General features: G+C 37.7%; 2 protein-coding genes across 2 annotated transcripts; one reads left to right on the forward strand and one right to left on the reverse strand.

The window, feature by feature from the left end:
* Positions 1 to 39,472: 39,472 nt before the first annotated feature.
* LOC134657247 (beta-1,3-galactosyltransferase 5-like) lies at positions 39,473 to 48,864 on the forward strand. The gene is made up of 2 exons (XM_063512822.1): positions 39,473 to 39,587; positions 47,753 to 48,864. Exons 1-2 carry the CDS (start codon positions 39,575 to 39,577, stop codon positions 48,862 to 48,864), a joined length of 1,125 nt encoding a protein of 374 aa, XP_063368892.1. The 5' UTR covers positions 39,473 to 39,574.
* Positions 48,865 to 55,978: 7,114 nt separating this feature from the next.
* LOC134657264 (apolipophorin-3-like) lies at positions 55,979 to 60,081 on the reverse strand. The gene is made up of 3 exons (XM_063512842.1): positions 59,928 to 60,081; positions 59,222 to 59,431; positions 55,979 to 56,348 (listed from the first exon to the last, which is right to left on the reverse strand). The coding sequence occupies exons 1-3, from the start codon at positions 59,967 to 59,969 to the stop codon at positions 56,040 to 56,042; spliced, it is 561 nt and encodes a 186-aa protein (XP_063368912.1). The 5' UTR covers positions 59,970 to 60,081; the 3' UTR covers positions 55,979 to 56,039.
* Between the last annotated feature and the right edge of the window lie 2,029 nt (positions 60,082 to 62,110).

Below are 62,110 nucleotides of genomic sequence, written 5' to 3' on the forward strand. Positions count from 1 at the left end.
ACGCCGATTTCACGCCGAAAACACGCCGCCGCCGCCGATTTTTTGGCAAACGCTGCCGCCGATCATTTTTTTAACGGCGCACACGTCTAGTTCGAAGTATGGGGAACCCCAAAAATTTATTGTTTTTTTTCTATTTTTGTGTGAAAATCTTAATGCGGTTCACAGAATACATCTACTTACCAAGTTTCAACAGTATAGTTCTTATAGTTTCGGAGAAAAGTGGCTGTGACATACGGACGGACAGACAGACGGACAGACAGACAGACATGACGAATCTATAAGGGTTCCGTTTTTTGCCATTTGGCTACGGAACCCTAAAAAACTACTTACTAGATCTCGTTCAAACCAATTTTCGGTGGAAATTTACATGGTAATGTACATCATATATTTTTTTTAGTTTTATCATTCTGTTATTTTAGAAGTTACAGGGGGGGGGGGGGGGGGACACATTTTACCACTTTGGAAGTGTCTCTCGCGCAAACTATTCAGTTTAGAAAAAAATGATATTAGAAACCTCAATATCATTTTTGAAGACCTATCCATAGATACCCCAAACGTATAGGTTTGATGAAAAAAAATTTTGAGTTTCAGTTCTAAGTATAGGGAACCCCAAAAATTTATTAGGGTTCCGTAGCCAAATGGCAAAAAACGGAACCCTTATAGATTCGTCATGTCTGTCTGTCTGTCCGCCTGTCCGTCTGTCCGTCTGTCTGTCCGTCCGTATGTCACAGCCACTTTTCTCCGAAACTATAAGAACTATACTGTTGAAACTTGGTAAGTAGATGTATTCTGTGAACCGCATTAAGATTTTCACACAAAAATAGAAAAAAAACAATAAATTTTTGGGGTTCCCCATACTTCGAACTGAAACTCAAAATTTTTTTTTTCATCAAACCCATACGTGTGGGGTATCTATGGATAGGTCTTCAAAAATGATATTGAGGTTTCTAATATAATTTTTTTCTAAACTGAATAGTTTGCGCGAGAGACACTTCCAAAGTGGTAAAATGTGTGTCCCCCCCCCCCGTAACTTCTAAAATAAGAGAATGATAAAACTAAAAAAAATATATGATGTACATTACCATGTAAACTTCCACCGAAAATTGGTTTGAACGAGATCTAGTAAGTAGTTTTTTTTTTATACGTCTTAAATCGCCTAAATACGGAACCCTTCATGGGCGAGTCCGACTCGCACTTGGCCGCTTTTTTTTTTTTTCTATTTTTGTGTGAAAATCTTAATGCGGTTCACAGAATACATCTACTTACCAAGTTTCAACAGTATAGTTCTTATAGTTTCGGAGAAAAGTGACTGTGACATACACGGACAGACGGACAGACAGACATGACGAATCTATAAGGGTTCCGTTTTTTGCCATTTGGCTACGGAACCCTAAAAACCGGCCAAGTGCGAGTCGGACTCGCGCACGGAGGGTTCCGCACCATCAACAAAAAGCGGCCAAGTGCGAGTCGGACTCGCCCATGAAGGGTTCCGTATTTAGGCGATTTATGACGTATAAAAAAAAAACTACTTGCTAGATCTCGTTCAAACCAATTTTCGGTGGAAGTTTACATGGTAATGTACATCATATATTTTTTTTAGTTTTATCATTCTCTTATTTTAGAAGTTAGGGGGGGGGGGACACACATTTTACCACTTTGGAAGTGTCTCTCGCGCAAACTATTCAGTTTAGAAAAAAATGATATTAGGAACCTCAATATCATTTTTGAAGACCTATCCATAGATACCCCACACGTATGGGTTTGATGAAAAAAAAATTTTTGAGTTTCAGTTCGAAGTATGGGGAACCCCAAAAATTTATTGTTTTTTTTTCTATTTTTGTGTGAAAATCTTAATGCGGTTCACAGAATACATCTACTTACCAAGTTTCAACAGTATAGTTCTTATAGTTTCGGAGAAAAGTGGCTGTGACATACGGACGGACAGACGGACAGACGGACAGACAGACAGACATGACGAATCTATAAGGGTTCCGTTTTTTGCCATTTGGCTACGGAACCCTAAAAAATGATATTAGAAACCTCAATATCATTTTTGAAGACCTATCCATAGATACCCCAAACGTATAGGTTTGATGAAAAAAAAATTTTGAGTTTCAGTTCTAAGTATAGGGAACCCCAAAAATTTATTGTTTTTTTCTATTTTTGTGTGAAAATCTTAATGCGGTTCACAGAATACATCTACTTACCAAGTTTCAACAGTATAGTTCTTATAGTTTCGGAGAAAAGTGACTGTGACATACACGGACAGACGGACAGACAGACAGACATGACGAATCTATAAGGGTTCCGTTTTTTGCCATTTGGCTACGGAACCCTAAAAACCGGCCAAGTGCGAGTCGGACTCGCGCACGGAGGCTTCCGCACCATCAACAAAAAGCGGCCAAGTGCGAGTCGGACTCGCCCATGAAGGGTTCCGTATTTAGGCGATTTATGACGTATTAAAAAAAAACTACTTGCTAGATCTCGTTCAAACCAATTTTCGGTGGAAGTTTACATGGTAATGTACATCATATATTTTTTTTAGTTTTATCATTCTCTTATTTTAGAAGTTAGGGGGGGGGACACACATTTTACCACTTTGGAAGTGTCTCTCGCGCAAACTATTCAGTTTAGAAAAAAATGATATTAGGAACCTCAATATCATTTTTGAAGACCTATCCATAGATACCCCACACGTATGGGTTTGATGAAAAAAAAAAATTTGAGTTTCAGTTCGAAGTATGGGGAACCCCAAAAATTAATTGTTTTTTTTCTATTTTTGTGTGAAAATCTTAATGCGGTTCACAGAATACATCTACTTACCAAGTTTCAACAGTATAGTTCTTATAGTTTCGGAGAAAAGTGGCTGTGACATACGGACGGACAGACAGACGGACAGACAGACATGACGAATCTATAAGGGTTCCGTTTTTTGCCATTTAGCTACGGAACCCTAAAAATAGAGCAAAACAAGCAAAAAAACGGTCACCCATCCAAGTACTGACCCCGCCCGACGTTGCTTAACTTCGGTCAAAAATCACGTTTGTTGTATGGGAGCCCCACTTACATCTTTATTTTATTAACCGACTTCCAAATCTAAAAGGAGGAGGTTATCAATTCGGTTGTGGTTTTTTTTATTTTTATTTTTTTTATTTTTTTTTATGTTTGTTACTCCATATCTCCGTCATTACTGGACCGATTTTGAAATTTTATTTTTTTGATTGTATGTATATGCATACAGATTGGTCCCGTTTTTGTCAAAACCCAGTTCTGATGATGGGATCCATGAGTAATCGAGGGAACTCCTCAAATCTTAAAGGCATACATATAGTGATTTTTATGTTTTTATCAACAAATCAAGCATATACATTTAAAAAAGTGACATTTGATGAAGTGGAACTGCTGATGATGATCAGAACGGAACTCTTCAACGACGCATAGTACACGTTTGACGATTTGTCCTCTTCGTTATGTTTGTTAAGCAAGTTAAGTTTTTAAGCTACATTTTTGTCAAGCTCGAGTTCTGATGATGGGATCCATGAGGAATCGAGGGATCTCCTCAAATCTTAAAGGCATGTATATAGAGATTTTTGTATTTTCATCAAAAAATCAAGCATTTTCATTAAAAACTGTCGCATTTGATGCAGTGGAACTGCTGATGATGATCATAACGGAACTCTTCAACGACGCATAGCTCTCGCATTTGGCGATTTGTCCTTTTCGTTATGTTTGTTAAGCAAGTTAGGTTTTTAGGCACATTTATGTCAATCTCAAGTCCTGAACATGGGATCCATGAGGAATCGAGGGAACTCCTCAAATCTTAAAGGCATACGTATAGAATTTTATATATTTTCATCAGAAAGTCAAGCATTTACATTACAAACTGTGGCATTTGATGAAGCGGAACTAATACTATTACTACTACTATTTTTTACTATTTTATGTCGCACTATACGAATAAGTAGGTGCAGCAAAGTCAATCGCTCTATATAATTTTTGGCAAACCGCGAGTTCTCAGTTCGGGGCGAACTACTAGTATTTGTAGAAATGAAGTGTATCATAAGTGTGTGTGAAGTGTTTCGGACGCGATGCCCAACCTACTTACTCTCTTAAATATTTCACTTCCGTCTGTTAAATAATCCATTAATTATTCAATAAGAAACGTAAGTTTATTCATAGGTTTATTACGATTATGTCTAATTACAATGATTCTTCACATTACTTAAGAACGCAAAATAAAAGTATTATTAGATAATATATTTCTTTATTTCAGTCTTCGTTGTCCATAGAGTTATTAGTATTACACGAACTTACAGCTATGTTAGTAACACAATACAAGACACTTAATAAAGTACTTAAAACGAATTACCTTACATATACTTATAAATATGACTTCTGGACACTAAATGAATAGAGTTCCAGTGTTTGATTATTTAGCTGACCGGGTCGCCGGAGCAGCGACCGAGACTGTACGGAGCCGCGCATTCCATTCCACGCATCATATAAGGGGGCAACTGTAAGAGCACACGAGCACTGCAGCAAACATCGCCGACGCGCTACACAAGCGCGGCACCGCACTCCCGACAACATCCTGAATCCGTTGTTAGGTATATTGTACTCGTAGGGCATTGGCAGTCTTAACAATAACAATATGGGGCATTATCTATGAAAAGGGACCTTATTGTCGACGGCGCTCACGCCGCACAGCGTCGCGCGGCATTGTATTTATATCGGAGCATCGTTAATAATGGCGTAAGCGCCATCGACAATGAGGTCCCTTTTCATGGATAACGTCACATAACTTTATAATGACAATAAAAGTTTAACAGGCACATTGCAGTGAACCCCGCACTATATAGGCATGGCCTGTACCGCGGGGGTCGAGGTAATCACGAGTTACCAATAATACAATTTATAATGATATTAAACATAAGCAAAGGAAAGAGAGAGAAGTGTGAACTTGTATGTGTGTAAGCTTGTTGTGAGGAGGGAGTGAAATGTGGGTGAATGAAATCTAAAAATATAATTAATGTAAGTTACGAAAAAGTGAATAGAATAACTCTGAGAGGAATGAAGAAGTAATCCTATGAATACGTGGAGTTAGGAATCACTTGGGAAGGATTCAGAATTGTTTCTGATTCCTCGTAGTTCCAAGACTTAGCAGCTTTAGTATAGGTACGATTTTTTGCCTCGTTTACGTTTTAGTGCCTAATGTAACGTCACAAATTTTAACTACTTTATTGTAAACGTATCTTCGCGTATTTGGTCTACAGGCTACACGTGCGACTCCAGGTCTGACAATATGCTTTGAACCGAGTCACTTGGACATTCCTCTGACAGCGTGCACACCTGCCAGCATTTAAGTTCCATGGAAATTATGAATAGAGTCTGTGCGGAAAGAGAAGAGTCGTGTAATGTACGGGGCCCAATACATTCCACGACTCTTCTCTTTCCGCACAGACTCTAACAGTGTGTCATAGTTACATAAAAGTGGCGAAAAGTTGGCATCATTGTTTTGTTATCTGTGGTAATACCTACATATGCTAACAGTTTAAACACAATATGGCTTAGGCCCACTTGCACCATCCCACTAAGCCGGGGTTAAGCGGTTAAATCGTTAACCCAGTGTCAAATTGTACGGTAACCATGGTAACTCTAAGTTTAACCGGTTAACCCCGGGTTAGTGGAATGGTGCAAGTGGGCCTTAGAAAATTAACTTGCAAGATGATTTATGTACCCGACAGCGGAACGCAAACAAGAATTATACGTAGGTATGTTTGTTCTTTTTGGACCGATTTTGATTATTCTGACATCAATCGATCTACACTCATGTACAATTTTAGACAAACGCAAAAAAAAAATTATTACTAACTTTAAAATTCTTTAGGTCTTTCGGACTCGGACATTTTAGTTAGAGTCATAAAAACTACCAGCGGCGTCTGGAGTCCTACAAATAACAAACCGATACCTCCTTAGTATAGGTACTGAGGCAAGTGACAATTTTATATGATTTTACGTTGTTTACACTTTTGTGATTAAAATACCAGTATTTACGTCCACTGAAATTTCATGCTGAATTTCGCATTAGTTTTGGAAATAAAGTGACGTACATATTGATGCAACGAACATAATTTTATATACTCAAACATCGTATACTGAGGCATGTCAATTGCACCACAGTACACGGTGCGTGTGCATGAAAATCAAATTACAGTTATTTGATAAATTTTAAATGTTCTTGTAACAAACAATTTTACTTTCAATCAAATTTTATTCATTTCCAATCTAAGAGATTTTGCCAGAACGATTCCAAAATCTTAACAAATAAATAAGTTACATTCGGTTGTACTTTTGAACCGCTCCTGCAAAATCCTGATTTTGCACCTGCCTCAGTATACTTACTCGCTGGAGGTATCGAAACCGACATTTGCATTGAACACATAACCCATCTTAGCATCGCGTCGTTGGGTAAAAATGATTCGATCATCACCACCACCGCCATCCGCCGCCCGCATGCAGCACCTTCTTAAATCGCCATTTTCTATCTGTTGCTGGATCCGTGGAGCTGGTCAACCTGTAATAAAATAGTAGATTGTTAACCAAGGGTGGAAAGTGAACCATATCACCCGAGTGGCGCCCGAACGAAGGGAGACCCGAACTAAACACTCTACTTTTCATTTCGTCTATGGGGAAAGTCAAACACAAGAATAGTTAATTGTTTTACAAGGGGCAAAGTTGTTGTTTAACCACTCGTGCTAATATTGATACCCGAGCAAGCGAAAGAATTGAAAGTTCGAAAAATATAATCTTGAGCGTTGCGAGGGTTTCACAGCACGAGGATTAAACAAAATTTCGACCTAATACGTGTCCGGAACGACCTTAATGTAAACACGACTTAAAATAAGTTTTTGAAGTGAAAACTTCTTTAGCGGCGCTGTGCACTTTTTGAGGTGGGGAAAAAACGTTAAACTCGAGACAGCGTAAGGCGTAACCCTCTCTTTCTACCGCGCGACGAAAATGTATGCCTGAGCCTGGTGTATCGTTTTTATTCACCAAAGAACTTTAGTCATAAGTGTCATAACGTATCATAATCAGGTCAATTATTTAAAACTGGACTTTTATATTAAGCAATAAAGCTCAATGTTCTAATCTTGTACGGGCTAAAAATACGAGGATCTCACAGTTACATTCTAACATTTCTAACTTTATATCACTCCAATATAATTTAACTAGCTGTTGCCCGCGACTTCGTACGCGTGGATTTGTATATTGGTGGTTATATATTCTACATTAGCTTAGAACATTGTGCAGCAAGTGATTGCGGTAGGACGGTTAATCATTTGTTAATTATTAATATTATACAACGCATGAGACTTGTCTTTCACAACCTACGAAGTTTCAAGCCCCTAACTGAATAAAATTGTCCTCGATATAATCCCTCTAAACCCCCTTAGAAGATTTTCATGTCCTCTATTTAATAAAACCTACTACCTAACTACCTATTTACGAAGTTTGAAGTTCCTAGCTTTAAATAAAATTTGAACCCTATACAAACTTTCAACCCCTTTTTAATCATTTTAGGGGATGATTTTTTAAAAGCTGAAATTATTTTTCTTGTATTCTAATAATATGCCTTTATACAACGATTCAAGTCCCGCACTCAAAAAAATGTTTGGCCTCCAAACAAATTTTCAACCCCTTTTTCACCACCTCGGGGGATGAATTATCAAAATCTCTGAAATTAGTTTTCTTCTCTTTTGATAAAATACATTTTTACGAAGTTTCAAGTTTGTAGCTTTAAATAAAATTTGAACCCTATACAAACTTTCAACCCCCTGTTTTAACCCTGTTAGAGGATGAATTTTACAAAACGCTAAAATAACTTTTCCTGTCTTCTAATAATATCCTCAAATAGAAAGATTCAAGTCACGCGTTCGAAAAAATGTTTGATATCCATACAAACTTCCAACCCCTTTTTCACCACCTTAGGGGATGAATTTTCAAAAACGCTGAAATTGGTTTTCTTGTATCTTAATTTAATACCTTTTTGCAAAGTTTCAAGTTCCTAGCTTAAAATAAAATTTGCACCCTAAGACGAACTTTCATCCTGTTTTATCCCCCTTAGGGGTTGAATTTCCAAAAACGTAGCAATTACTTTTTTTTGTAATCGGCTATTATGCCTTTCTAAGTTTCAAAGCATTTGTAATGGATTAAAACTTTCAACCCCTTTTTAACCCTGTTGGGGGATGAATTTTACAAAACGCTGAAATTATTTTTCCTGTATTTTAATAATATCCCGAAATACAAAGATTCAAGTCCCGCGTTCGAAAAAATGTTTGATATCCATACAAACTTTCAACCCCCTTTTTACCCTGTTAGGGGATGAATTTTACAAAACGCTGAAATAACTTTTCCTGTCTTCTAATAATATCCCAAAATACAAAGATTCAAGTCCCGCACTCTCAAAAATATTTGATCTCCGTACAAACTTTCAACCCCGTTTTTACCACCTCGGCGGATGAAGTTTTAAAAACGCTGAAATTAGTTTTCTTGTTGTTTTAATTAATTACCTTTTTACGAAGTTTTAAGGTCCTAGCTTAAAATAAAATTTGCACCCCAGGACAAAGTTTCATCCCCTTTTTTACCGCCTTAGGGGTTGAATTACCTGAAACGTCGCAAGTCCTGTTTTTTGTCATCGGCTATTATGTCTTTCTAAGAAGTTTCAAAGCATTTGTAATGGATTCAAACTATCAACCCCTTTTTAACCCTGTTAGGGGATGAATTTTCAAAAACGCTGAAATTACTTTTCCCGTCTTATAATAATATCCCCATATACAAAGTTTCAAGTCCAACACTCACAAAAATATTTGATCTCCATACAAACTTTCAACCCCTTTTTCACCACCTTGGGGGATGAATTTTCAAAAACGCTGAAATTACTTTTCCCGTCTTATAATAATATCCCCATATACAAAGTTTCAAGTCCAACACTCTCAAAAATATTTGATCTCCATACAAACTTTCAACCCCTTTTTCACCACCTTGGGGGATGAATTTTCGAAAACGCAGAAATTAGTTTTCTTGTTTTTTAATTTAGTACCTTTTTACGAAGTTTCAAGGTCCTAGCTTAAAATAAAATTTGCACCCCAGGACAAAGTTTCATCCCCTTTTTTACCCCCGTAGGGGTTGAATTACCTATAACGTCGCAATTCCTTTTTTTGTCATCGGCTATTATGTCTTTCTAAGAAGTTTCAAAGCACTTGTAATGGGTTCAAACTTTCAACCCCTTTTTAACCCTGTTAGGGGATGAATTTTCAAAAACGCTGAAATTACTTTTCCCGTCTTATAATAATATCTCCATATACAAAGTTTCAAGTCCAACACTCCCAAAAATATTTGATATCCATACAAACTTTCAACCCCTTTTTCACCACCTTGGGGGATGAATTTTCGAAAACGTAGAAATTAGTTTTCTTGTTTTTTAATATAGTACATTTTTACAAAGTTTCAAATTCCTAGCTTAAAATAAAACTTGCACCCCATACAACCTTTCATCCCCTTTTTAACCCCCTTAGGGGTCGAATTTTTCAAAATCGCTTCTTATCTCTTGTACACTTTATAAATTCAACCTAGTGTGCAAATTTCAACTTTCTAGCTTTTGTAGTTTCGGCTCTGCGTTGATGAATCAGTCAGTCAGTCAGTCAGTCAGTCAGTCAGTCAGATATAGATAAAGCTACATCTTGATGAAATCTCTAATAAAAGTGAAGTCTATTACTGGTGAATAAAACTCAAAACATCATGACCAAATATATTTTTCACCTCAGCAGCTCGAACAAGGGTACTTTGCTACTTAAAAACAGTGAGCAAAATGCGATTTTGCTCACTGTTTTTAAGTAGCAAAGTACCCTTGTTCGAGATGCTGAGGTGAAAATTTAATTGTTGGTATATCTTAAGAAAACATGAGTGAATAGAGGTAAGTGATGAAGAAGGAATACATTTTTCGGGTTCTGTAATATGTTCTCACTGCTGAGGTGAAAAGTTTTGTGAACTACACGAGATCAAAGTTATTTACATCTCGTGCGCTTTTGAGTCCCTTACTACGCTCAAGATTCTAAATTAGATTCACTCGCTACGCTCGTGAATCTATTATAGAATCTTTCGCTTGCACGGGACTCAAAATAAGCACTCGAAGAAATATCAAACTTTGATCTCTTGTACAAATAACTATTTCACCTCAGCAGCTCGAACAAGGGTACTTTGCTACTTAGTAACAGTGAGCAAAATCGCATTTTGCTCACTGAGTGAGACAAAATGAGCAAAATGCGATTTTGCTCACTGATTTTAAGTAGCAAAGTACCCTTGTTCGAGCTGCTGAGGTGAAAGCTTAATTGTTGGTATATCTTAAGAAAACATGAGTGAATAGGTAAGTGATGAAGAAGGAATACATGTTTCGGGTTCTCTAATATGTTCTCACTGCTGAGGTGAAAGTTTTGTGAACTACACGAGATCAAAGTTATTTACATCTCGTGCGCTTTTGAGTCCCTTACTACGCTCAAGATTCTAAATTAGATTCTCTAGTCTAGATCTAGTATAGGATCTTTCGCTTGCACGGGACTCAAAATAAGCACTCGAAGAAATATCAAACTTTGATCTCTTGTTGTACAAATAACTATAGATGCGAGGTCTGCAAGGTAACTTTACAATTTCTTTGTTAACGTTAATTATGAACGCTACAAATTTAAGCTCACTGACCAGCAATTTCGGAACTAAAGTTTTTCAATAGAAAGGAGGATGGGTCAATTATACATAGTGCTGCAGACATTTTGGACTACTCATTAAGTTTTCACTTCTGTCGGCACTCCCGGAGTGCAACCCGTTGTTTTTAGGGTTCCGTAGCCAAATGGCAAAAAACGGAACCCTTATGGATTCGTCATGTCTGTCTGTCTGTCTGTCCGTCCGTCCGTCCGTATGTCACAGCCACTTTTTTCCGAAACTATAAGAACTATACTGTTGAAACTTGGTAAGTAGATGTATTATGTGAACCGCATTAAGATTTTCACACAAAAATAGAAAAAAAAACCGGCCAAGTGCGAGTCGGACTCGCGCACTGAGGGTTCCGCACCATCAACAAAAAAAGCGGCCAAGTGCGAGTCGGACTCGCCCATGAAGGGTTCCGTATTTAGGCGATTTATGACGTATAAAAAAAAACTACTTACTAGATCTCGTTCAAACCAATTTTCGGTGGAAGTTTACATGGTAATGTACATCATATATTTTTTATTAGTTTTATCATTCTCTTATTTTAGAAGTTACAGGGGGGGGGGGGACACATTTTACCACTTTGGAAGTGTCTCTCGCGCAAACTATTCAGTTTACAAAAAAATGATATTAGAAACCTTAATATCATTTTTGAAGACCTAATCCATAGATACCCCACACGTATGGGTTTGATGAAAAAAAAATTTTTGAGTTTCAGTTCGAAGTATGGGGAACCACAAAAATTTATAGTTTTTTTTCTATTTTTGTGTAAAAATCTTAATGCGGTTCACAGAATACATCTACTTACCAAGTTTCAACAGTATAGCAGGGGGGTGTCACTCCGCAGTTTAGGTACATTTGGCCGGCGCGCCCATCGGACAGGCGTATAGCAGTGGGCTGCCGCTCGGCGCGCACGATAGTCGTGTCACGCGGCGCTCGCGCAAAATTGAAAATACACAATGGCTTCGAAACTTACTTCCGTGAGAATCAGACATACTATCTCCGGATAAAAAATTTATGTTTACATAATCAAAGCTTGATATATCAAAGCAATCAAAGATATTTACGGCTTAGTTGTATTTTATAATTATTGATGTGTTTTTTTTGCTGTATGTAAATTCCATATTGACGTGTAAAAGTGCCCTTGTGGCCTATTTGCTGAATAAATGTTGATATTTGATATTTGATATACTTGTAATTCCTACATATTTATCTTAAAAATAATAAATCGGTGGGTATAAAGTCTATTTTTTTATTCGGTAGACTAAAATGACATTTCATAGTATGAACATCATGTGTCATTTCATACTATGAAATATCATTTTAGTCTACCGAATAAAAAAATAGACCTTAGGTATAAAAACTTGTCAAGTGATAACCCCGTGCCGACACTCACAGCTCGGTCATAAAACTGCGGCGCGGAAAGGAGATTCACGGTTCGTGCGCGGTTATAAGTTTCAATTTTGCTTGCAGGCGGCGATATAGGTGTAATTTTATACCTAAATCTGACTTTTGTGAAGGAGTGAATTTTCTGTACGGTAGTACTATTAGTTATTCTGTGAGTATAGTTCTTATAGTTTCGGAGAAAAGTGGCTGTGACATACGGACGGACAGACAGACGGACAGACAGACATGACGAATCTATAAGGGTTCCGTTTTTTGCCATTTGGCTACGGAACCCTAAAAACAAACAAAAAGCGGCCAAGTGCGAGTCGGACTCGCCCATGAAGGGTTCCGTATTTAGGCGATTTATGACGTATAAAAAAAAACTATTTACTAGATCTCGTTTTAATTTTTGTTTGTAGCTTTATGTAGTTTTTAATTTTTTGTTTATATTACATGCACTATACCTTGATTTTAATAAATATTTTTGCCATACATTTATTCAGTTTTAAGCTCTGCTCGCGAGGTCTACAGCTCACAGAGCCACTAGTATAAAAGTGTAAGCCGAGCACTTTCATTTGATACCAAACTCGACCATACTTTCTTGCAAATAAAATGACCAGAATAGCAAGACACCTCACAAACAGCTTTTTGGCCTTCTAAGCTCTTCTAGCTCAATAACCCCTTGATCGAGCCTGCTCATAATTTAATGACTAAAATATAATGCCCTCGACTACACGTCTACCCAATTTCATTTAAATTTGAACAAATTTACTTAAGTTATTGTGTATCAAACTATCTTCTGACAGTTCAGCTTAAAAACATCGAAATGCCGGGACGTGCCGCTAGCCAGCCGCGTGTTCAAAGTTGAATGTAAGAACTTCGCTTCGCTTCGCTCGCTCGTTCGATAATTGTTACATTAATCGAGTGACAACTCATGCACCAAAATCGGCTCTCTTAACACATAACATAGCTATGTTAGCTAGCAAAACTCGGCACAAACTTATCTACATACATATGTACAGTCGCCGTCAGATATATATCGGAATTATCGGAGCAGCCAAGACGCTCACAAATATCTGAACACGCCTCTATTGTCAAGGCGTAAAAGTGCGTGTTCAGATGAATTTGAGCACCTCGGCCGCTCCGATATATCTGATGGCGACTGTACACGCAACTGCAAAAGTACATACCCCCTTTATGAAGGCATTCATTCGTTATGTGGCTATACAAATTAGCGGCGAGGTATAGAATTGTAGGTACGAGTAGGTACATAAGACTGCTAGAATCATAACTGTTCTGCAGCCGCCGGACAAAAGCAATCCATGTAGTAGGTACAGGTTTACCTTGCCCATGTGTCCGCCGCTCGAACTCGGCCTCCACCGGCAGTAGCGGGAGGCTGCGGCCGCGGCCCATGTGGCAACAGGCGGCTCCCGACTACTTAAGTCGTTGGACGACTGCCATCACCTTGTCTGAAATCAGGTTAGTGAATATTTGAATCTCATTAAAAACATTACATGTAATAAGTTTTTGGCAAAAATTTCATTATTGGTACACGCTTTTTTTGCTGACTATATTTTTCTTACGACAGACAACTAATACTCATCGAGACAATTCTAAAAACCCCTAACACAATTAGGTTGCGTTGTTTCATCAAAGAGTTCCTATGGCCACCTCCTCTCTCCATCATCAGATAAGCTCGATGGTACCATAATACTGCATTGTTACCCGACTTACATGTGTATGCAAAATTTCAGCTCAATCGGAAACCGGGAAGTGGATCAAATTTAACTTGCAAGATTCCATTACATAGTTACACCTCGACCGACCTAATAAAAGCGTGTTAAAAAGGTGCAAGTCTCGCAACGCTTTTACTACAAAAAAGTTTTGAGATGTAATGTGAAACCAAGTCGGTTATTTTAATCAGTGCCAGGGGGTGTTAAAACCGTATCAATAAGATATCTTTAATTTGTAATACATATAATGACTTGGCAATCGCACACAATGCTTTACTCGTACCGTACTCGTAAATATGTGTAGTAAAAGCGTTGCGAGACTTGCACCTTTTTACATGTAATGTTTTTGATGGGATCTCATCTCTTTTTGTAGGCAGTCCTTCTTTTCGGGTACTCATACCCATACTATGTATACACATATCATAACTAAACATATCTTCATTCATACTCACATCGTACATCGTAGTGTACCTTTACTTTACCAACTATTTGTAGGAACTGCAACGTCTGCAACAGTAACTTTGTAATATCATATATTTATATGGGACTACAAACTTACTTATGCAGTTCTTAGATCTTTAAAACGTGACTGATATTGCAATATTTTTAGGTTTACCCTTTATGTGGCCATTAAACCCTAACTCTGTACCAAAATTCAGCTCTCTAAGTTTATGGGAAGTACTAATTCTATTCTGATGATCATGAGTGAATGAATGAGTGTCATAAATGCGAAACTTTGCTTTTGCTTAACTTCGGAACTAAATGACCTACAGACTTGAAATTTTGGATTTTAAGTATGTGATTATAGCTTACTGGATGACGAAAATTTCTGCGTTCTGGTCTTATCCAGAGGTTCTCAAATAGGGGCCTGAAAATGCGGCGAAATGGTTCCAGTAAAGGATGGTACGGCAGTGTTTGCTTCGCGCTCGACTTGGCGGGGGCACTGCCGTGCCCCCAGATTTGATCCACTTCCCGGTTTTCGATTGAGCTGAAATTTTGCATACACATGTAAGTCGGGTGACAATGCAATATTATGGTACCATCGAGCTGATCTGATGATGGAGACAGGAGGTGGCCATAGGAACTCGACCTGTATGTAACTAGTAATGGAATCTTGCAAGTTAAATTTGATCCACTTCCCGGTTTCCGATTGAGCTGAAATTTTGCATGAACATGTAAGTCGGGTGACAATGCAATATTATGGTACCATCGAGCTGATCTGATGATGGAGACAGGAGGTGGCCATAGGAACTCTGTGATGAAACAACGCAACCTAATTGTGTTAGGGGTTTTTAGAATTCTCTCGATGAGTATTAGTTGTCTGTCGTAAGAAAAGTACAGTCAGCGTTAAAAGCGTATACCAAAAATGAAATTTTTGCCAAAAACTTATTAACACGCTTTTATTAGGTCGACCTGTATGTAACTATGTAATGGAATCTTGCAAGTTAAATTTGATCCACTTCCCGGTTTCCGATTGAGCTGAAATTTTGCATACACATGTAAGTCGGGTGACAATGCAATATTATGGTACCATCGAGCTGATCTGATGATGGAGACAGGAGGTGGCCATAGGAACTCGACCTGTATGTAACTACATAACTTGTAATGGAATCTTGCAAGTTAAATTTGATCCACTTCCCGGTTTCCGATCGAGCTGAAATTTTGCATACACATGTAAGTCGGGTGACAATGCAATATTATGGTACCATCGAGCTGATCTGATGATGGAGACAGGAGGTGGCCATAGGAACTCTGTGATGAAACAACGCAACCTAATTGTGTTAGGGGTTTTTAGAATTGTCTCTATGAGTATTAGTTGTCTGTCGTAAGAAAAGTACAGTCAGCGATAAAAGCTTGTACCAAAAAGCGGCCAAGTGCGAGTCGGACTCGCCCATGAAGGGTTCCGTATTTAGGCGATTTATGACGTATTAAAAAAAAACTACTTGCTAGATCTCGTTCAAACCAATTTTCGGTGGAAGTTTACATGGTAATGTACATCATATATTTTTTTTTAGTTTTATCATTCTCTTATTTTAGAAGTTACAGGGGGGGGGGACACACATTTTACCACTTTGGAAGTGTCTCTCGCGCAAACTATTCAGTTTAGAAAAAAATGATATTAGAAACCTCAATATCATTTTTGAAGACCTATCCATAGATACCCCACACGTATGGGTTTGATGAAAAAAAAATTTTTTGAGTTTAAGTTCGAAGTATGGGATACCCCAAAAATTTATTGTTTTTTTTCTATTTTTGTATGAAAATCTTAATGCGGTTCACAGAATACATCTACTTACCAAGTTTCAACAGTATAGTTCTTATAGTTTCGGAGAAAAGTGGCTGTGACATACGGACGGACAGACAGACGGACAGACGGACAGACAGACAGACATGACGAATCTATAAGGGTTCCGTTTTTTGCCATTTGGCTACGGAACCCTAAAAAAATGAAATTTTTGCCAAAAACTTATTACATGTAATGTTTTTGATGGGATCTCATCTCTTTTTGTAGGCAGTCCTTCTTTTCGGGTACTCATACCCGTACTATGTATACACATATCATAACTAAACACACCATCATTCATACTCACATCGTACATCGTAGTGTACCTTTACTTTACCTACTATTTGTAGGAACTGCAACAGTAACTTTGTAATAGCATATATTTATATGGGATTACAAACTTACTTATGCAGTTCTTAGAGCTTTAATACGTGACGTTTAAAATTTGAACCTTGCGGGTATGCTAGAAGTATGAGATCGAGAATGATGATCGGTGAGTGAATGAGTGGGTCAGTGTCGAAACTAAGGAACTTTGACGTACAATAATTCTTAAACTACAAGTTCCGATTTAATGGTTTTGAGAATATATATAAAGCATGTTAAGCCCTATATGTCACTGAAAATTCAGGGTTTTAGCTTCAGCTAGCACAAAATTACAGGACGTCTAAAATGGCCTGAATCGCTTCGAGAAAAGGATGGTATACGGCCGTGCCTCTTTGTTTTGCTTAAAGAACGTACAAACAAAGTAGTGCATAGAGAAGAAACTAATATAAAATTGGAAATTAATGACAAAATTATAAACCAACCCCGATAAATAGCGAATATATTTAATGATTTCTTTATATCTGTGGGAAAAATACAAAAAAATAACATACCCAACGGTCGCCCGGTAATTTCACCTTTGAATAACTCTATGTATTTATACCCAACAAATGAGCATGAAATTGAAAAAATAATTATTAAACTTAAAAATAAAATTACTTCTGGCTTCGTCGATGAGATACCCCCGACCCTAGTAAAATACTGTAAAAATGAATTAACAGTACCTCTATCAGATTTAATTAACCAGTCTTTTAGAGAGGGCACCTTTCCAGACTTATTAAAGATATCAATAATAAAACCTATACCTAAACTAAAAAGCGGCCAAGTGCGAGTCGGACTCGCCCATGAAGGGTTCCGTATTTAGGCGATTTATGACGTATAAAAAAAAACTACTTACTAGATCTCGTTCAAACCAATTTTCGGTGGAAGTTTACATGGTAATGTACATCATATATTTTTTTTAGTTTTATCATTCTCTTATTTTAGAAGTTACAGGGGGGGGGGGGGGACACACATTTTACCACTTTGGAAGTGTCTCTCGCGCAAACTATTCAGTTTAGAAAAAAATGATATTAGAAACCTCAATATCATTTTTGAAGACCTATCCATAGATACCCCACACGTATGGGTTTGATGAAAAAAAAATTTTTGAGTTTCAGTTCGAAGTATGGGGAACCCAAAAAATTTATTGGTTTTTTTTCTATTTTTGTGTGAAAATCTTAATGCGGTTCACAGAATACATCTACTTACCAAGTTTCAACAGTATAGTTCTTATAGTTTCGGAGAAAAGTGGCTGTGACATACGGACGGACAGACAGACGGACAGACAGACAGACATGACGAATCTATAAGGGTTCCGTTTTTTGCCATTTGGCTACGGAACCCTAAACATGCAAATCATCCTCAGCAGTATAGACCAATATCTTTGTTGTCCATTTTTTCGAAAATATTTGAACAGGCAATGGCACAGCGTTTAAATTCGTTTTGTGAGAAATTCGAAATTTATGATAACAATCAAAATGGTTTCAGAAAAAAAAGGTCCACTATAACGGCTCTTTATGACTTTATAAACGAAGTTCTCAGAGTGATTAATAATCGGAAATATGCAATAGCCATGATGTTGGATATGAGCAAAGCATACGATAAAGTATCACATGAAATTCTTAAACAAAAGCTTTATGGTATAGGTGTTCGTGGATTAGCTCTCAATTGGTTTTCCTCTTATTTGAAAAGTAGAGTACAATACGTAGAAATTTACCACCATGATTATAAAAACTAGTAGTTCGCCCCGAACTGAGAAGTCGCGGTTAACCAAAAATTATATAGCGATTGACTTTGTTGCACCTACTTAGGTACTCGTATAGTGCGACATAAAATATTAGAAAATAAATGAGGGCGCCACTTTCTACGTACCTGTCACATTTTTGACGTAAAATGCTTACACATAACAACAATTTAGTATGGACATTTTTGAGTTCCATTTTATTTAATTTCTACTATTTTATGTCGCTCTTTTTGCATCAATTTTGAAGCGCCATTTACAAGTTTAGCGTTAAGTAATATAGATGGCGCTATTTTTTCGAATAAAGGGCTTCGTATACGGCTGTCCCTCCCCTGGATTTAAGTCACCACCATAGAGATTAAAATAAACTGTATCTGTGCTAAGCCGAAATATTTCTTGTCAAATGTCACATACATATATTATGTTTATTCTATTTTATTTTTATCTTGCTAATTATTTCAAAATGGTAAATTTAAAAACGATATTATAAAAGTGTAAGTCGAGCACTTTCATTTGATACTAAACTCGACCATGTTTCTTGCAAAAAATTGACCAGAATAGCAAGACCCCTCACAAACAGCTTTTTGGCCTTCTAAGCTCTTCAAGCTCAATAACCTCTTGATCGAGCCTGCTCATAATTTAATGACTAAAATATAATGCCCTCGACTACACGTTTACCCAATTTCATTTAAATTAGAACAAATTTACTTATGTTATTGAGTATCAAACTATCTTCTGACAGTTCAGCTTAAAAACATCGAAATGCCGAGACGTGCCGCTAGCCAGCCGCGTGTTCAAAGTCGAATGTAAGAACTTCGCTTCGCTTCGCTCGCTCGTTCGATAAACGCATGATTAAAATTAGGTCTGAAAAGCTGAATGTACAAAATTCCATCCCACAGGGCAGTGTTTTGGGCTGTATCCTATTCGTAATTTACATTAATGATTTGTCAAAAATCTTAAGTACAAAGGCCGTGCTATACGTCGACGACATCTCCTTAATATTTGAATGCAACGATAGTGAGGACCTAAACAATAAACTACATTGTACTTTTAAATTAATATTAGATTGGCTGAATGATCATAATCTCCAATTGAATATTTCTAAAACTAAAATCATGCAGATAAAACCTTATCAGAAGCCAGCAATTGATATGAACCCTTGCTATAATAATGAATCATTGGCGGTTGTTGAGTCATGTTCTTTGCTAGGTGTCGAAATAGACTCCTGCATAAATTGGAAGGCACATGTTGATAAAATCTCGATAAAATTATCCAAATTTACATATGCCCTCTCCATGTTGAAGAAATGTACAGACTTAAAAGCTGCAACTAATGCCTATTATGCCTATGCCCATTCTTGGTTATCGTATGGTATCATTTTATGGGGGAATAGCACGAACGTAGAGTCGTTGTTCTTGCTACAAAAAAAGTGTATAAGAATACTAGCAAATATAAATGACATGGAGAGTTGCCTCCCTTATTTAAAAAAAAGCGGCCAAGTGCGAGTCGGACTCGCCCATGAAGGGTTCCGTATTTAGGCGATTTGTGACGTATAAAAAAAAAACTACTTACTAGATCTCGTTCAAACCAATTTTCGGTGGAAGTTTACATGGTAATGTACATCATATATTTTTTTTAGTTTTATCATTCTCTTATTTTAGAAGTTGGGGGGGGGGGGGACACATTTTACCACTTTGGAAGTGTCTCTCGCGCAAACTATTCAGTTTAGAAAAAAATGATATTAGGAACCTCAATATCATTTTTGAAGACCTATCCATAGATACCCCACACGTATGGGTATGATGAAAAAAAAAATTTTGAGTTTCAGTTCGAAGTATGGGGAACCCCAAAAATTTATTGTTTTTTTTCTATTTTTGTGTGAAAATCTTAATGCGGTTCACAGAATACATCTACTTACCAAGTTTCAACAGTATAGTTCTTATAGTTTCGGAGAAAAGTGGCTGTGACATACGGACGGACAGACAGACGGACAGACAGACGGACAGACAGACATGACGAATCTATAAGGGTTCCGTTTTTTGCCATTTGGCTACGGAACCCTAAAAATGAAAATATTAACGTTAACTTCACTGTACATTTTTGAATTGTGTAAGATAGTTAAAAAACAAAAACATTTATTTGAGCGAACAAGAGATAACTTTCCAAGGAATCAAAATCTGCGGAAAAGAAACAAATTAGCTAGCACTTTCACAAATCTAAAAATAGTGAATTCCGGTCCTTACCATATGGCAGTTACAGTATATAACAACATACCGTTAGAACTAAAACATATAGAGAAAGATTCAACATTCTTTAACAAACTAAAAAAGTTCTTGGTTGAAAACTCATTTTACAATATAAAGGAGTATCTTAATTATAAGTCTTAATAATGTTAATTGCTAGTGTGTGCTAGTTTTATAAGTATTAGTTTTTAAGTCTTTATGTATATTGCTGTGCCCCAACGGGGTTTATGCTGGAACATGTAAATACTATAAAATCTTGTAAAACCCATAAAAGCAATGAATAAATTATGAATTATGAATTACAGATACCCCCATTATGAAGGCATTCATTCGTTATGTGGCTATACAAATTAGCGGCGAGGTATAGAATTGTAGGTACGAGTAGGTACATAAGACTGCTAGAATAACTGTTCTGCAGCCGCCGGACAAAAGCAATCCATGTAGTAGGTACATGTTTACCTTGCCCATGTGTCCGCCGCTCGAACTCGGCCTCCACCGGCAGTAGCGGGAGGCTGCGGCAGCGGCCCATGTGGCAACAGGCGGCTCCCGACTACTTAAGTCGTTGGATGACTGCCATCACCTTGTCTGAAATCAGGTTAGTGAATATTTGAATTATTTCATACAGATTAAGCAATAGGGATAATGACACATAGCCAAATATAGTAAAATAGATATAAAATGAGAAATTTATCACAATAATGTGGATATTAAAATCAAAAAGCGGCCAAGTGCGAGTCGGACTCGCCCATGAAGGGTTCCGTATTTAGGCGATTTATGACGTATTAAAAAAAACTACTTACTAGATCTCGTTCAAACCAATTTTCGGTGGAAGTTTACATGGTAATGTACATCATATATTTTTTTTAGTTTTATCATTCTGTTATTTTAGAAGTTACAGGGGGGGGGGGGGGGGACACACATTTTACCACTTGGAAGTGTCTCTCGCGCAAACTATTCAGTTTAGAAAAAAATGATATTAGAAACCTCAATATCATTTTTGAAGACCTATCCATAGATACCCCACACGTATGGGTTTGATGAAAAAAAAAATTTGAGTTTCAGTTCTAAGTATGGAAAAACCCCAAAAATTTATAGTTTTTTTTCTATTTTTGTGTGAAAATCTTAATGCGGTTCACAGAATACATCTACTTACCAAGTTTCAAGAGTATAGTTCTTATAGTTTCGGAGAAAAGTGACTGTGACATACGGACGGACAGACGGACAGACAGACACGACAGACAGACATGACGAATCTATAAGGGTTCCGTTTTTTGCCATTTGGCTACGGAACCCTAAAAATGATATTAGAAACCTCAATATCATTTTTGAAGACCTATCCATAGATACCCCACACGTATGGGTTTGATGAAACAAAAATTTTTGAGTTTCAGTTCTAAGTATGGGGAACCCCCAAAATTTATTGTTTTTTTTTTTCTATTTTTGTGTGAAAATCTTAATGCGGTTCACAGAATACATCTACTTACCAAGTTTCAACAGTATAGTTCTTATAGTTTCGGAGAAAAGTGGCTGTGACATACGGACGGACAGACAGACAGACATGACGAATCTATAAGGGTTCCGTATTTTGCCATTTGGCTACGGAACCCTTAAAATCTAATACAAGACTGAAAGTCTGAAAGAAATGGTATTTTTGAAGTGAAAACTTCTTTAGCGGCGCTGGGCACTTTTTGAGGTGGGGAAAAAATGATAAACTCGAGACAGCGTAAGATGATCACGTGACCGTAAGGGGTGTAAGGCGATCACGTGACCGTAAGCTCCGTAAGGTGGCCACTCATAATTTAAATGGCATTTAAATCAATAAAGAAAAACTCAATGTTATTTGACATTTATGTTGCGGACTCCTTTTCAAGACTCTTTACCTATGTTCAAATAATTTGACGTAGTCATGGCAGTATGTAAATAAACATGTCAATGAAAAAGTGTGATCTTATTTGAGAATGATAATAATATATAATAAATAAATAGAATACCTCCGCTATACGTATCGTGTTACCGGGCGTCGGTAACATAGTGAGGTGAGTTTTCACTTCTATCGGCGCTCCCGGAGTGCAACCGTTGTTGCTTGTTTAGTATGGGTTAGCAGTTGATACAATTTTTAGTGATAAATTGATAATTTACCTCATCAATTTGCTGGCAGTGGCATGTAGACTTTTCTTGCAAGTTCTCATCATCATCATCATAAAGCAGGTATATACATAGCGCTGCTCAGTGTACGTCCCAGGCAAGAGGGCACCACCAGCAAGCATACCAGCACATCTCCGGCAAGCGAGAGTGACCCCTCCTCTGCACTTCCAGAAATAATATTACAGAACATGTTATATCAGAGCACTTAGATATCAGATCGGGGAAATCCTGAAGAAAGGCCAGGTCAAGAGCACCCTAAACCGGAGAGCGTGTATGAGGAATGTTATGAAAGTAACAGAAGCGAGGTATGTCAGGATCGTAGCAAGTGGAAATCCGTGGTCTGTGCCTACCCTTCCGGGAATTAGGCGTGATTATATGCATGTATGTATGTATGTATTATATTAATTTAGAATTCAATGATTAGCCTAATTAGACATACTTAGTGAATGCAACCAAAATTTTTATGACAGAGTTGTTTTGGCCGTCTAGTTTTCGGGATCAAACCATGGACCAATAGTGTTATAACTCAAGTTACATTTCATTCCACCTTGCTTGCATGATTTGACCTCTGCTGGCAAATAATTGTTGTGTTGTTAATAAATAATTGTTAGTTAAATAAAAATAAAAGCAAGCACAGTTAATCACACAAATGTGACCTATACTAGCGACCGCTTCGGATGGGTTAATAAATTTTACACAAACCTTCCTTAAGAATCACTCTATTGATAGGTGAAAACTGCATGAAAATCAGTTCAGTAGTTTTTGAGTTTATTGGAACATACAAACACACAAACAGACAGATACAGCGGGGGACTTTGTTTTATAAGGTGTAGTGATGTATACTATCATGGACAGATCATAAAGTTTGATCATTTCATGAAATGTCATTTTAGAATTGTTCCATTCATGATTCAATCATGATATGGTTATGGTTAGGTTTGACTTTTTTTATGATATGGTCAAGAGAGAGAAGGAGACGGAGACCCTGACCGACTCTCTGGAGCACTCGGGTCCGTGGGGTCGTTACTCCCCAACAGCTCGCCACAAGCTGCCCTGCATATTATTATTATTCTCTTTATTTATCTTTTCTCTTAAGTTAGGGTTTTTATAATATGAATATAAAAGTATAATATAAAAACACTTACAAAACAATAAAAAAAATACATATAAACACATTATAAAAAACCTAACCTAGGGTGCTGCCAGCAGCGGGGCAGGGCCCAAGCTACCGGTGGTCAGGGCCACAGAGAGAGGAACCGGCGGACTATCCGCGCCGTGTCCAAGATCACCGCCTTCTGTATCTGACCCTTGATCCAACCACCTAGCGAGAGTCTCTCAAGATGTTGGTCGAGACTCTTCGCTATTAGACCGTTCACTGAAACGACTATCGGGACAATGATCGTCGAATCAACATCCCACATGGCGGTTATCTCGTGAGCCAAGTCTAGGTACTTACTGGACTTGTCCTTCTCTGCTTTCACGAGATTCTCATCATGGGGGATGATGTCAACGAGCACGGCCCGGCGTTGCGATCGATCTATTATCACAATGTCAGGCTTCTTGGCTACAACAGTCCTGTCAGTGATGATAGATCGATCCCAATAGAGCGTGGCACGACCATTCTCGAGAACTGGCGCAGGTGAATACTTGTAGTACGGTACTTCGCGGTCCACAAGGCCGTTATTATTATTATTATTATACTAACTTAAACACTCAATACAGCCAGAGACTTTACTCTAACAAACCTAAACGGTTTTCTTTGTATTGTCACAGAGTTCCTAATGGCCACCTCTGGTCTTCATCAGATTGAAGATTCAGACAATAGGTAGTATTTTCATTAGTTTATATACCTACAAGATAGTCTTTAAGATTCCACATAGTACTGTGTCAATTGATAAAGAAGATTATAGGTGGAGTTCAGAAATATTAAAGCAACCCCCAAAATTTGTCGGTTGTAGTTAACCTCAGAATTTATAAATAATTGAAATTGTATAAGATTTATGTTCAACTAATAACTGCCAGAGGCGGGCTCAGCGCGGTTCTACCTTTGCGTAAGGTTTTGCTAGAAATGTTACGATACAAATGAGAAATACGCTAAATACCAACCTTATTTTGATGAAATCTCATGGACACATTTTGTCTGACGCAACATTAAAACATTCTGTTTTCTATGTTCCCATTGGATTTAGATAATGATCACTGAAATGAAACATTACGTTTTAAAAACAATTATCTTCGAAACAAGCTAAGTACCTACATGAAAATAAACAAACGACACTATCACTGTTGCACAAAAACCATCCGTTTATCACTCGGAGGTTTATCACGAGTACGAGTGTTCAACGTATTACGTAATCAACGTTCCACAGATACAAAGATAACGAACAAATAAAATAACAGCAAATAATATTGGTTGTAAATTAATTGTTTCATCAATCAGTTTGATTTATAAAAACTTCGCTTATTAAATCTGAAACAGCACAGTAGTGATCAATACTAAACTAAAATCTCTTTGATTGTGAATAATCACTAATTAGCGCCATCTATTGTTTTTGGTTTTATTACGCACCGCCATCTATTGACGAATAGCGACGAACTAATTTACGCCATTATATTGCCCGAGTGTTGCCCGAGTGATAGATTAAGCCCGGCCGAAAACGTTCAGAAACTTCCGTACGGAATGACATGTGGAAGCGAGAGAGCGCAATGCATTTGTAGAGCGCATGTAGAGCGACGTCCCGTTCCCACCTGTCGTTCCGTACTGAAACCGAATGAAAATTCCAAACGAGAAGGGTTTGTAATCGTGTGGCTTTCATACATGTTGCACCAATGTGGTCGTGGGTTCGAATCCGGACTTGTACATGGGCAAAATGTGTTTATTAATACAAAAATTGTTTATTTTGTAGCAAAATGTTTTTGATGATCGAACGAGCGAGCGAAGCGAAGCGAAGTTCTTACATTCGACTTGGGACACGCGGCTGGCTAGGGGCACGTCCCGGCATTTCAATGTTTTTAAGCTGAACTATCAGAGGATAGTTTGATACACAATAACTTAAGTAAATTTGTTCTAATTTAAATGATATTGGGTAAACGTGTAGTTGAGGGCATTATATTTTAGTCATTAAAATATTAAAATATTAGTGAGCAGGCTCGCTCAAGGGGTTATTGAGCTAGAAGAGCTTAGAAGGCCAAAAAGCAATCCCATCAAAAACATTACATGTAAAAAGGTGCAAGTCTCGCAACGCTTTTACTACAAAAAAGTTTTGAGATGTAATGTGAAACCAAGTCGGTTATTTTAATCAGTGCCAGGGGGTGTTAAAACCGTATCAATAAGATATCTTTAATTTGTAATACGTATAATGACTTGGCCATCGCACTTGCTGCATAATGACAAACGGATCATCGTCACCTATTAAGAATAATTCTAATTGAACATAACGCTAGCGCTAATTGCAGTTTGAGCATTACACATATTTACGAGTACGGTACGAGTAAAGCATTATGTGCATTGCCAAGTCATTATATATATTACAAATTAAAGATATATTATTGATACGGTTTTAACACCCCCTGGCACTGATTAAAATAACCGACTTGGTTTCACATTACATCTCAAAACTTTTTTGTTGTAAAAGCGTTGCGAGACCTGCACCTTTTTAGGGTTCCGTAGCCAAATGGCAAAAAACGGAACCCTTATAGATTCGTCATGTCTGTCTGTCTGTCTGTCCGTCTGTCCGTCTGTCTGTCCGTCCGTATGTCACAGCCACTTTTCTCCGAAACTATAAGAACTATACTGTTGAAACTTGGGAAGTAGATGTATTCTGTAAACCGCATTAAGATTTTCACACAAAAATAGAAAAAAAAACAATACATTTTTGGGGTTCCCCATACTTCGAACTGAAATTCCTAAAATTTTTTTTTCATCAAACCCATACGTGTGGGATATCTATGGATAGGTCTTCAAAAATGAGGTTTCTAATATCATTTTTTTCTAAACTGAATAGTTTGCGCGAGAGACACTTCCAAAGTGGTAAAATGTGTGTCCCCCCCCCCCTGTAACTTCTAAAATAAGAGAATGATAAAACTAAAAAAAATATATGATGTACATTACTATGTAAACTTCCACCGAAAATTGGTTTGAACGAGATCTAGTAAGTAGTTTTTTTTTATACGTCATAAATCGCCTAAATACGGAACCCTTCATGGGCGAGTCCGACTCGCACTTGGCCGCTTTTTTACATAAATAAATAAATAAAAATAAAAATAAATATTGGGGGACATCTTACACAGATCAACCTAGCCCCAAACTAAGCAAAGCTTGTACTATGGGTACTAGGCGACGATATACATACTTATATAGATAAATACATACTTATATACATAGAAAACATCCATGACTCCGGAACAAATATTAGTGTTTATCACACAAATAAATGCCCTTACCGGGATTCGAACCCAGGACCATCGGCTTAGCAGGCAGGGTCACTACCCACTAGGCCAGACCGGTCGTCTTAGCAGGCAGGGTCACTACCCTGTGTACATGTAATGTTTTTGATGGGATCTCATCTCTTTTTGTAGGCAGTCCTTCTTTTCGGGTACTCATACCCATACTATGTATACACATATCATAACTAAACATATCTTCATTCATACTCACATCGTACATCGTAGTGTACCTTTACTTTACCTACTATTTGTAGGAACTGCAACAGTAACTTTGTAATATCATATATTTATATGGGATTACCAACTTACTTATGCAGTTCTTAGATCTTTAAAACGTGACTGATATTGCAAAATTTTTAGGTTTATCCTTTAAGTGGCCATTAAACCCTAACTCTGTACCAAATTTCAGCTCTCTGAGTTTATGGGAAGTACTAATTCTATTCTGATGATCATGAGTGAATGAATGAGTGTCATAAATGCGAAACTTTGCTTTCGCTTAACTTCGGAACTAAATGACCTACAGACTAAAATTTTGGATTTTAAGTATGTGATTATAGCTTACTGGATAACGAAAATTTCTGCGTTCTGGTCTTATCCAGAGGTCCTTAAATAGGGGCCTGAAAATGCGGCGAAATGGTTCCAGTAAAGGATGGTACGGCAGTGTTTGCTACGCGCTCGACTTGGCGGGGGCACTGCCGTGCCCCCAGATTTGAGAGGGGTCTTGCTATTCTGGTCATATTTTTTGCAAGAAAGTATGGTCGAGTTTGGTATCAAATGAAAGTGCTCGGCTTACACATTTATATATTTTTTCTACTCCCGTACTTTTATTTGTCATTTAAAAGATCGTACACACATCTTTAAACCCCTATGTTATAGTTGTCAAGACAAGTCTTTAGTCTATTCCCCAAAAAAGTATTTGTGCATACACGCAGTATCTTTTTGGTACTTTTACGATACTTCGTGTAATCACCACTTAAAAAATATTGTATGAAATACATTGTTGCCAACCTAATTTTAATTGTCATCTCTGACAGATGAGTACTAACTAGTAGAAACAATAAAATTGCTTCAGAAGTCAGAAACGCGCATGTGACACCCGTAATATAGCAAGATCCATAGACTACGAACACCGCTTAGCGTTGCTTGTTAGTCTCCATAGGGTACTGTGGCCAAAATCGAGAAAAAAACTGTCCAAAATTGTAATTTAACTATGAGCAAGTACCAGGGCCTCATGAGTTACAACTACAAGAAGGTGTCGCTGACTCGCTGACCAACCGGCCGTGGGGCGCGGGGCGCGGTGGCCGGGTCGCGTATCTTAGCTGTATACTTTTGGTTTGTTTACTTACATATATGTCCTATATGATTCCACTTGTTTTAAGTAGCTATGTATTATTTTTGTTGAATGAAAAATATTTGTTAAATTTACAAATTTTTTCAAAGTAAGTGCTTGGTCGTAGAAAAAGTATTGTATGCAACGTTGTTTAACTGAGTCAAAAAATACTCGTGGCGTCTTTATTAACAATTTTCGGCTTCGCCTCAAATTGTTACTCACGCCACTCGCCTTTTTTGACCCCTCTTAAACAACGGTTGCATAAAATACTATTTTTTATTTTACCATTTTTAGGGTTCCGTAGCCAAATGGCAAAAAACGGAACCCTTATAGATTCGTCATGTCTGTCTGTCCGTCTGTCCGTCTGTCCGTCTGTCTGTCCGTCCGTATGTCACAGCCACTTTTCTCCGAAACTATAAGAACTATACTGTTGAAACTTGGTAAGTAGATGTATTCTGTAAACCGCATTAAGATTTTCACACAAAAATAGAAAAAAAACAATACATTTTTGGGGTTCCCCATACTTCGAACTGAAACTCAAAAATTTTTTTTTTCATCAAAGCCATACGTTTGGGGTATCTATGGATAGGTCTTCAAAAATGATATTGAGGTTTCTAATATCATTTTTTTCTAAACTGAATAGTTTACGGGAGAGACACTTCCAAAGTGGTAAAATGTGTGCCCCCCCCCCCCCCTGTAACTTCTAAAATAAGAGAATGATAAAACTAAAAAAAATATATGATGTACATTACCATGTAAACTTCCACCGAAAATTGGTTTGAACGAGATCTAGTAAGTATAGTTTTTTTTATACGTCATAAATCGCCTAAATACGGAACCCTTCATGGGCGAGTCCGACTCGCACTTGGCCGCTTTTAAAATACAGTTCTATGCGAAACGCGAGTTCTCAGTTCGGGGCGAACTACTAGTAAATAATCGAACGAGCGAGCGAAGCGAAGTGAAGTTCTTCGAACGAGCGAGCGAAGCGAAGTGAAGTTCTTATCGAACGAGCGAGCGAAGCGAAGTGAAGTTCTTACATTCGACTTGGGACACGCGGCTGGCTAGGGGCACGTCCCGGCATTTCTATGTTTTTAAGCTGAACTATCAGAGGATAGTTTGATACACAATAACTTAAGTAAATTTGTTCTAATTTAAATGAAATTGGGTGAACGTATAGTTGAGGACTCGCGAAGTGCGTAGTTTATGGTCATTCAAAAAATTAAAAAGTTAAAAACATTGCAGTCTCGATTTCGGGACTGCAATGTCGCATACAAATTCCATTATTTAACGAGTTCCAAACTTTTTAAAACTTTTTTCTACTCCCGTACTTTTATTTGTCATTTAAAAGGTCGTACACACACCTTTAAACCCCTATGTTATAGTTGTCAAGACAAGTCTTTAGTCTATTCCCCAAAAAAGTATTTGTGCATACACGCAGTATCTTTTTGGTACTTTTACGATACGTCGTGTAATCACCACTTAAAAAATATTGTATGAAATACATTGTTGCCAACCTAATTTTAATTGTCATCTCTGACAGATGAGTACTAAGTGCATTGCTGCCAATTTACAAAATATTCATTAGGTTCTATAGTAGAAACAATAAAATTGCTTCAGAAGTCAGAAACGCGCATGTGACACCCGTAATATAGCAAGATCCATAGACTACGAACACCGCTTAGCGTTGCTTGTTAGTCTCCATAAGCTACTGTGGCCAAAATCGAGAAAAATCTACCCAAAATTGTAATTTAACTAAGAGCAAGTACCAGGTCCTCATGAGTTACAAGAAGGTGTCGCTGACCAACCGACCGTGGGGCGCGGGGCGCGGTGGCCGGGTTTGGTTTGTTTACCTACGAGGGGTATTCAAAATATTCTCGGTATGAGAATGAAAACAAACAAGTACGAAAAGTTTGATATTTTTATTTTTCAATATACTCCCCCCCTATGTTCATACACTTAAAAGATCGATCAATTATTTTTTTTAATCCCTCGTAAAAATATTTTTTATCTTTCGTGTAAAAATGCTCCTCCACTGCCGCCTTCAATGCTTCATCGTCAGAAAATTTATTTCCACGCAGATCCTTTTTAAGATTGGGGAGCAAAAAGAAGTCGCTGGGGGCTAAGTCCGGACTATACGGTGGGTGAGTAACAGTTTTAAACCCACATTCAACAATAGCTGCCTTGGCAATATGAGCAGTATGGACGGGGGCGTTGTCATGCAGAAGCAGAATACCTTTGGTTAACTTTCCTCGCCTCTTTTCTTTAATTACATCCTTTAATTGACGTAGAATGTTAGCGTAGTACTGTCCTGTGATATTTACACCTTTTTCTTTATAATCGATTAGTAATACTCCTTCACAATCCCAAAATATCGTGGTCATAACCTTGCCAGCTGAAGGGATGACCTTGAACTTCTTGGGATGAGCTGAACCCTTAATGTGCCACTGCATGGACTCTTGTTTACTCTCTGGGTCATAATGATGAACCCAGGTTTCATCTCCAGTAACTATTCTTTGCAGCACCTCATCAGGATTTTCACCGCACAGGTCAATAAAATCGGAACAACAAGCTACACGCATGTCTTTTTGAAGCCGAGTCAGCATTCGCGGAACCCATCTTGCACTTACTTTTGACATATTAAGATGGTCATGTATAATATCATGTACGGTACCAATAGAGAGATTGGTTACTTGTGCTATAGATTTTACCTTCACTCGACCGTCTTCCAATATAAGTTTTTCCACTTTATCAATATTTTCTTGTGAAGTAGCTACTACAGGCCGGCCAGGTCTAGGGTCATCTTCAGTACTCTCCCTTCCGCGTTTAAAATCGCTTGACCACTTTTGAATGGTAGATAAAGAAGGAGCAGACTCACGGTAAACACAATCCATTTCCTCTTTTATGGTTTTTTGAATTTTACCCTGTTTTGTCAAGAATTTTATCACGCATCGATGTTCTAATTTAGTTTACATTGTCAATTCGCACATGATGTTCATGTTTGTTCAGCAATTGCAGAAAAACAAAAGACTATCTCGGTTCGAGTTATACTTTTTTTTAATGTCAATGAATAAACCTTAGCGGCCAGTAACGAAAGAAATTTTAGAAGAGGTCGTAAGATATCAATACCGAGAATATTTTGAACGCCCCTCGTACATATATGTCCAATATGATTCCACTTGTTTAATAGTAGTTTATGCAACAGTGATATAATAAGGGTTCTTAAAATTCAAGGGTCGAAGTTACAAAACGAGACGTAGTCGAGTTTTGTAAAAAAAGACCCGAGAATTTTAAGAACCAATTATGAGCTGTTGCATACATTACTTTTTCTATGACAGCTGCAGCAAAAAAAAAAAAAAGTTATTATTAAAAAAAAAGAGTTATTATTAAAAAAAAGAGTTATTATTAAAAAAAAAGAGTTATTATTTCAAAAAAATTGAGTTATTATTTAAAAAAAAAAGAGTTATTATTTAAAAAAAAAAGAGTTATTATTGTAAATGAAAACATACCTCTTTCAATCAAGATGATCGGAACTTGTATCTTTAAAAAAAATAAAGCAGTTGTATTATACTCATAAGATGACTGCTAGCAGTCATCTTATGAGCCTATAGACAAAGCATTCAAATGACATTGCTTTAGATATCACTGTCAGTCATTTAATTGACACATTTAAGTGCTGGAGTAGAAAAAGTATTTTTGTTGAATGAAAAATATTTGTTAAATTTACATGTTTTTTAACCGACTTCAAAAAAAAAAAGGAGGTTCTCAGTTTGACCCGTATGTATGTATGTATGTAGGTATGTATGTAGGTATGTATGTATGTATGTATGTATGTATGTATGTATGTATGTATATTTGTTCGCGATTATCTCGCGTTTGGCTGAACCGATTTTGATGCGGTGTTCAGAAAAGTGTTTGTTACATTCTGGAGAAGGTTTTAGTATACATAGATCTGAGCTGATGCTGAACCCTGGCTGTAGCTAGTGGAACTCAGGTTTGGTGCAACATAGGCCCACGCTGTTTTGGTCATCCGACGCATCTTGATGAGCACTTAGGAGAGCAGTACCCAAGATAGAGCTGATGCTGAACCCTGGATGTACCTAACGGAACTCAGGTTTGGTGCAACATACGCACACGCTGTTTTGGTCATCCGACACCCCTTGATGAGCACTTGGGAGAGCAGTACCCAAGATAGAGCTGATGCTGAACCTTGGATGTACCTAGTGGAACTCAGGTTTGGAGCAACATACGTACACGCTGTTTTGGTCATCCGACGCATCTTGATGAGCACTTAGGAGAGCAGTACCCAAGATAGAGCTGATGCTGAACCCTGGCTGTACCTAGTGGAACTCAGGTTTGGTGCAACATAGACCCACGCTGTTTTGGTCATCCGACGCGTATTGATGAGCACTTGGGAGAGCAGTACCCAAGATAGAGCTGATGCTGAACCCTGGCTGTACCTAGTGGAACTCAGGTTTGGTGCAACATAGGCCCACGCTGTTTTGGTCATCCGACGCGTGTTGATAAGCACTTGGGAGAGCAGTACCCAAGATGAAGCTGATGCTGAACCCTGACTGTACCTAGTGGAACTCAGGTTTGGTGCAACATACGCACACACTGTTTTGGTCATCCGACGCGTATTGGTGAGCACTTGGGAGAGCAGTACCCAAGATGGAGCTGATGTTGAACCTTGGCTGTGCCTAGTGGAACTCAGGTTTGGTGCAACATAGACACACTCTGTTTTTGTCATCCGACACGCTTTGATGAGCACTTGGGAGAGCAGTACATATTTATTTATATATATAAAAATAATTAAAAAAGAATTAAAAAATTAAAAATAAACAAAAATAAACCCAAAATAAAATAACTTAATATAATATCTTTTTTAAAAAAAGGGAACCGCCTTCAAAAAACCAACCCACTGAAAAGCACAAAATAATTTCTATATGGCACTCCTCTACGTGTCCAGTCCCTATCCCGTCAAAAGCAAATTTCTGCCAAAAAGTAATTAATACCTAATAATAAGAAAATTAATAATCATCCGGGTAATTACTTAGTTTTTGAAGTCGGTGCCAAACCAAAATTTTTGAGAACAGATTTTAGACAACGAAGAACGAACGCTTCACTTACTTGCATTATAAAGACATAGTTGGTTTACTCATTAATTTAGTTCTTGTAGGTACTACAACGTACTCGTATTTTTTTTCTGATTGGTAGTAAAGAATGTTTTTGTTGGTTTGGCACCGCCTTCAAAAACTAAGTAATTACCCGGATGATTATTAATTTTCTTATTATTAGGTATTAATTAATTTTTGGCAGAAATTTGCTTTTGACGGGATAGGGACTGGACACGTAGAGGAGTGCCATATAGAAATTATTTTGTGCTTTTCAGTGGGTTGGTTTTTTGAAGGCGGTTCCCTTTTTTTAAAAAAGATATTATATTAAGTTATTTTATTTTGGGTTTATTTTTGTTTATTTTTAATTTTTTAATTCTTTTTTATTTTTTAAAGTAAGTGCTTTGCTTGGTCGTAGAAATAGTTATTTTCACCTCAGCAGCTCGAACAAGGGTACTTTGCTACTTAAAAACAGTGAGCAAAATCGCATTTTGCTCACTGAGTGAGACAAAATGAGTAAAATGCGATTTTGCTCACTCAGTGAGCAAAATTTGATTTTGCTCACTGTTTTTAAGTAGCAAAGTACCCTTGTTCGAGATGCTGAGGTGAAAATTTAATTGTACAACAAGTGATCAAAGTTTGATATTTCTTCGAGTGCTTATTTTGAGTCCCGTGCAAGCGAAAGATTCTATAATAGATTCACGAGCGTAGCGAGTGAATCTAATTTAGAATCTTGAGCGTAGTAAGGGACTCAAAAGCGCACGAGATGTAAATAACTTTGATCTCGTGTAGTACACAACATTTTTCACCTCAGCGCAGTGAGAACATACCTATTAGACAACTTCAAAAATGTAATCCTTCTTCATCACTTAATACCTGCACTCATGTTTTCTTAAGATATACAAACAATTAAGTTTAATTACCGCAATGGAACACAAAAACAAAACGTAATAATAATTTCCATTAAAATAATATAGAAATAACAAACATTAACTGACACTTCAATCGACAACTTTTTTATGTAAAAAAAATCTTTGTAAGATACGGTCCGAATTGCGGATACGTACTATTTGTCAACTATGGTAGAAATTCTTAAAAGTAAAATAATTAATTTTGCGTGATGATCTGTGTATTTTTTGAGTTCGTTATTTTAATTGTACAATAAAATACCTAAAATATAGTATTTTATCAGTTTTTTATCAAATCTTAAACTTTATTTTTATTTATTAATTATTAAGAATTCATACTCGTACGTGGTTTGGAACGATGCGGTCTGAAGTTTTTCGGGGGTCTATTATAAACCTATTAACATATTCTATTATAAATGTATTAACATATACTGTTGAATGTCGTTTTAACTTTTTTTTGTCTGTTTCTTTTTGCTAACAGTGTGAAAGGGACAGAGATAATAGAACCCAAGTATTTCGAACTTTTATTAGACCCCGCATGTTGAAATGACATTTGACTATAAAGGTCACTTGAATGTCATTTTGTCTCACTCAGTGAGCAAAATCGCATTTTGCTCACTGTTTTTAAGAATCAAATTACCCTTGTTCGAGCTGCTGAGGTGAAAAAGTATTGTATGCAACGTTGTTTAACCGAGTCAAAAAATACTCGTGGCGTCTTTATTAACAATTTTCGGCTTCGCCTCAAATTGTTACTCACGCCACTCGCCTTTTTTGACCCCTCTTAAACAACGGTTGCATAATAGTAGTTTATGCAACAGTGATATAATAAGGGTTCTTAAAATTCAAGGGTCGAAGTTACAAAACGAGACGTAGTCGAGTTTTGTAAAAAAAGACCCGAGAATTTTAAGAACCAATTATGAGCTGTTGCATACATTACTTTTTCTATGACAGCTGCAGCAAAAAAAAAAAAAAAAAGAGTTATTATAAAAAAAAAGAGTTATTATTAAAAAAAAAGAGTTATTATTAAAAAAAAAGAGTTATTATTAAAAAAAAATTGAGTTATTATTTAAAAAAAAAGAGTTATTATTGTAAATGAAAACATACCTCTTTCAATCAAGATGATCGGAACTTGTATCTTTAAAAAAAATAAAGCAGTTGTATTATACTCATAAGATGACTGCTAGCAGTCATCTTATGAGCCTATAGACAAATCATTCAAATGACATTGCTTTAGATATCACTGTCAGTCATTTAATTGACACATTTAAGTGCTGGAGTAGAAAAAATACTATAAATGGCCATATCAAATGAAGGCATAGGTCCCTTAAACAGCCAAACAGATGATCAGCACTTATTATTATAAAGCCTATAACAGACTATCGCACCGCACCGCGACCTTGGAGCGTCGCACCCATAAATGAGAGCGAGAAACAGATATCTCTTTCTCGCTCTCACTTATGGGTGCGACGCTCCAAGGTCGCGGTGCGGTGCGATAGTCTGTTACAGGCTTAATGTTGGTACCGCGACTATTTAGGTGTCTCAAATAGGTTGGCGTATTTTCAGCAGAAAAATACACTTCTTTTTTTTTTAAGGCGGCAAGCAAATTTTTTAATAGTTGTATTTTTTTCTGTGAAAATTAGAACGTTGCTTCTGTAAGTTCTGTAAAATATTTCTATTTCTTGCACCATTTTTCACTTGGCCGGTTTCTTTGAACCCTCTTAACTGGGGTTTGGATTATACCAGATAAACAAAACTCTCGGGATATGATGTCAATAGTGGACTTATTAAGCATAAAAAATTTCAATTGCATAGCTCTTATACTTTAGATTTTTATTAATGTCTAAAAAACCCCGATTTCGTCACTGACTAACTCACTCACTCACTGTTGATCATCAAAACCTCTAGGGTACTTCCTGAAGTCCTAGGAAGCTGAAATTTGGTATGTGAGATAGTATTAGTCCACAAACAACAAAAAAATTCAATAACTTGAAATTATTAGCCCCTAAGGGGGTGAAAAGGGGGGTAGAATTTTGTATGGGAAATCAATAACCGCGGAACCGATTTTGTGAAATTTGGTATGTAGATAGTTATATTGTTATGGGGAAGGATATAAAATAGTTTCAACCCCAAAATCACCCCGTAAGGGTGAAAAGGGGTGGAAAAAGGCGTTAGGGGAAAAAGGGAGTTGAAGTTTGTATGGGGAATCAGTAAAAAGCAGATTGTATCATTATTACAAGAACTACTACTACTAAGTGTATACATTTTTCACCTTACGCCCATGTGACGAAACGGTCAAGCCACATATTTTGACTAAGGTGTAGAGTCTGTGAAGGTAGGGCCTGTAGAGTTAGAAGCTTGGCTCTACGAGAGATCTGATAACTTTTTGTCAGTGCGAGCCTTATGGTTTCGTCTTGGCAACATTTTATATGAAAATGTTTTTGGTGGTAACTTTTTGTCAGTGCGAGCTTTATGGTTTCGTCTTGGCAACATTTTACATGAAAATGTTTTTGGTGGGATTGAGTTTTTCTTTATTGATTTAAATGCCATCTAAATTATGAGTGGCCATCTAAATCTAAACCTTACGCCCCTTACGGTCACGTGATCGCCTTACGCCCCTTACGGTCACGTGATCGCCTTACGCTGTCTCGAGTTTATCATTTTAACCCCACTTCAAAAAGTGCCCAGCGCCGCTAAAGAAGTTTTCACTTCAATAAAACACTGCATGTTTGATTAGATTAATTTAATTTAATACACGCGCGTATCCAGGAAAACAATCTGCCATTTTTCCCGAAATAGCAGTGATGCGTCACGGTATCACCAGCAACACGCTTGTAACTGATCATCGGTGGATCTTATGTCATCGCAATAAGGTTTACAAAACGTCAGTTAACAGTGCAGCCGGTATTATCTATATATATAAATGCAAGTGTCCTGACTGACTGACTGACTGACTGACTGATTCATCAACGCAGAGCCGAAACTACAAAAGCTAGAAAGTTGAAATTTACACACTAGGTTGAATTTATAAAGTGTACAAGAGATAAGAAGCGATTTTGAAAAATTCAACTCCTAAGGGGGTTAAAAAGGGGATGAAAGGTTGTATGGGGTGCAAGTTTTATTTTAAGCGAGGAATTTGAAACTTTGTAAAAATGTACTATATTAAAAAACAAGAAAACTGATTTCTGCGTTTTCGAAAATTCATCCCCCAAGGTGGTGAAAAAGGGGTTGAAAGTTTGTATTGAGAACAAATATTTTTGTGAGTGTGGGACGTGAAACTTTGTATATGGGTATGTTATTATAAGACAGTAAAAGTAATTTCAGCGTTTTTGAAAATTCATCCCCTAACAGGGTTAAAAAGGGGTTGAAAGTTAGAATCCATTACAAATGCTTTGAAACTTCTTAGAAAGGCATAATAGCCGATTACAAAATAAAGTAATTGCAACGTTTTTGGAAAATGAACCCCTAAGGGGGTTAAAAAGGGGATGAAAGTTCGTCCTGGGGTGCAAATTTTATTTTAAGCTAGGTCCTTGAAACTTTGCAAAAAGGTATTAAATTTAAATACATAAAAACTAATTTCAGCGTTTTTGAAAATTCATCACCCAAGGTGGTGAAAAAAGGGTTGAAAGTTTGTATGGATATCAAACATTTTTTCGAGCGCGGGACTTGAATCTTTGTATTTGGGGATATTATTAGAAGACAATACAAGTAGTTTCAGCGTTTTGTAAAATTCATCCCCGAACAGGGTTAAAAAGGGGTTGAAAGTTTGTATGGGGTTCAAATTTTATTTTAAGCTGGGTACTTGAAACTTCTTCAAAAGATATATTATTAAAACAGAAGAAAACAAATTTCAGCGTTTTTGAAAATTCATCCCGTAAGGTGGTGAAAAAGGGGTTGAAAGTTTGTATGGATATCAAACATTTTTTCGAACGCGGGACTTGAATCTTTGTATTTGGGGTTACTATTAAAAGATAGGAAAAGTAATTTCAGCGTTTTGTAAAATTCATCCCGTAACAGGGTTAAAAAGGGGTTGAAAGTTTGTATGCACATCAAATATTTTTTTGAGTGCGGGACTTGAATCTTTGTACAAGGGCATATTATATGAATACAAGAAAAGTAATTTCAGTGTTTTTGAAAATTCATCCCCCATGATGGTGAAAAAGGGGTTGAAAGTTTGTATGCACATCAAATATTTTTTTGAGTGCGGGGCTTGAATCTTTGTATAAGGGCATATTATAAAAATACAAGAAAAGTAATTTCAGCGTTTTTGAAAATTCATCCCCCAAGGTGGTGAAAAAGGTGTTGAAAGTTTGTATGGAGATCAAACATTATTTTGAGTGCGGGACTTGAATCGTTGTATAAAGGCATATTATTAGAATAAATGAAAAGTAATTTCAGCTTTTTTAAAAATTCATCCCCTAAAAGGTTTAAGAAGGGGTTGAAAGTTGGTAGAGCCGCTCTACTAGAGCTAGGTAGTAGGTTTTATTAAATAGTGGACTTGAAAATATGCTGGGGGTTGAGAGGGATTATATCGAGAACAATTTTATTCAGTTAGAGGCTTGAAACTTCGTAGCCAGGTTGTGTATAATAATTAACAAATGATTAATCCCTAAATAAGTCCCTACTGCTATCTTTTGCTGCATAATGTTCTAAGCTAATGTAGAATATATAACCACCAATATACAAATCCACGCGTACGAAGTCGCGGGCAACAGCTAGTGTATTATATATATGTATCTACCCTACCCATGATTCATCAATTGGTAATGTTAGCGTGGCGTGAGGAAACCTACTTTAATAATTATATTAATTATGGAGACTATAGAGTGTTAGTTAACCGATTACAGTTGAGTAATTAATTAATGTACCTATTGTTACCCGTGGTGTTTGGGAGCGATAGCGTCGCCGCGAGTGGTGGAAGCGGCGGTGGCGCGTAGTCCGCGTTTGTTTATCGCCGCTGCCACACTTTATAATTGTTCTCTGATATTTAAATACTTAGTTTAATAGTGAGTACTTGGTGCGAAAGTGTTGTGTTATGTAGAGTTGCAGGTGGACAGGGAAGGGTGCGGCGGTGACGCCGCCGGCGCGCCCCAGGGCGAGGCCCGCGCCGCCCTTATACTTGACGAACTATGACCTCTGCAGGTAAACCATAGTGCTCTGTATAACTTTTCACAATACGACATCACTGCCACATACAACAGCGAAGTGTTCTAAGTATTCGAAAGTGAGTTTGAGTTATTTATATTGGTATGTGAGTCCCCTGCATCGCACAACTGGTTCGTTTCAAAAAGGTTTCAACTGCAGCAACTTCATAGCGATTCAGGATTTGCCTGTAACGCTAATGATGTACACTCAGTCAGTACACTTATATAGTTGTTTAAGTATTTTTTAGTTTTGTTTTGTTGTTACTAACAAACTATGGACACCTATAAGTCTGAAATAAATGCATTTTATTTTATTTTATTTATTTATAATACCTTTAAACGAGCAATTCTTGTTTATTTATTTATTTATTTATATATATATATTTCGGGGATCTCGGAAACGGCTCTAACGATTTAGATGAAATTTGCTATACGGGGGTTTTCGGGGGCGAAAAATCGATCTAGCTATTAGGTTTTATCTCTGGGAAAACGCGTTTCGAGTTTTTATTTGTTTTCCGAGCGAAGCTCGGTCACCCAGATATTTATAGTAATAAGTAATAACTTAAATCAATATTTAAGTAATCTATATATATAAATGCAAGTGTCCTGACTGACTGACTGACTGACTGACTGACTGACTGATTCATCAACGCAGAGCCGAAACTACAAAAGCTAGAAAGTTGAAATTTGGACACGAGGTTGCATTTGTAAAGTGTACAAGAGATAAGAAGCGATTTTGAAAAATTCAACCCCTAAGGGGGTTAAAAAGGGGATGAAAGGTTGTATGGGGTTCAAGTTTTAGTTTAAGCTAGGAATTTGAAACTTTGTGGAAATGTATTATATTAAAAAATAAGAAAACTAATTTCAGCGTTTTCGAAAATTCATCCCCCAAAGTGGTGAAAAAGGGGTTGAAAGTTTGTATGGAGATCAAATATTTTTGTGAGTGTGGGACTTGAAACTTTGTATATGGGTATATTATTATAAGACAGGAAAAGCAATTTCAGCGTTTTTAAAAATTCATCCCCTAACAGGGTTAAAAAGGGGTTGAAAGTTTGAATCCATTACAAATGCGTTGAAACTTCTTAGAAAGGCATAATAGCCGATTACAAAACAAAGTAATTGCGACGTTTTAGGAAATTCAACCCCTAAGGGGGTAAAAAAGGGGATGAAACTTTGTCTTAGGGTGCAAATTTTATTTTAAGCTAGGACCTTGAAACTTTGCGAAAAGGTATTAAATTAAAAAACAAGAAAACTAATTTCAGCGTTTTTAAAAATTCATCCCCCGAGGTGGTGAAAAAGGGGTTGAAAGTTTGTACGGAGATCAAATATTATTGAGGGTGCGGGACTTGAGTCTTTGTATAAAGCCATACTATTAAAACTCAAGAAAAGTAATTTCAGCGTTTTTAAAAATTAATCCCTTAAAAGGGTTAAAAAGGGGATGAAAGGTTGTATGGGGTTCAAGATTTATTTTAAGCTAGGAATTTGAAACTTTGTGAAAATATATTATATAAAAAAATAAGAAAACTAATTTCAGCGTTTTCGAAAATTCATCCCCCAAGGTGGTGAAAAAGGGGTTGAATGTTTGTATGGAGATCAAATATTTTTGTGAGTGTGGGACTTGAATCTTTGTATAAAACCGTATTATTAGAACTCAAGAAAAATAATTTCAGCGTTTTTAAAAATTCACCCACCAAGGTGGTGAAAAAGGGGTTGAAAGTTTGTATGGAGATCAAATATTTTTGAACGTGCGGGACTTGAATCTTTGTATAAAGCCGTATTATTAGAACTCAAGAAAAATAATTTCAGCGTTTTTAAAAATTCATCCCCTAAAGTGGTTAAAAAGGGGTTGAAAGTTTGTATGGAGATCAAATATTTTTAAAAGTGCGGGACTTGAATCTTTGTATAAAGCCATATTATTAGAACTCAAGAAAAATAATTTCAGCGTTTTTAAAAATTCATCCCTCAAGGTGGTGAAAAAGGGGTTGAAAGTTTGTATGCAGATCAAATATTTTTGAGAGTGCGGGACTTGAATCTTTGTATAAAGCCATATTATTAGAACTTAAGAAAAGTAATTTCAGCGTTTTTTTTAAATTCGTCCCTTTAAGGGTTAAAGTTAAAAAGGGGTTGAAAGATTGTTTAAATTTTATTTTAAGCTAGGAACTTCAAGCTTCGTAAATAGGTAGTTACGTAGTAGGTTTTATTAAATAGTGGACTTGAAAATCTTCTGGGGGTTGAGAGGGATTACTTATTATCGAGAACAATTTTATTCAGTTTGGGGCTTGAAACTTCGTAGCCAGGTTGTGAAAGACAAATCTAATAATTAAGTTGTATAATACTTAACAAATGATTAACCGTCCCTACTGCTATCTTTTGCTGCATAATGTTCTAAGCTAATGTAGAATATATAACCACCAATATACAAATCCACGCGTACGAAGTCGCGGGCAACAGCTAGTTGAGGTATAATTTATAATCAGATTGCATTACATTGGTACTACCGACATCGTCACGGTTCAAGCATTACGACGAAAATAGACAGTCCAATTAGATAAAAACACTTATGCATTATGCTGCTTATGTATGCTGTCGTCAATGCACTTGCCATATATTACTTACACCATCGTCCAACCTTGAACTTATTGAAAAGGCATAATACAAGATCTACTGCTACGGTCACACGGCGACTATTCGATTCGATATTTTCTCGCATACGGTTTTATCGTATAAGTGACAGCCGCTCACACGGCGTCTATTCGATGCAATTTACCTGCCGCCACACCACCAGTCGTTGAGTGCACGCCGACATGGATCCCCGTATTCCAATTCTTTTATAATTGGTATTTAAGGAGGAGTCATCGGCGCCCGAGAAGATATTGGGTCATCTAGGTACAGCCAGGGTTCGGCATCAGCTCTATCTTGGGTACTGCTCTCCCAAGTGCTCATCAAGATGAGTCGGATGACCAAAACAGAGTGCGCCTATGTTGCACCAAACCTGAGTTCCACTAGGTACATACTGAGTTCCACTAGGTACATCCAAGGTTCAGCAACAGCTCTATCTTGGGTACTGCTCTCCCAAGTGCTCATCAAGGCGCGTCGGATGACCAAAACAGCGTGTGCCTATGATGCACCAAACCTGAGTTCCACTAGGTTTCAAACACAACTGCCGGCTGCCTGCCCCCGCGCGCGTCTTGTATACGAGAAACCAGTTTGTCCGTGTGAACGACTCAACGTAAACCTAAGCGCTACGGAGTATCGCATTCGATAAAATCGTTTCGAGAATCTCGCATTCCCGGTGGCAAGACCCTACGGTATACGGTAAAAAATATGTCTCAAATACGAGATTTTCTCGTATAGACGCCGTGTGAACGATTTTCAGAGTTGCCATACAAATTTTGCTGTCACTACGATATTCGATAAAATCTCGTATACGGTATACGGGAAAAATGACGCCGTGTGAACGTAGCAAAGAGTGTCGTTGCAATATATGTACATAATATCTGGGTGACCGAGCTTCGCTCTGAAAACATATAAAAACTCGAAAATGCGCGTTTTCCCAGAGATAAGACCTAGCTAGATCGATTTTTCGCCCCCGAAAACCCCCATATAGCAAATTTCATCGAAATCGTTAGAGCCGTTTCCGAGATCCCCGATATATATATATATATATATATATATATATATATATATATATATATTATATAAAGTCCGTCAACCAAATCTTGTCAGTAGTAAAAGGCGGCAAATTTGAAAAATCGCGGGTTAGCAACACTGTGTTCAAATAATTCCAAAACGCGTGTCATCTGTGTTTTATCTGTGGAATGTGGATCGTGAATGACAGCCGTCACCTTATTTGTTTTTCATTCTGAATCGTTTCTGTTTCAAGAGATATTTCTGCTGTCACCATTAAATACCAATACATTAAATAAGAATAAGCAAAGCTAAGGGGCCTACAATGTACAATCATGCTAGTTGATGGTAAACATTACTAAAAATTGAGGTTATGACAAGTATTGGAAGAACTCTTTCGAACTTTTAAGATTATGTTCAGTTTTTTTGTTTTAGGGTTAAAAGCAGTGGCGGATTTGCAGTCTTTGCCGCCCTAGGCTCCAGGCCTTGTAGCCGCCCCTTTCTCAGCATCAGCACCCATGATATTGACTACATTTAGGTCAGGCGACGAAAAGGTGTAGAGGGAAATGCTTGGGACACATTTTTAACTTAGTAACTCTATTTGGACTCGTTAGGAGGTGAACATATCAAAAGTCCCCTTGAGCGGGGGTAGGAGGGTTTGGTTGAAGGTCCCATTTTTCGGGTTTTTGCTTATTATATCTCAGTGACAAATTCATTATACAAAATCAAAGCTAATTAAAAATTTGCTACAAGTTTTATACAGTCGAGTCAGTCGAGTTTTTCGATAGGTATTTTGTTTAGTTTTTGAGAAATCCGCTCTCTGTAATTTTGCATTAAATTTCCTTCAATACATAATATGTAAATATTTACGGTACAACTACGTACAACCTATAAGATTTTAACAGTGTATTCCTGTAGGGCTAAGATGGTCGGTTTTTTATGATATCAGGCCTGTCACATTCTAACAAGTATGTAAGTGCGAAAGTGACGCATAACATGACAAGTGATGAAAATGCGACCATGATATCGCCTCTGATCATATTTAATTTAAAAACTAAAATGTCCTATAAACTTTTCTGGAACTCGCCTGGTTTCAGAATTATTACCAATTAAAAAAAACATCTAAAATGCATTTACGGTGGCGATGTTGCCACTATGCGACGTAGTCTACATATTATCCTTATTGATAAATGTCAGAAATTTGTAACGCTTTGCAAAAAAAAAATAGGTTTTACGAAAAAAAGCAAATACTTATTCATTTTAAGTGACAGTTTTACCAATAACACTTACTTTTTATGTACAAAAACATTCAAAAAATCTAAAAAGAAACAAGAAAATCTTTTTTTTTTGCCAAAATTCACCTATAAACACTCATATAACATTTTTTTCCTTATTTTGGCCTCCAGCGAATTCCAGAGAAGTTGAAAGGACATTTTAGTCATTTAATATGATCAGTAATAAACTGTTAAAAATTTTCGGGTTCCTTTCCTCGTCAATATTATTGAAGAAAATTTAATGCAATATTTCAACAAAGTTACGAAGTCCAACATTGTGTTCCAAGACTTCCAAGCATTTCCCTCTATGGGTACCTTTTTTTGAGAATTCGTTGCCTAATTTTGAATTATTTCTTGTTATAATCAGCGAATTTTTTGTCACAATTTGCCGCCCCTAATATCTCGCCGCCCTAGGCTCGAGCCTACTGTGCCTTATGGGAAATCCGCCACTGGTTAAAAGGCATAAATAAAATTAAAACGTATGCCTAAATCTATCCAACAAGACCATAAATTGTGTCCTGGAAACCGTCCATAGGCCCACATGTCTAATATTTTCAGCAATCAGTTGTGACTATTTACAAAGGTAAACCTTTTAAACAGTACTAAGAGCCTTGATTATATCGCCGTTCTTTCGCAATATCTACCTAATCCATACATGTTTGTTGCAGGATTAAATCTTGCCCAATATAAGGCGTTCGTAGTAGGTAGTATCTTTTTAGACAATACTTACCTATGGCGGTTTATGTACGTGTACAACGCAACCAAGTCGAAAAGTGACCCTTATCTTATTTACCTTTAAATTAAATAAACACTCAAATATCAGTTGTTTTATTAGGGTTCCGTAGCCAAATGGCAAAAAACGGAACCCTTATAGATTCGTCATGTCTGTCTGTCTGTCCGTCTGTCCGTCTGTCCGTCTGTCTGTCCGTCCGTATGTCACAGCCACTTTTCTCCGAAACTATAAGAACTATACTGTTGAAACTTGGTAAGTAGATGTATTCTGTGAACCGCATTAAGATTTTCACACAAAAATAGAAAAAAAACAAGAAATTTTTGGGGTTCCCCATACTTCGAACTGAAACTCAAAAATTTTTTTTTCATCAAACCCATACGTGTGGGGTATCTATGGATAGGTCTTCAAAAATGATATTGAGGTTTCTAATATCATTTTTTTCTAAACTGAATAGTTTGCGCGAGAGACACTTCCAAAGTGGTAAAATGTGTGTCCCCCCCCCTGTAACTTCTAAAATAAGAGAATGATAAAACTAAAATAAATATATGATGTACATTACCATGTAAACTTCCACCGAAAATTGGTTTGAACGAGATCTAGTAAGTAGTTTTTTTTTATACGTCATAAATCGCCTAAATACGGAACCCTTCATGGGCGAGTCCGACTCGCACTTGGCCGCTTTTTTTTTAAATATGTATATTGTACAATATATACCAATCAAAAAAATTACACAGGTATCAGGTATGTCATATTCATCCAGAAAAGTACACTAATTTACATTAACAAGTGACAAGACAAGATTTGGTTGACGGACTATATATATATATATATATATATATATATATATATATATATTTCGGCGATCTAGCTAGGTCTTATCTCTGGGAAAACGCACATTTTCGAGTTTTTATATGTTTTCAGAGCGAAGCTCGGTCACCCAGATATTATATAAATAAAAGCGGCCAAGTGCGAGTCGGACTCGCCCATGAAGGGTTCCGTATTTAGGCGATTTATGACGTATAAAAAAAAAACTACTTACTAGATCTCGTTCAAACCAATTTTCGGTGGAAGTTTACATGGTAGAGTTAGACCAAGAAAAGTCTGCAGCGATTTTGATAGCCCACGCAGTGCAAGTGTTATTTACACGTCATAAATTCATAGAAGTTTAACGTTTAAAATAACACTTGCACTGCGTGGACTATCAAAATCGCTGCAGACTTTTCTCGGTCTGACTCTAATGTACATCATATATTTTTTTTAGTTTTATCATTCTCTTATTTTAGAAGTTACGGGGGGGGGGGACACACATTTTACCACTTTGGAAGTGTCTCTCGCGCAAACTATTCAGTTTAGAAAAAAATGATATTAGAAACCTCAATATCATTTTTGAAGACCTATCCATAGATACCCCACACGTATGGGTTTGATGAAAAAAAAATTTTTGAGTTTCAGTTCGAAGTATGGGGAACCCCAAAAATTTATTGTTTTTTTTTCTATTTTTGTGTGAAAATCTTAATGCGGTTCACAGAATACATCTACTTACCAAGTTTTAACAGTATAGTTCTTATAGTTTCGGAGAAAAGTGGCTGTGACATACGGACGGACAGACAGACGGACAGACAGACAGACAGACAGACAGACAGACAGACATGACGAATCTATAAGGGTTCCGTTTTTTGCCATTTGGCTACGGAACCCTAAAAAGCGGCCAAGTGCGAGTCAGACTCGCCCATGAAGGGTTCCGTATTTAGGGGATTTTGACGTATTAAAAAAAAACTACTTACTAGATTTCGTTCAAACCAATTTTTGGTGGAAGTTTGCATGGTAATGTACATCATATATTTTTTTTAGTTTTATCATTCTCTTATTTTAGAAGTTACAGGGGGGGGGACACACACATTTTACCACTTTGGAAGCGTCTCTCGCGCAAACTATTCAGTTTAGAAAAAAATGATATTCGAAACCTCAATATCATTTTTGAAGACCTATCCATAGATACCCCACACGTATGGGTTTGATGAAAAAAATTTTTTTGAGTTTCAGTTGTAAGTATGGGGTACCCCCAAAATTTATTGTTTTTTGTCTATTTTTGTATGAGAATCTTAATGCGGTTCACAGAATACATCTACTTACCAAGTTTCAACAGTATAGTTCTTATAGTTTCGGAAAAAAGTGGCTGTGACATACGGACAGACAGACGGACAGACGGACAGACAGACAGACAGACATGACGAATCCATAAGGATTCCGTTTTTTTTCCATTTGGCTACGGAACCCTAACAAGAATTGCTCGTTTAAAGGTATTAGATAGATAGATAGATAATACTCCCGCTCCCACATGAACGTATACTTATGAATGCATGCATACAATAAAAACACGATTAGGATTTTTGGGATTTGGTCACATTTTCTTTGGTGTAGGTATGATATCTATTTCAGTTTATAATAAAAACAATTATAGAGCGTTCGTTCGATCCGCGTAGATACTCTTAAAATTAGACAATAAGACTTGTTGTTTGATGATTCCAGGCAAACCTTCACCATCATCCGCCTCCGCGTGCTTCAACATGCGGTGGTGGCGCGCGCGGGTCGCGCCTCTCGCAGCGCTGCTCGCGCTGTCCGCGCTGCTGCTGCTGCTGCTGCCGCTGCAGGACCCGCCCCCGCCCGCGCCGCCCCGCGTCACGCTCGTGTCAGTCCAGGCGCCGCTTCAAGTCCAAGCGCATGACCCGTCCAGTCCCGTGAACGAAGCGCGACCGACCCTGCCCCCCGAGTGGACAAGTGACAAAGACGACGAAGTGCTCCCTGCGGGCGCGGTGCGCACGCGCGACCGCTACGTGCCGGGGCACGCGCGCGCGCACGCCGAGCTGTGCCCGGCGCGCGGCGCGGGTACGCGGCTGGTCGCGCTCGTGCCGTCCGCGCCAGTGTACTTCCGTCAGCGCGAGGCCGTGCGCCTCACGTGGGGGCACGCGGCACGTCGCGCCGACATCACGCTAGCTTTCATGCTGGGCGCGCCGCCGGCCGCCCTGCGCGCCGCCGTCGACGCCGAGGACAAGCTCTACGGCGACGTCATCGAGGGCCACTACGTGGACAGCTACGGGAATCTCACTCTCAAAACCCTGTCGATGCTGGAGTGGTTCGTCACGTACTGCCCGCTGGCGGCGCGGCTGCTGAAGGCCGACGACGACATGTTCATCAACGTGGACGGAGTGCTGCGCTTCGCGGAGGCGCCGGCGCGCAGCCGCGCCGCACGCACCGTGTGGGGCAAGGTGTGGCGCGACGGCCGGCCGTCGCGCAACGCCAGCTCCAAGTTCTTCGTGCCCGCGCAGGAGTTTCCGGAGGCGACGTACCCGCCGTACGCAAATGGGCCGGCGTACCTCGTGTCGGGCGACGCGGTGGGCGAGCTGCTGCGCGCGGCGCTGGGCGTGCGCTGGCTGCGCATGGAGGACGTGCTGGCGACGGGCGTGGCGGCGGCGCGCGCGCGGGTGCTGCGCGCCGACGCGCCGGCGTTCCTGCGGCGGCGCAAGGACGTGGCGCACACGTGCGCGCTGCGCGCGGCACTCGCTGTGCACCAGGTGTCCTACGCCGACCAGTTCGACCTCTGGCGCAAGCTGCACGACCCCCACGTCAAGTGCCCCCCTTAGATATACCAGTCAAGTTAATCCCACCAAAAACATTTTCATGTAAAATGTGGCTCGCACTGACAAAAAGTTATCAGATATCTTGTAGAGCCAAGCTTCTAACTCTACAGGCCCTACCTTCACAGACTCTACACCTTAGTCAAAATATGTGGCTTATGGTTTCGTCTTGGCAACATTTTACATGAAAATGTTTTTGGTGGGATTTCACATCTTTATGTAAGTTGCTGATGACAATCTTCTGATTTAAAGGGTGATTCACTATTAAAAATCCTGAAATACGTACTTGGGGGCATCTTTTATATACAATCTGCTTTTTTACTGATTCCCCATACAAACTTCAACCCCCTTTTTCCCCTAACGCCTTTTTCCACCCCTTTTCACCCTTACGGGGTGATTTTGGGGTTGAAACTATTTTATATTCCTTCCCCATAACAATAATAACAATAACACAATAACAATAATACCAATACTTAGGTATACATTATATTCAAACACATCTGTGTTACTTAATATCACCGCAAGTGCCATTAATATACCTCTATTAATATGTTAAGTAATAATAAAAACTTAGATATGTACTACTAGCTGTTGCCCGCGACTTCGTACGCGTGGATTTGTATATTGGTGGTTATATATTCTACATTAGCTTAGAACATTATGCAGCAAAAGCATCCCTACTGCTATAGGGACTTATTTAGGGATTAATCATTTGTTAATTATTATACACAACCTGGCTACGAAGTTTCAAGCCTCTAACTGAATAAAATTGTTCTCGATATAATCCCTCTCAACCCCCAGCATATTTTCAAGTCCACTATTTAATAAAACCTACTACCTAGCTCTAGTAGAGCGGCTCTACCAACTTTCAACCCCTTCTTAAACCTTTTAGGGGATGAATTTTTAAAAAAGCTGAAATTACTTTTCATTTATTCTAATAATATGCCTTTATGGGTCATTCTCTCATTTCGTGCAAATCGGTGAGATTCTCTCGATTTGTAATTTTTTTTTTAAATGGTAAACTTTTGAGTTTCGTCAATTTGTGGATTCATTTATTAACATTTTTCTGCTAAAGGCACCTTTGTAACGTTATTACTTTTCATTTAATAAGGCTACTGGTAATGAACTACGCGCTGGTAATGAATTCGGCCGAGATGGTAATTTTATCAGTGGACGGTAATGAAACAAACTTATGAAAACGAACATAAAAAAACTGTATTTCAAGAAAATTAACACCAATTAAAATCAACAATATTAAAAACATGTGTCTTAAGCACTGCGGAGATGATCAAACCGACTTGACATACACTTGGGGTTGACAATCTCAACTTATAATGTTCAAGCTAGATGGTACATTTACCATTTACTTATCATCATTATAAGTCGAGATTGTCAACCCCAAGTGTTTGTTAAGTCGGTTTGATCATCTGCGCACCATATCACATAAAACATAGTTTTCAAATTTTTAAAAATTAGCATAGACAAAATATATTTAAATCATTCGCGTTTTGTACCTATGTAAATTTTTTTTTATCGTTTTAACCCTATAGTGTGGGGTGTCGTTGGATAGGTCTTTAAAAATAAATAGGAGTTTGCAAACAACATTTTTTGATAAAGTGAACCATTTCGGAAATAATAATTTAGAAAGAACAAAAAACGGTTATTCCTTCTAACTTTTGAAAAATCGATCCAAAAAATATGAAAAAAATCATAAAAATAGTGCTTAATAAACTAATTCAAACAAAATTAAAGCAAACTTGATAAGTTAAGCCGTTTATGAGTTATCGCTAAAAGTCTTCCCTTTTTATTTTATTTAAAAGCCTGGCAACCCTTATTTGTGACCGGATTTTCGCAAGCAACCCTATAACCACATAATAGTGACCGGAAAAAGGTAGGCAACCTAGTTGATTTATATTGTACAAGTTGTATACTTTCCATTGGAACTTATTTCGTTTGTCAGACAAATCGGTAAAATTTGAAGAAAAAAATGTTTTTTTTTCAAAAAATAATTAAAAATAGTCTTGACAATATTTCTTTAAGCAACCCTATTTATTTATGTTCAGGAACATATTTTCTTTCATAATATGTAAGTTTCATCCGTCAGACATATCGGTGAAGGTCGACCATCTTAGACTACAAAGGCTCCCCGGTTGGGCTCCCCTATTATCATATACAGTTTTAAATGTTTATAACAACGTAATATTTATAATAACTAAGCCTCTTTCCATTAAATGCACTGCCTCGAATATATTATCATTACCTTCTTAAGTCATTCATTACCTTCCCCAGTAAAATTGGAAGGAAAAGAAGTGAATGAAACCGATATGAATGAAGTTTTGGAAGTTTTTGTCGCCTACATCAGTTGGCATCAGACCTTAATTTTGCAGAATAAACCATCTGAAAGGCGACACTAAAACACTTCATTACGTATAATTATAATAATGTACACTTGCTACTTACTGTATAAATCACGCGATGGCGATGAAGACTAACGAGAACCACACTCCTTCCCGACCCGAGAGATCGTATATATTTTCGCTAACAGCGGCACACGGGCGTCCGCTACGAGATCACGCGGCCAACTGACTGACGAACAATGTGTTGCATCGGCGGTAGGCGCTATATACCCTCGCTATATAGCAAAATATAGCTAATCTATTTCTCGCGTCGGTAATGAAGAAATTACTTGAACCATACACTTATAAGGCTGTATAATTTTTATTATTTATTTCTAGCTTCTAATATTATACGATTTAAAACATAACTAAATAAGTCATTCATTAAACAAACAACGAATTTTCTATTTGTAGTATCTTAAGGTTAAAATGTAGGTCAAAGTTATATCTTCACGCGTTACATGTAGAGATGAATGAAAAAATTGGGTGTTAATTGTACATATAAAGAAAATACATACCTTTTTAGAATTGTTCATTGGAGAGACATATACTTTAGGCCCTATGTTACAACCTTGCATTAACAGATATTTGAAAACGCCACCACATTTTTGGTAAATTTCCGAAAACACCGATTTGCACGAAATGCGAGAACGACCCTTATACAACGATTCAAGTCCCGCACTCAAAATAATGTTTGATCTCCATACAAACTTTCAACACCTTTTTCACCACCTTGGGGGATGAATTTTCAAAAACGCTGAAATTACTTTTCTTGTATTTTTATAATATGCCCTTATACAAAGATTCAAGCCCCGCACTCAAAAAAATATTTGATGTGCATACAAACTTTCAACCCCTTTTTCACCATCATGGGGGATGAATTTTCAAAAACACTGAAATTACTTTTCTTGTATTCATATAATATGCCCTTGTACAAAGATTCAAGTCCCGCACTCAAAAAAATATTTGATGTGCATACAAACTTTCAACCCCTTTTTAACCCTGTTACGGGATGAATTTTACAAAACGCTGAAATTACTTTTCCTATCTTTTAATAGTAACCCCAAATACAAAGATTCAAGTCCCGCGTTCGAAAAAATGTTTGATATCCATACAAACTTTCAACCCCTTTTTCACCACCTTACGGGATGAATTTTCAAAAACGCTGAAATTTGTTTTCTTGTGTTTTAATAATATATCTTTTGAAGAAGTTTCAAGTACCCAGCTTAAAATAAAATTTGAACCCCATACAAACTTTCAACCCCTTTTTAACCCTGTTCGGGGATGAATTTTACAAAACGCTGAAACTACTTGTATTGTCTTCTAATAATATCCCCAAATACAAAGATTCAAGTCCCGCGCTCGAAAAAATGTTTGATATCCATACAAACTTTCAACCCTTTTTTCACCACCTTGGGTGATGAATTTTCAAAAACGCTGAAATCAGTTTTTATGTATTTAAATTTAATACCTTTTTGCAAAGTTTCAAGGACCTAGCTTAAAATAAAATTTGCACCCCAGGACGAACTTTCATCCCCTTTTTAACCCCCTTAGGGGTTCATTTTCCAAAAACGTTGCAATTACTTTATTTTGTAATCGGCTATTATGCCTTTCTAAGAAGTTTCAAAGCATTTGTAATGGATTCTAACTTTCAACCCCTTTTTAACCCTGTTAGGGGATGAATTTTCAAAAACGCTGAAATTACTTTTACTGTCTTATAATAACATACCCATATACAAAGTTTCACGTCCCACACTCACAAAAATATTTGTTCTCAATACAAACTTTCAACCCCTTTTTCACCACCTTGGGGGATGAATTTTCGAAAACGCAGAAATTAGTTTTCTTGTTTTTTAATATAGTACATTTTTACAAAGTTTCAAATTCCTCGCTTAAAATAAAACTTGCACCCCATACAACCTTTCATCCCCTTTTTAACCCCCTTAGGAGTTGAATTTTTCAAAATCGCTTCTTATCTCTTGTACACTTTATAAATTCAACCTAGTGTGTAAATTTCAACTTTCTAGCTTTTGTAGTTTCGGCTCTGCGTTGATGAATCAGTCAGTCAGTCAGTCAGTCAGTCAGTCAGTCAGTCAGGACACTTGCATTTATATATATAGATTATATGTATACATTAGGGCTTGCATTCCGAAATTCTGGAATTTCGAAATTCCGGAATCTCGGACAAATTTTCCGATATTACAATTCCGGAACTGAGACCACTGAATATTATAATTGGATTTAAGTACTTTTATTAGATTTTAATACGTATACTACTGAAAATTTCCAAGAAAACTACACTACGCTGGTGTTATTAGCCGTCACTGATAAAAGTCTGAAGTCTAGCAGCATGCATTAACATGCCCTGTTAACGTAACCATTTTTTTTTACTTTTGATAAGTACTTGCTTTTTAAGCAGTCATACATTTACTTGCCCAGAATATTATCAACGCGAAACTTTTGATTTATAATTTATAAACATTTGGATATTATATTCTCAATTCAGAAAGAAGTATCCTCGACGGAATTTTCGGATCCTGTAGAGTAGAAGCTTATATTCTGAATTAGGAATTTAGGAACTAGTGAGGAAAAAACCAAACTTCAAAAGCGTAATATCAATAAGGCTTGCGTTTTTGGCACTAGTCGGTAATGCATAAAGGTAATATGTACCTATAGCTGAATACCTACTTTAATGCATAGAAAACAACCCATAACTTAACCCATAAATAAATAAATGACCTTACCGAGATCGGAACCCCAGGACCTTCATCTTCGTAAACAGGGCCACTTCCTACCTACCTAGTTGACCGAAGCGTAGCGAAGGTCTACGTTTTGACTCGGGCATTTTGCTTTTGTATGTCCGGATGTTCTCCTCTACAGGTCGCAATTCTTAACCGATTTTCGTGAAATTTTGTGACCGAATTCTATGGCTAAATAAAAATTTTTTGTCGATCCGGTTTTTGGAAATTTTTCAAAATGGCGGAGTCGTGATAGCTCCCGCCTAAACAAATAGTCGTATCGGTATCATAAGAGTTTTTTTCTTTTTGAGATATGTTTATAGATCATATGGCCAAATATTTAGAAAATTTGTATCGCTGGTTTTGGCGGTATTTAGATATTTAGTTTTTGCTTGAGAATGAGTAGCTAAATTTCGTCAGCTTTAGTAAGAACTATAATGGCGTATTTTGCAAACGTTCGCTTTTTTTGTTTGCATCGGGAGGTCCCTGGTTCAATCCCCAGTAATTGTATACTGCTACTTAACTTTTTGTATTTTTTTTAATACTTAAATTTCGTATAGTTGTTTTTTATTTTATTTTTAGGGTTCCGTAGCCAAATGGGGTATGGATAGGTCTTCAAAAATGATATTGAGGTTTCTAATATCATTTTTAGGGTTCCGTAGCCAAATGGCAAAAACGGAACCCTTATAGATTCGTCATGTCTGTCTGTCCGTCTGTCTGTCCGTCCGTATGTCACAGCCACTTTTCTCCGAAACTATAAGAACTATACTGTTGAAACTTGGTAAGTAGATGTATTCTGTGAACCGCATTAAGATTTTCACACAAAAATAGAAAAAAAACAATAAATTTTTGGGGTTCCCCATACTTCGAACTGAAACTCAAAATTTTTTTTTTCATAAAACCCATACGTGTGGGGTATCTATGGATAGGTCTTCAAAAATGATAGTGAGGTTTCTAATATCATTTTTTTCTAAACTGAATAGTTTGCGCGAGAGAGACTTCCAAAGTGGTAAAATGTGTGTCCCCCCCCCTAACTTCTAAAATAAGAGAATGATAAAACTAAAAAAAATATATGATGTACATTACCATGTAAACTTCCACCGAAAATTGGTTTGAACGAGATCTAGCAAGTAGTTTTTTTTAATACGTCATAAATCGCCTAAATACGGAACCCTTCATGGGCGAGTCCGACTCGCACTTGGCCACTTTTTCTAAACTGAATAGTTTGCGCGAGAGACACTGCCAAAGTGGTAAAATGTGTCCCCCCCCCTGTAACTTCTAAAATAAGAGAATGATAAAACTAAAAAAAATATATGATGTACATTACCATGTAAACTTCCACCGAAAATTGGTTTGAACGAGATCTAGTAAGTAGTTTTTTTTTATACGTCATAAATCGCCTAAATACGGAACCCTTCATGGGCGAGTCCGACTCGCACTTGGCCGCTTTTTAGGGTTCCGTAGCCAAATGGCAAAAAACGGAACCCTTATAGATTCGTCATGTCTGTCTGTCCGTCTGTCCGTGTATGTCACAGTCGCACTTGGCCGCTTTTCTTTATTGATTTAAATGCCATCTAAATGAGTGGCCATCTATATCTTACGGGCACGTGATCGTTTTACGCTGTCTCGAGTTTATAAATCATTTTTTCCCCACCTCAAAAAGTGCCCAGCGCCGCTAAAGAAGTTTTCACTTCAATTAACAAGGAAAATGTAAATAAAGTGAATCTCAAAAGTATTTCGCGTTATACATTCATGCTATTATGACCTTCTTTCCCGAGCCTTTGACACACTTGCGCTCAGTAAGCGGCTGAAATAATACCCTGCATTAGAGGCGAGTATATTACAGGCCTAACTGACCATAATTACACCTTATCTCGTTGCAGTAAGGTCCACAAAGGTCAGTTCCCTCCGCTATCTACCTACAGAGCGCATTACAGATAGCGCGGGTCAGGGGCGGACAATGACAATACAATTGAAAACACACAGTGGGGTATAGCTATTTATTACAAGATAGGGGCGGGGCGGGGCGGGGTGTGCGGGGGACTGCTCACTGCTTGGTGGCGGCCTCGTGGATCTTCTTCTGGACCTCCTCGGCCTGCTTCACGAAGTCCTCGTAGGCCTTCTTGACCTGCGGCGCGAGCTTCTTGTTGGCCTCGTCGGCGTTGGCGGCGATCTCCTTCGCAAGTTTCTCGGTCTCTTTCACTCCGGTCTGCACGGCGGCCTGCAGCTGGTCGCGCAGCTTGTTGGCCTGCTGCTCCACCTCGGGGTGCGACTTGCGGAGGTCCTCCACGGCCTTCTCGATGTTCTTCTTGGATGTCTCGAGGGCTTCCTTAGCTTTACCGTTGGCGTCGTTGATCTGAAATACAAAGGGAGTTCGTGAGGTCAAGACGACCACAGGAGATACCTAGGGGGTGAATTATAAAGATTCAATAAGAGGAAACAGTTTAGACCTTGGGGAGCGTTCAAGTATTACGTAACGAATTTGGGGGGGGGGGGGGGGGTCTTGTAAAACGTTACGATGCGTTACAGGGGCGGGAGGGGGTGTTTAAACTACGCGTTACGTAACATTGTTTTTTAACCCTTCAGGTACTTTACGCCACATAACTGTGGCCTTTAGGTAAAAAAAGTGCGGCCAAGTGCGAGTCGGACTCGCCCATGAAGGGTTCCGTATTTAGGGGATTTATGAGGGATTAAAAAAAACTACTTAAGACTAGATCTCGTTCAAACCAATTTTCGGTGGAAGTTTGCATGGTAATGTACATCATATATTTTTTTTTTAGTTTTATCATTCTCTTATTTTAGAAGTTGCAGGGGGGGGTGGACACACATTTTACCACTTTGGAAGTGTCTCTCGCGCAAACTATTCAGTTTAGAAAAAAATGATATTAGAAACCTCAATATCATTTTTGTATAAATAAACAAGAATTTCTCGTTCAAAGGTATTAGATTAGATTAGATAGATAGATATGGCGACTTGTGGTTGAACCTTAAACTTTTAAAGGACGTGCTAAATCCGATATCAACCGCAAGTGCATTAATGTAATATATTTTTCACCTCAGCAGCTCGAACAAGGGTACTTTGATTCTTAAAAACAGTGAGCAAAATCGCATTTTGCTCACTGAGTGAGACAAAATGACATTCAAGTGACCTTTATAGTCAAATGTCATTTCAACATGCGGGGTCTAATAAAAGTTCGAAATACTTGGGTTCTATTATCTCTGTCCCTTTCACACTGTTAGCATAAAGAAACAGACAAAAAAAGTTAAAACGACATTCAACGGTATATTCACGGTTTATAATAGTCCCCCGAAAAACTTCAGACCGCATCGTTCCAAACCACGTACGAGTATGAATTCTTAATAATCAATTAATAAAACTAAATTTAAGATTTGATAAAAACTGATAAAATACTATATTTTAGGTATTTTATTGTACAATTAATATAATGAACTCAAAAAATACACAGATCATCACGCAAAATTAATTATTTTACTTTTAAGAATTTCTACCATAGTTGACAAATAGTACGTATCCGCAATTCGGACCGTATCTTACAAAGATTTTTTTTACAAAAAAAGTTGTCGATTGAAGTGTCAGTTAATGTTTGTTATTTCTATATTATTTTACTGGAATTTATTATTACGTTTTGTTTTTGTGTTCCATTACGGTAATTAAACTTAATTGTTTGTATATCTTAAGAAAACATGAACCTAGTGCAGGTATTGATGAAGATGGATTACATTTTTCAAGTTGTCTAATATTTCTAGGTATGTTCTCACTGCTCAGGTGAAAACTGTTGTGTGCTACACGAGATCAAAGTTATTTACATCTCGTGCGCTTTTGAGTCCCTTACTACGCTCAAGATTCTAAATTAGATTCACTCGCGACGCTCGTGAATCTATTATAGAATCTTTCGCTTGCACGGGACTCAAATAAGCACTCGAATAAATATCAAACTTTGATCACTTGTTGTACAAATAACTATGATTTAGGTAGATAGCTACAATACATAATACTGTTACATTGTTCGATTTATTAATTACTTTTTCTACTCCAGCACTTAAATGTGTCAATTAAATGACTGACAGTGATATCTAAAGCAATGTCATTTGAATGATTTGTCTATAGGCTCATAAGATGACTGCTAGCAGTCATCTTATGAGTATAATACAACTGCTTTATTTTTTTTAAAGATACAAGTTCCGATCATCTTGATTGAAAGAGGTATGTTTTCATTTACAATAATAACTCTTTTTTTTTTTAAATAATAACTCAATTTTTTTAAAATAATAACTCTTTTTAGGGTTCCGTAGCCAAATGGCAAAAAACGGAACCCTTATAGATTCGTCATGTCTGTCTGTCTGTCTGTCTGTCTGTCTGTCCGTCTGTCCGTCTGTCCGTCTGTCTGTCCGTCCGTATGTCACAGCCACTTTTCTCCGAAACTATAAGAACTATACTGTTGAAACTTGGTAAGTAGATGTATTCTGTGAACCGCATTAAGATTTTCACACAAAAATAGAAAAAAAACAATAAATTTTTGGGGTTCCCCATACTTCGAACTGAAACTCAAAAATTTTTTTTTCATCAAACCCATACGTGTGGGGTATCTATGGATAGGTCTTCAAAAATGATATTGAGGTTTCTAATATCATTTTTTTCTAAACTGAATAGTTTGCGGGAGAGACACTTCCAAAGTGGTAAAATGTGTGTCCCCCCCCCCTGTAACTTCTAAAATAAGAGAATGATAAAACTAAAAAAAATATATGATGTACATTACCATGTAAACTTCCACCGAAAATTGGTTTGAACGAGATCTAGTAAGTAGTTTTTTTTTATACGTCATAAATCGCCTAAATACGGAACCCTTCATGGGCGAGTCCGACTCGCACTTGGCCGCTTTTTTTTAATAATAACTCTTTTTTTTTGCTGCAGCTGTCATAGAAAAAGTAATGTATGCAACAGCTCATAATTGGTTCTTAAAATTCTCGGGTCTTTTTTTACAAAACTCGACTACGTCTCGTTTTGTAACTTCGACCCTTGAATTTTAAGAACCCTTATTATATCACTGTTGCATAAACTACTATTGTTAAATTCCTATATAATCATGTTACAAAATAACGTTAAACTTTTTGTTGTTGTTGTCTATAATATGTCGGTTTTTGAATATTAATGACAGTACTGATTGGAGGGCTAAATACAAAGTGACATGGTTAAAGTAAAGTACTCACAGCATTCTGTAAGGAAGTGGAGAGCTGCGACAGCTGCTTGAGCACCTCGTCGGAGTTGTCCTTGATGGCCTTGTTGACCTCGGCCGTGTTCTTGCTGTTCACCAGCTTGTTCCACTGCTCCTGGATGGTCTTGCCCACCGCCTCCGCGTTCTTCTGGATCTCCTCCCAGGGGTTGGCGGGCGCGTCGCGGCGCACCATGCCCGCGTTCGCCTGCAACACAACAAACTCAGACTCGCACACTAATATGTATAAACGCACATGAATTAACACGTCTACGTTGAGTTTGCACAGACTTAGCAGTGACAATGTATGGCTGGGCCATACTTGACGTAGCGCTTTGCTGAACAGTCAGCAGCAGAAGTTAAATTGCTAAGCGGGCGAGGCATTCATAATTATCTTGACGCGCTCTTATTCTATTAACAATAAAGTCGCGTCAAGATTATTTTGAACACCTCGCCCGCTTAGCAACTATTGCTGCTGACTAAACTATAAAACAAGGAAGTTCTCTGAATATATGAATGTTGACCTAACTCTGCAGCGATAAAGTGTGCTGGTGCCACTATAAAAATCATACTTTCATAGGAATTGTACGTTTATGGTGGCACTCCATACTGGCGCTTTGGGGCATCAGGCTCTTTGAAAGTTCGTTTCAAAACCTAACAGACACAAAAGGTTGAATTGCCGTAAACAGTTGAGAATCACTCACCACAGCCAAGAAGGCGATAAGGACGACGATTTTAGCGGTCATCTTGTAGGACGGAGTGTGTCGGCTGAGGAGTGTGGTGAAGCTGCAATAGAGCAGGAATGATGAGCGACCGGCGGGTGGCGGCTTATATACCCGGGCGCGGCGCGGGGCGGGGCGCGGGCGCGGGGCAGGGAGAGGGTAAGTTTCCTCAGCGGGAGCCCTGCGCCCGCGCCCCGGCCGTGACCGCGGAAGCTACTCTGCTCTGTCAACTGCCCCGCGAGTAACATCACCTTCATTTGACATTTCTCGCTGACAGCTGATTTCAGCTGTCTTCTCCAGAAGATCTGGAAAACCGTTCAAAGTTATATCTAAGCTATTTTCAAAAGATGGTTTGGACTTATCGTATCGTATTGTAGTTAGGTGTAAAAAAAACCGGCCAAGTGCGAGTCGGACTCGCGCACGGAGGGTTCCGCACCATCAACAAAAAGCGGCCAAGTGCGAGTCGGACTCGCCCATGAAGGGTTCCGTATTTAGGCGATTTATGACGTATAAAAAAAAACTACTTACTAGATCGCGTTCAAACCAATTTTCGGTGGAAGTTTACATGGTAATGTACATCATATATTTTTTTTAGTTTTATCATTCTCTTATTTTAGAAGTTACAGGGGGGGGGACACACATTTTACCACTTTGGAAGTGTCTCTCGCGCAAACTATTCAGTTTAGAAAAAAATGATATTAGAAACCTCAATATCATTTTTGAAGACCTATCCATAGATACCCCACACGTATGGTTTTGATGAAAAAAATTTTTTTGAGTTTCAGTTCGAAGTATGGGGAACCCCAAAAATTTATTGTTTTTTTTTCTATTTTTGTGTGAAAATCTTAATGCGGTTTACAGAATACATCTACTTACCAAGTTTCAACAGTATAGTTCTTATAGTTTCGGAGAAAAGTGGCTGTGACATACGGACGGACAGACAGACGGACGCTTAACTTCGGTCAAAAATCACGTTTGTTGTATGGGAGCCCCACTTAAATCTTTATTTTATTCTGTTTTTAGTATTTGTTGTTATAGCGGCAACAGAAATACATCATCTGTGAAAATTTCAACTGTCTAGCTATCACGGTTCGTGAGATACAGCCTGGTGACAGACGGACGGACGGACGGACAGCGGAGTCTTAGTAATAGGGTCCCGTTTTTACCCTTTGGGTACCGCTATAACAACAAATACTAAAAACAGAATAAAATAAAGATTTAAGTGGGGCTCCCAAACGTGATTTTTGACCAAAGTTAAGCAACGTCGGGCGGGGTCAGTACTTGGATGGGTGACCGTTTTTTTCCTTGTTTTTTTTTTCTTTTTTTTTGCTCTATTTTTTGTTGATGGTGCGGAACCCTCCGTGCGCGAGTCCGACTCGCACTTGGCCGGTTTTTTTTAATACGTCATAAATCCCCTAAATACGGAACCCTTGATGGGCGAGTCCGACTCGCACTTGGCCGCTTTTACTTTATTGATTTAAATGCCATCTAAATGAGCGGCCATCTAAACCTTACGGTCACGTGATCGCCTTACGCTGTCTCGAGTTTATCATTTTTTCCCCACCTCAAAAAGTGCTCAGCGCCTCTAAAGAAGTTTTCACTTCAACAAGTAGGTACCTATAGGTACGCTACCAAAAAAAACTTAGCCGCATCACTAGTGATTTTCCTAAATGTTTATTTATCGCGATGCATATCGGCGGGAGATACCTACGTCTGAAATGTTAAAGTCAATACATAATAATACGAGTAGGTACAGGCGTTCCCAGAAAGTATTGTTCCAATGTGATTGAAAAAGTGCCACAATGAAAATAGGTCCTCATTTTACAATACAGTCTCTAAAATAGGTACCATCTTCCAAAACCGTTTGTAAAACGCATAAGACTCGCCGGAGGTAAGGTTATGAATATTCATACATACATTAAGTTTTAGAGTGCAATTAAATTTCATATGTATGGTGCGTTGTATCTTATATGTTAGGGCGATACTGATTTAACAATTGGTTAGATACGTATTGATCTTGTTTTGATACGACCTTGAGTGATGCGAAATGCAACAAAATGTGTGCGTCAGATGCGCAAGATAACAAGATTAATAACATGACAAACAGTTTAACCGGAATTGGCTTCCGGGCCAGTAGGTACAGAATGCGCAGGGCAAGCTGCGCC

The sequence above is a fragment of the Cydia amplana genome, chromosome 19 (genome assembly GCF_948474715.1).
Source record: "Cydia amplana chromosome 19, ilCydAmpl1.1, whole genome shotgun sequence".
NCBI classification, from domain to species: Eukaryota; Metazoa; Arthropoda; class Insecta; order Lepidoptera; family Tortricidae; genus Cydia; species Cydia amplana.

Excerpts from the sequence above, each read along its gene's own strand:
- LOC134657264 (XM_063512842.1), bottom strand. The coding sequence starts at position 59,969 with ATGACCGCTAAAATCGTCGTCCTTATCGCCTTCTTGGCTGTG. Across the intron at positions 59,432-59,927 it reads TTATCGCCTTCTTGGCTGTG|GCGAACGCGGGCATGGTGCG; the intron begins GTGAGTGATTCT and ends GTTGTGTTGCAG. Across the intron at positions 56,349-59,221 it reads CCACTTCCTTACAGAATGCT|ATCAACGACGCCAACGGTAA; the intron begins GTGAGTACTTTA and ends TTTGTATTTCAG.